General features: G+C 40.6%; 1 protein-coding gene across 7 annotated transcripts; it reads right to left on the bottom strand.

Moving 5' to 3' along the window:
- Positions 1-32771: 32771 nt before the first annotated feature.
- pfkpa (phosphofructokinase, platelet a) lies at positions 32772-69463 on the bottom strand. 7 transcript variants are annotated; one of them, XM_014157460.2, is made up of 23 exons: positions 69186-69463; positions 60801-60874; positions 59287-59367; positions 58910-59099; positions 58058-58223; positions 57910-57954; positions 57646-57754; positions 57252-57347; positions 54978-55070; positions 54138-54263; positions 53671-53735; positions 52983-53052; positions 52414-52560; positions 47859-47929; positions 45390-45477; positions 39940-40092; positions 37450-37614; positions 37024-37085; positions 36727-36838; positions 36510-36609; positions 36039-36044; positions 35478-35583; positions 32772-33706 (listed from the first exon to the last, which is right to left on the bottom strand). In XM_014157460.2, exons 1-23 carry the CDS (start codon positions 69280-69282, stop codon positions 33547-33549), a joined length of 2382 nt encoding a protein of 793 aa, XP_014012935.1. In that variant the 5' UTR covers positions 69283-69463; the 3' UTR covers positions 32772-33546. The 7 variants fall into 7 exon arrangements, with proteins under 7 accessions (XP_014012935.1, XP_014012934.1, XP_045558092.1 ...); XM_014157459.2 differs by lacking the exon at positions 39940-40092 and adding an exon at positions 38226-38378; XM_045702136.1 differs by lacking the exon at positions 57252-57347 and adding an exon at positions 56851-56946.
- Between the last annotated feature and the right edge of the window lie 2626 nt (positions 69464-72089).

The raw sequence follows: 72089 nt of genomic DNA, 5'->3' as shown, positions 1-72089 counted from the left end.
AAATACTTATTGAGTGTATGTAAACTTCCAACTTCAACTTTAGGTGTTCCTCTTGTCCAGGTGCGAAAAAGCAGTGTGGAGTGCAATAGAGATTGCATCAGCTTAGGATCTGTATGTGAATTGGAGTCCAGGGTGTCTGTTTTGATGGTGTTGATGTCCCGTGTGGCTCAGTTGGTAGAGCATGGTGTTTGCAATGCCAGGGTTGTGGGTTTGATTCCCACGGGGGACCAATACAGAAGGATTTTTGGGGGGATTGAAATGTATGCATTCACTACTGTAAGTTGCTCTGGATAAGAGCACCTGCTAAATTACTAAAATGTAAATGTAAGCCATGACCAGCCTTTCAAAGCATTTCATGGCTACAGATGAGTGCTACGGGGCGATAGTCACTTAGATATGTTACCTTGGTGTTCTTGGGAACAGGGACTATAGTGGTCTGCTTGAAAGAAGTAGGTATTACAGACTGGGTCAGGGAGAGGTTGAAAATATCAGTGAAGACACTTGCCAGGTGGTAAGCACATGCTCTGAGTACGTGTCCTACTTATCTGTCCTACGGCCTTGTTAATGTTTAAAGCTCTTACTTTAGTGGCCTTGTTAACCTCTTTAAAGGTCTTACATAGAGCGGGATCACAGAGTCTTCCAGAACAGCTGGTGCTCTCATGCATGGTTCAGTGTTGCTTGCCTCAAAGGGAGCATAGAAGGCATTTAGCTCATCTGGTAGGCTTGCATCAGTGGCAGCTTCAGAGCCTGTGTAGTAGTATTTGTCCTGTTTTGACGCTTTGCCTGTTTGATGGTTCGCCGAAGGGCATAATGAGATTTTTTATCAGTGTCCGGATTAGTGTTTCGCTCCTTGAAAGTGGCAGCTCTAGGCTTTAGCTCAGTGCGGATGTTGCCTGTAATCCATGGCTTCTGGTTGGGGTATGTACGTAAGGTCAATGTGGGGACAACGTCGTTGATGCACTTATTAATGAAGCCGGTGAATGATGTGGTAAACTCTTCAATGCCATCGGATGAATCTCGGAACATATTCCGGTCTGTGCTAGTGAAACAGTCCTCTAGCTTCAACAACTATAGATGTTTTGAGTGCACCGACACAACAAATACTCAATTCTACGTGATCCTTATAGCTGCTTACTTTCCCAGTCATGATCTGTCACCCATTACAGTTGGAATAGAGTAGACGAGAGGAGGAGGTCTTTGGTTTGTTTCAGACTCTCACTACTTTATTTCGGAGCAGCCACCTGATTTTTAACTCCCTTCCAATACTGGGAGAGGGGCTGTTGCCAAAATGGGTTTCCAAATGAAACTATTCTTTGCTTATCTCCTTTTCAGCCCTGAGTAAATGAAGAGTTATATTCCAAAATGCTATATTGTGTATATCCATTTTTAGAAATGTTTGTCAATAACTTTTGAAAGAGATAGTTGTATTTTTCCCCATCTAATAAAGGATGGGGTTGTTAAATGACAAACATGTACACTACCGGTCAAAAGTTTTAGAACACCTACTCATTCAAGGGTTTTTCTTTATTTTTACTATTTTCTACATTGGAGAATAATAGTGAAGACATCAAAACTATGAAATAACACATATGGAATCATGTAGTAAACAGAAAAGTGTTAAACAAATCAAAATATATTTTATCTTTGAGATTCTTAAAATAGCCACCTTTTGCCTTGATGACAGCTTTGCCCACTCTTGGCATTCTCTCAACCAGCTTTATGAGGTAGTCACCTGGAATGCGTTTCAATTAACAGGTGTGCCTTGTTAAAAGTTAATTTGTGGAATTTCTTTCCTTCTTAATGCATTTGAGCCAGTTGTGTTGTGTTGTGTTGTGACAAGGTAGGGGAGATATACAGAAGATAGCGCTATTTGGTAAAAGACCAAGTCCATATTATGGCAAGAACAGCTCAAATAAGCAAAGAGAAACGACAGTCCATCATTACCTTAAGACATCAAGGTCAGTCAATATGGAACATTTCAAGAACTTTGAAAGTATTTTCAAGTGCAGTCGCAAAAACCATCAAGCGCTATGATGAAACTGGCTCTCATTAGGACCGTCACAAGAATGGAAGACCCAGAGTTACCTCTGCTACAGAGGATAAGTTCATTAGTGTTACCAGCCTCAGAAATTGCCACCCAAATAAATGCTTCACGGAGTTCAAGTAACAGACCCATCTCAACATCAACTGTTCAGAGGAGACTGTGTGAATCAGGCCTTTATGATCGAATTACTGCAAAGAAACCACTACTAAAGGACACCAATAAGAAAACGAGACTTGCTTGGGCCAAGAATCATGAGCAATGGACATTAGACTGGTGGAAATGTGTCCTTTGGTCTGGAGTCCAAATTGAAGATTTTTGGTTCCAACCGCCGTGTCTTTGTGAGACGCGGTGTGAGTGAACGGATGATCTCCGCATGTGTATTTCCCACCGTAAAGCATGGAGGGTAGAGGTGTTATGGTGTGGGGGAGCTTTGCTGGTGACACTGAAGAATCTCAAATACAAAAAATATTTTGATTTGTTTAACACTTTTTTGGTTACTACACGATTCCATGTGTTATTTCACAGTTTTATGTATTCACTATTAGTCTACAATGTAGAAAACAGTAAAAAATAAAGAAAAACCCTTGAATGAGTAGGGGTTCTAAACTTTTGACCGGGAGTGTATCTGTTTAAAATCTATCACTTTGATGGTTTCATTTCAGTGAGACAAGAAATCATATATATCCGCCTCACTCTCAGAGAAAAAAGTTGGCACTACAAGGTTTTACACAGTCAAATGTGACAAATAATTACATTTTTAACTGTACATATGATACATTATGGAAATCAATATTTACAAATGTATATATATACGGTATATAAAATATATATATATATACAGTAATATGAGATCTGGGCTCTGGTCAAAAGTAGTGCACTATATATATGGAATAGGGTGCCATTTGGGACAAGGGCTAATTCTAACCAAACCCTATAACCCTATGTTATATAAAGGATACGAACATTCCATTCCAGCTAAAAAATGTATATGTAGCTAAAATCTATTAATAAATAATCTGAGGACAGTAATATGTTACATATACATGAAGGTGCCCAAACACATATGTAAAACATGTGTAGATATAGCATCTTATAAATAAACACAAGTGGATCCACACACCGCACCTGCATGGCTTGTGCCTGTAGAAATACTTCAAATAGCAAGACTCGGCTATGGCTCCTCTGTAGCGTTTCTTGTTAAAACCAATCAATGTTTTACTATTATTGATGAGGGAAAAAAACTATTTAATCCATTTTAGAGTAAGGCTGTAACGTAACAAAATGTGGAAAAAGTCAAGGGGTTTGAATACTTTCCGAATGCACTGTATATAAAAGCAGCTAAAGCGAGACAACTGCCTGCTAGGTCTCCTGGTGCAATGCACTGAACACTTTCACAGCTGGAAAACAATAACATAACAAATAATGCATGAGGGGCTATAGAGAAGGGAAGGGGGGAGTGCTGTGCATGCAACACAAATATAAATAATTCCTCATACACAGCCATTCAATGAGTGAGACATCCAGCAGCATCCAGTGAATATGCAGTGATGTGCCCAACAAGTCAGATTCTGTAGAATACCAACCAAACCGTTTCCCTCTCTGTGATATGGTACATCCCCCACTCCCCACTCTCCATACACACAAAACAGATGGGGAACCAAAACTTCGTTCAGTGAGAGCCAGACTAAAGCCCATTTTCTTTACAACTGAGAAATTATTCAGCCGGACAGACGTTTTTATGCGCAAAAAAACTGACTTGCTTTGCTTTTTCTCCTTCCAACGTAACTTTCTTGATAGGCATTATGCGTATGACAAGACTCAATTCTGAGAGCACATCAATCATGCTGTGCCATTAGCCGTTCAAAAGGCCAATTATGAAATCTCCAAAGCACTCAGAGTTACAAACGCAGGGCTTCGATTGGAGCTTGACCTCGCAGCAATTTAGCCTGCACAGCTAAGCATCAAATAATACAAGATTTTTTAACATAATTACGTCTTAATGGATATCAAAGCCAGCCTGTCTAAAGTTGATCTGCGGACTTCAGGAGCATTTAAGGACAATTTGACAGAATGCATTTATCAACACTATGCTAGAGGAAGGGGGGGGGCACCAGTCTCAACTGTGAGGTCTGTGTTTCCTATCAAGCAATTGTGTCCAGTGAAAACATATAGTACTCAGAGAGGATTCATACTTAATCATGTTTTTTCTACTCTATTGACAATGCTAGATTGAGAAATGTCCAATATTTCATGTTGTTGGCCTCTAGTTAAGTAGGTAAACTCAATGCCATCCTCTCAAGGTGGCCTAAAGTGTGTGTGTGTGTGTGTGTGCGTGTGTGCGTGTGTGTGCGTGTGTGTGCGTGTGTGTACGCATGCACACGCGTGTGCTCCATTTAATGCTTCTAGAAATAGTTTTCCTGAGTAAACTTCATTAAGTCTGAAATAATTGTGTGTGTGTTCTCCATGGTGAATATTTGATATTCTGTTTGCCCTTTGCCAGCGTACAGACCAGAATAATCATTCAGGCCGTCTGAATGAAAGTAGTGGGCAGACAAAGCTGTCGGCCTTGTGCTTTATGGCCCAGTCACCCGCCAGACCAATTACTTTATTAATTATTAATTTATCATAAAGGTCGCCCTCCCCTCTATTATCCTCTTGAATCTGAGCACTGTAATGTCACAAGTGTTACAGGTCAATAACCAGGCGTCAGAGAGCTAGACGCAAGCAGCACACAGCATAGAAAGGCTGTCTGGAAAAAAAGGTCACAAAGGTGCAATTACCTAAATGCATAAATACAGAAGACATTGAGGAAGTGTGTCCATCAATCTACAAGACTTTGGTTACTATGATATGCATGGAACTGTCCCTGAACCTCAATGCAGAAATACAGACATTGATGGAGTTTACATTTCAGAAGAAGAAGTGCCCACCAACCTCTCAATGTTATTTGATAGCAGACAGCCCATGTATAGTTTACCATACAGCCCTGTACAAAGCTTGAACACAGTGTAGTAATGTAATCCTGCTACATGGTTGTGTCATTGACAGTGGGGCAGTTTGTAATGTCTAATGTGTCTTTTGGGTTGACCTTTAGCTAATGGTGTTGCCACTCTTTAGGAAAGGTCACACATGGTTTCTGTAGACCAGGGCTGCATTTGAAATGGCACCCTATTTCTTATTTCATAAATATTGCCGCCAAAGTAGTCGGACACAGGCGATTCATTGAGATGCATGGTAACCCACAACAACCATCTTCATTTTAGCCCCCTAACAGCTAGATATGACATGAATTTTAGCCAATATAGAAAATGACCATTGATTTCTTTACTGTATATGTACAATACAGAAGGTCACCTGTCTGTATAGAACAACCCTAACAATTGCTACTTTCTTGTTGCCATATATATTTTTCTTTTTAAAAAGAACACATACACATTTATTGAGTATTGTGTAGTGGGGGTTTGGGGGGGGTGCTAAGCTGATACGCTTTGATGAATGTAAATGTAAATGCATTTTTGCGATTCTTATGCAATGCATGTTAATCTGGTCCTGGTAAATTATGATTGTCAAGGCTGTCTTCATTTAAATCATATTAATAGTCGTATTAGCATTAAGTGCATAATTAAATATGATTATGGATAATTATTCACATAAATTAGATTTAAGCCAAATGATTAGTCAAAAAGCACAGTGAAAGGCTATTTAAGGAATAACAAAATGACATTTTAGGTGCATTTTTCTTTCATCTACATTTGCTGTTTAAATCACAAACAATGTTGGTGACAATCATTAATATTCTTTTCCCATAATCCCCTCTGCTCAACAGTTTAGAAAGTCCTTAGCTAACTTTCTTGTGTCATAGTATCATCTTTTAACATTACAGTGTTATTTGAAGGAAAAGTATTGGAGCTCATTTGATATCACTATCTATTCTTTAATAACCAGAATTCATTTCTCAAAAAAGACAAATCAAAGATAAAGCATAGCCTTGATCAAGGAGAATTGCATTTTTGTCAAAACAATATTGACATAGATGATTCAATTTTTTCAATCCAAGGAAAGCGACAAATAATCACACTTTTCTTTCAAGTGCAACATCATTTGTTTCATTGTAAAACCAGGAGGAAAAATCATCTATGAAGAAAATATTTGTGGTGTGTCAGGTTGTCATGGCGATGCTAAAAATACATTTAAAAAAGACAACAAAGTGTGTCTCCTCTATTTGAAAAGTGTTTCATAGTGCTTTTCTTGACTGGGTGGGTGAGGAGGTGGATAAGCTTTAACGAACAAGGGGTAAGAGAGGAGAGGCAACGGTTGGCTTTTAAAACAAAGCTTTTCCCCCTGCATCTGTGTGAAACTGCTGACTGATGAAATGTGTGGTTTCTTCAAGGGACTCACGAAACCATGAAAGCATTTGATGACAGAGTCTGATGCATGCACTGAATCACTCAAGAACACACAGTCTCTAGCTAGTCTCCCTCCCTACTGCCTTGCAAAAGCGACTGTCGCAGATGGAGACAGTTTGGCTACAAATTGCCTTGGTGGAGTGGAAGCTCCTGAAATGGTGAGATGCAGTTTAGAGATAGAAACTGTGAACTACTGTGGTTTTAAGCGTTAGCTTTAATAGTTTTATCTCACTGGAGTACAGCAGATACTGTCTGTTTCTCTCAGAGAATTGGGTTCTGCTGATCTGGGTGGTTTACAGTAATGGCCCCATGGATACAGGCTGAACATTAGTACCAAACCACCAGTTTCGAAGAAAAAAACCCACCACAAAATAAAAAATGAAATTAAGCTTCATACGACATGTTTCTGTACGCGGACGCATACAATTTTTGCTTATCTTGATTCACTGTTTTTCACGCAAAAAACTAACTTTTTGGGGAGAGCACAATTAGCTTATTTTGATTAAGAACACCGACTGCTAATGAAATCAATGTGGCTCTAAAAGATTCAGACTTCTTTTTCGGGGTTTGGACAGAGCTGTTTTTTCTCATCTAGATCCGCGGGACTTGGGTTCGATGTTGTTTCTTATAGCCCATTACAGCTACCCACCCTGGGAGTTGAGAGTTGAAGCCCGACACAAACACTGGGCCCTGGCTGTAACATGCAGTCAGGAGATTACCCCCCCGGAGGAAATGGGAGTGTGTAACAGGGGTGAACCTGAGGTTGAGTCAACTTGAGGCCACAGTGAATGGCTAGTTGAGGAAAGACAATTTCCAGACCGGTTTTGTGTTACCTGGGATTGGTGTCGGTATGGATAGTACAAGCAATCATGTCTCCTAACCCTTGTGAAGAATAAAAACACTTTGGTCCTTGTTTTTGTTACCTGGCTGGCATTAATCTTACATTAAGTAAACTCATGAGCTTTGTGAAATAAAAACATAATACTAACACTTTGGTTTGGTTACTATGAAAGGAGTATCTGTGATTGTTGTTGTCATGGTGTTAGCTAGGCTAGAGCCTGGCTTTAAGCAATGGAACCAGGTGCTACTTTGGGCTGCACATGCTGATAGTGCCAGTCAGCCACCACATTTCCAATTACCCTGAATGTAGCTAACGTCTGTACAGAGACATGATTGCTTGATTGGCAGTTGTTATTTCCGTAGCAATTATTTAGATTTTGATTATGTCAATCATTTCACTCTACCAGCACCATGTGGCATCGCCATAAACTAGACCTGTTCACCTGATGATGTGTCTGGGTGGCTGTTTAGAGGTGGATTCTGTTTTTTACAGCAGTGAAAACTTAAAAAATTCATGGTCTGTTCACTGCCTATTACCTGGGAGCTCTGTAGCTCTCTGGTTCATTCTTACTTACTAATGGGTCTGTATATTGTTCCTATAATGGTCATTTCATCTCCATGTCACTAATACAGTGCACTGTGATTGCTAGATGACTGCAATTTCAGGCAATTCTCTATTCTTATTTTATGTCTCACGTTCTTACATTATTAATTGCGAAAAGCTTTGACTGCTACCACAACCACCATTTAAACTACCTTTACAGCTATTAGATGTTATCTCCATACTGCTACCACAGCCAATAATAGTCATCATTTCCAACATAATCATCATCAGCGCCACCGTCATTATCATCTATTTACTACATGATACGATTAGTGTGTCATCAGATAAAGGTCATGTGAGAGTTGGGTAATCACTCCTTTCAATATATTTCTTTTCAACAGGGATTTTTTTTCCCCCCTTCTCTTTGCATCTCAGAAGAGGGGAAATGACCTTGTTTTCCATTTTATACCAAGGACAACTGTTTCATACCAAGGACAACTGTGCGTGAGCACTTTTAAACGAATCTAGTATCCATGGCAACTGATATGTTTTGCCCATTGGAAGGGAGATCGTGACTGTAACGTTTATAGAGTTCAGTGATATTCAATTTGCAAACATCTATGAAAATAATATTACGAATGGCAGGCTAAACTATAACACCTTATGTTTCTGTAACAGGGAGCAATACTTTTGAACAAACTATTAGCTTATCTGAGCAAAGCAATCTCATAATTGAATTAAATCATAGTTTACTTGGTTCCCTGCTTCTGCAAATGTTGAATTAAGTCAGGTCCAGCATTTTCTAGCTAAAATAGGTGTAGCATGTTATTTACCTGAGCAGCAAGATCAAGCTAAATGACTTAAGATTCTTTATAGTGTATGAAGTGTTTTAATACTGATCTGCCATTCAAGTACTGTATATACTGTATGGGATCATCCAACACATGCTATCACCAGAAGTGGAGCTAACGTCTAGCGAGAGTTAACATTTTCTGATAGTCTGAGCTGATATTGTGAGCCCTCCTGTGATGTGTTGAAGTGTGTTTGCTATCAACTCGTTTACCAACGCTGACCTGTATCTGGACAGATGAAAGAGAGCAGATCCTACCACCACCCTTACCACACCACAGCTGTTTTGTCTGGACGTTGGAAGTGAAGTAGGGAAAAAACCCTACTCCAGCTGCACGACACACACTGACAGACTCAGTGTGTGTGTGTGTGTTAACGTACTGTACACTCCGGTACAGGGGGTCCGCATGCACTGAAGTGGGCCGGAGAATATAATCATCAACACCCCCCCACACGCCCCCACAGTGGTGCACACACACCCCCACAGTGGTGCATGCAGTAGAGTATGACCCCCTTGAGATATGGGCTGTCAGCATAAACATTTTTTTAAAACACCCCTTTAATTATGGACTTCAGAAAGGAGCTCTGGAATTAATGTAATCACTGTCAAGTCTATATACTCTACTGTATATCTCTAAATATAATCATAACCCATATACTAAAAGATTTGGGAAGTGTCTTGGAGTAAAACAGTTTAAGCTTGTTGTGAGACTAAAATTTGATTTGATATGAATGCTAAATACATAGCAGCAAAAGCTCTTGGGGGTATTTATCCCAATGTTGTAATGAGATGTGTGTGTGTGTGAGAGAAAGTTATGTGGATTAAGGGTCTTTCTCTAAGTTACATACTTATTTGATTGTGTGTGGCTGGAGGGAGGCATACGTTTGGTCTAATTCACTCACACTGGTGCACTGGGGCTAATTTCATCCAAACAAGCGAGAGATGCCACTTCCATGTCAGTACAGCAGTAGTCCACCCGGCCGCTCTTAAAGCCAACCAATTAGTAAAGGCTTCTGTGTCTGTCAGGCCCCTGAAAAGTGATCCTAAGGTTTCTGAAGCCCTTGGAGGATGAAGGAGGTCTTGGTTGCATGAAGTGTGGAGGGGGCATACTGTAGCAGTAATAAGCTGTATCTCTCTCTCCTAACATGAAAGACGTCACACGCAACATCAAATATATAATGCTTAAGCTGGCCTTGCCAATTAAAAAAATATATATTTAGTGACATTCCCCCCCCCAAATTAGCTCCGAATTTTACAAACGAACCATTCAATATGGTCCAGTTTTAATTACCCTAGAGTTACATTACATTACTAAGCAGACTAAAGCTTTGTTGAAAAAAAAGAGAAAAAACCTTTCCCCTTCTCCCTTCTTTTTGGTCTAAGCCGAAACACATTTAGGTGTCAGGCTGCCTGCTGGGTTGGCTGAAAGGGAACTCGACACTGTGCAGAATTACAATGGTTCCACAAAGGGAATAGTTAATTGGATGGTAATTAATGGCCAATGATAAATACCTTCGTTGTGAGGGAGGCAGGCTTTTCAAGGACGAGGAAGTTTGGATAGGAGAGAGAGCTAGAGAGACACAGAGAGAGAGAGAGAGAGAGAGACACACCTTTTCTTCGTTCTGTCAGTTGATCATACTATACTACCCCCCCACCAGCCCTTCCCAAATACAACCCCCGCCCATCCCCCCCCCCCCCCCACCCACCCCCGCCCACCCCATCATCTCCCGTGCCCCATCTTGACTAGTTTCCATGGAAACCTGAGAATAAAAAGAGTTACTGCTAGATTAAATGAATGATTTGAAGTACCCCAAACATTTTACGAGCCCTTTGAATTGTGTTCCACAAATTCCTGTTATTACCCTTTATTCTCCTAGACATGACAGGATGAGTTTCACAACCTGGGATGAATTTAATACAACCACAATATTTTGTCTTATTGTGCTCACTGCTCTATTATAGCACCTATTCACTTGTTAACAGCATTTGGGCAGAGAATTGCAAAGATTAGTCTTTTTTTGTGTCTTGTTGTTCCTGTGTGTGTGTGTGTGTGTGTGTGCGTGTGTGTGTGTTCGTATGTGTGTGTGTGTGTGTGAGAAACATCTCTCTAGTTGGTTTAATTTAACAGGCTTATTGCAGATGAGTAAACAAACGACAAACAGCCAGGATGACATCAATAGCAGGTGAGGCTTTTAACCAGCCACTGAGTGCAGTGTAGTCCTTTACACATGACCAAGCCCTGAAGGAGATGGACTGGTAATGTTACCTGGCTGGCTGCAAGGACACACACACACACACACACACTGCTTATTACAGGCAGACAGACACACAGAGCGGATTTTAATCATTTTCATATGTGAAATCATCTGAAACCTTGTTTCTTTGGAAGACTTCACATGATCACATAACTTTTCACAGGTGATGCCCTGCAAACAAAAATGTGTCTCTATGATAGATACAGTGTTTTTAACTTACATATTTGGTACACAATGACTAGATTGTGTATGTTTATTTATACAGTAAATATTACTCAACGTGTCCTTTCTTGGGATTTGAACTCTCAACCTCTTGGGTCACGACATTCTGATCTGCCAGCTACGCCACCATGTCTATCAGCAACTGATTTCACCTGCATTTTTACACTTTGGACATCAAAGTAAATCTCTGTTAAAATACATTCAAGAAAACCATTATATTTATTATAGTGATTCAGGAGTAACATTAAAACAGAATAATATGCCTCACCAACAGACTATACAGAAAACCTTCAAATTGCTGAAATAAGTCAATTAAATCAATAATGAGAGAATAGTCAGAACAACTGATAACTAAAATAGCAGTGCAGATGGCACTGCACTGTGATGACCGAAACCAGCATAGCTGATGTTTTGGCATTGTCGGAGCTGTAACTGCGTTAGAGCTGTCAAATCGACGTCACGAAGCCACACCCGTCCTACTAGCATTCGTATATCAGAACGGGAAAGTGTAGGCTATACAGAAATAATGACACTTAAATTGAAAATCATTAAAGAAAATCTTGAGGATTTCTATCAGTCTTATCGAGGTGTAGATTACATATCATATTCCACTATCTCAGAAACATTGTCCAGGGTTTACTGAGAATGGTGCGACAAACAAAAAACATCCAGTCGGCGTCAGTCCTGTGGGCGAAAACAGCTTGTTGGTGAGAGAGGTCGCAGGAGATGTCAAGAATCTCAAGAATCATGCATGCTAACAGGCGTGCCACAAACAGACAAATAACGGCTTAGTAAAGCAGTGGTGTGCAGAACGACATCTCAGAACTCACAACTCGTTGATCCTTGTCACGGATGGGCTATTGCAGCACACCAGGTTCCACTCCTATCAGATAGAAACAAGAAGAAGCAGCTCCAGTAGGCACACGATCACCAACCCTGGACAATTGAGGAATGGAAAAACAAAGCCTGGAACATGACAGCGAGTTCATTTTACTTGGGCGGCCTGCACAGTCCCCAGACCTCAACCCAATAGAATAGAGCATCTGCGGTATGAGATGGAACGGGCTGTTTGCAGCATGAATGTACCGCCGTCCAATCTGTATCAATTGCGTGATGCCATCACGTCAGCATGGACCAACATCCCTTTGGAAAAATGTTGACACCTTGTAGAATGTCCCAAAGAATTCAGGCTGTTCTGGAGGCAAAGGGGGGTCCAACCCAATATTAGATGTACCTAATAAGCTGGCCAAGTGAGTGTATATCCACACACTCAAAAATAATGGCTGCACCAACAAGCTGCATCAACCATAAACTGAAAGTACAGCGTTCCTACTGTAGGTGACCTCAAAGGTCAGCATGTGGGAGTAATGTCAGCAGAAGTCAGCATGTTTTCCCAGTCGTATGTGGTAAATTCCCACTTCCCACTTGGTAACGAATGCAGCATTAGGTAGGCTCATTAGCATATTTAGGGCACGTCTAAAATATGTTGTATTTGTGCCAACTGTCGTTGAAATGTTGTACCAGTTTAAGGGGTGTTATTGTTATGTTGATGAAGGTTGCCGTTGTCAGTTCTGCAATCTTTGTAATAATTTGTGACATTCAAGAACTGCACTGTAAAGAGCAGAGGTGTGGACTCGAGTCACATGACTTGGACTCAAGTCAGACTCGAGTCACAAATATGATGACTTGCTACTCGACTTTGACTTCAACACCAATTACTCGTGACTTAACTTGGACTTGAGCCTTTTGACTCGAACTGACTTGATACCCTCCCCAAGCCCAAATATTAAAATGATGCTATTTAAAAAAGTGTGCAGCGCTTCAACTCTTCATTTAACGAATTACAGTTTGAATCGGACAGCAGCCAATCAAATTGTGCTAGCTGAGAAAAAGTTCCGCGTGGCAGTGCAGAGGAACGTCGGTGGGTGAATTCAGATGGAGCCCTTGGAAAGATGATACCCCAAATTATTATTTTCGGATATAAAGACTACGTTGTATCAACAAAAAAATGGATTGCAACTTGCAAAACATGCGGGAAGAAAATGACAGACGGAGGCGCAACAACTTTCAACTTTGTTCGACATTTGAAGCTGCACCAAGAACGGTAAGTCGTGGCTAATATAGCTGACAGCTATATCATTCATAACTTTGCTAGCTTCTTGGGGCTATGTGGGACGCTAGCGTGCCACCCGTGGTGCACCCTATCAACAGCAGGTGCATTTCAAGAGCGGCAAATTTGAAACCAAATAAATGTCAAAATTCAAATTTTTCAAACATACAACTATCTTACACCCTTTGAAAGATAAACATCTCCTTAATCTAACCACGTTGTCCGATTTCAAAAAGGTTTTACGGCGAAAGCATAAAGTTAGATTATGCTAGGAGAGTACATTGACAATAGCTGTGTGTAATGTTTTGTCAATTCAAAGACAGGGTCACCAAAACCATAAACCAGCTAAAATGATGCACTAACCTTTTACAATCTCCATCAGATGACACTCCTAGGACATTATGTTAGACAATGCATGCATTTTTAGTTCTATCAAGTTCATATTTATATCCAAAAACAACGTTTTACTATGGCATTGATGTTGAGGAAATCGTTTCCCTCCAATAACCGGCAGTCAAGTCAGCACCACAAATTAAATAATTAAAATGAGAAAACATTGGTAAAATATTATATTGTCATTTAAAGAATTATAGATTTACATCTCTTGAACGCAATCAACTTGCCAGATTTAAAAATAACCTTACTGGGAAAATCACACTTTGCAATAATCTGAGCACTGCGCCCAGAAAAATATGCTTTGCTATACAGACAAACGGCCATGTTGGAGAGATCTAAAATCGAAAATACTATGTAAATAATCCATTACCTTTGATTCTCTTCATCAGATGTCACTTCCCAGAATACCAGGTCCATAACGAATGTAGTTTTGTTCAAAAAAGCTCATCATTTATATCCAAAAAGATCCGTGTTGTTAGCACATGATCTAAGCCAGCCGGACTTCTCGTCATGAACGAGGGGAAAAAATATATTTACGTTCGTTCAAACATGTCAAACGTTGTATAGCATAAATCATTAGGGCCTTTTTTAACCAGAACATGAATAATATTCAAGGTGGACGAATGCATTCTCTTTTAAAACGTTTTGGAACGAGGGTACCCAACATGACCTCGCGCGCCAGAGTCTAATCGGCCATCACCGTTCCAAGGCTCTTGTTCGGTCAGATCTCATAGTAGAAGATTCAAAACACTTTGTAAAGGCTGGTGACATCTAGTGGAAGCAATAGGAAGTGCCAAAACATTAATCAGCCCCTGTGTGTTTCAATGGCATAGGCTTAAAGGTAATTCAACACATCAGGTATCCACTTCCTGTCAGAAAATGTCTCAGGGTTTTGTCTGCCAAATGAGTTCTGTTATACTCACAGACACCATTCAAACAGTTTTAGAAACTTTAGGGTGTTTTCTATCCATATATAATAAGTATATGCATATTCTAATTACTGGGTAGGATTAGTAACCAGATTAAATCGGGTACGTTTTTTTATCCAGCCGTGAAAATACTGCCCCCTAGCCCCAACAGGCTAGTGTAGCATGTTGGCTCCACACAGTCAGTCAGTGAGGGAACGTGATCATTGCACTCAAGATTGAGCTACAACTGGTTAGGCAGTTGGTAGCCTGAATCCTGCCTGATGTTGCTGCTGTTCCAAAAGCCTTTGACATATGTTAGCCTACTGTAACCACACACACAGTGTGTGTGTGTGTGTGTTAAGGTTGGGCGATTGTGTACAAGCCTACATCGCCCCGATTGTGCCCCATAGCGATCCTCGATAGTTAATCGCTATTGAGTGGGGTCTTTCTTATGGCTACCCATGTATTTCCATGGAAATATAACGTTTATTTGGAAAGTAATAAATATATTTTTTAAATCATTCATGATTTGCGTAAATGTAATATACTAACTATTACTAAAATATGGTTTAGTCAAAGTTTAGGACTTGAGACTTGACTTGAGACTTGTTGGTCTTGACTTGAGACTTGATTCGGACTTGCCTGTCTTGACTTTGGACTTGACTTGGGACTTGAGTGCTAAGAATTGAGACTTACTTGTGACTTGTAAAACAATGACTTGGTCCCACCTCTGGTAAAGAGGTTACTTTGCATTTTCCAGTAGCTTAATAGCAGCAGGTTCACAGGAAGTTGGTGTTTACCTTTCAATAACTTACTGTCAACTAGTTACAAGTGTGTTATTGTAAAATTCACAGTAATTTGCTGTAGCTAATTCCTCACACTCACTGACCTAATGGTCTGGTACTAAAGTGATTATTACAATTACATGGTGACTAGCTATAAATGAAGGCTGCATAACTGACAGTGTACAAGCTTAATGTTAATGAACAGAGGGATGACATTCCCTCTTATATGAGCCCCACCAGTACTTTGCCCCCACCTATCAAAGCTCAGTGACGATCATAACTTACATTCAAAATATTGGGTAGAAAAATGCCCCATTGAGTTCACGTGTACCTTTGACCATGTTGTATCCCAGGTAATCATACCCTTATTTTTCTAAGTGTGTTAATATATGTTCCAACCAATTAGTATGAACCTGGTGGCGCTGCCAATCAGAATACAGCAGCATAATGCTATTTTATAGAAATAACACCTTCAAGTTGTTGTATATATTTACTTTATTTTACTGCAACTTTAGGCAAAGTGCAGAAATGTATTCTTGCCAATCTCCATTACGTTCCCAGACCTGGTGGAGCAGCATCAACTTAAGGGAACTATCAGGGAAGAGGTTGTGAGTTCAAATCCCAAGGGAGGTTGAGTACCAAGTAAACTGCATACTGTCCATTAACACCTGAATTTTGCTGTAAAAATACAGTAACTAGATGTACTGTATTTTCATCGCAACTAGATAAAACCCTCCAGGGGACCATGACATAATATTCTAAAATCCTACTTGGGGACATCCCTGAAAAAAAACAGGAGCTAGACAAAACCTGCAGGGGACCATGACTGTTTAAATTGAATTCATTTCAATTATGCCTTTCAAAGTAAAATATTCTAAATTACATTTGACACTTGTGTTTTCACTTGCTCAAACGTTGTCACGTGTAGTGTTATGGTATCACATTTTGAAATGTTGCATCCCTGTTGTCACATTTATTTAACATGACATCATGTTTTCACATGTGCTCACATGCTGTCAAGTGTACTTTAATGAAATCGCATGTGAAATGTTGCACCCCCGTGTTGTCACATTTATTTCACATACATTTCACGAGATCATGTTCTCACATATGCTCACATCTCCCATGTGTAGTTTTATGTTATCACATGTTGCTTCACATGTTGTCATACGCTATCACATTAACTCACGAGAGATCACACGACATCACGTGTTCACGTGAAATTCATGTGGTTTTTCCATAAGGGTAGAGATAGCTGGCAGGAACTCACCAGAGAGTCATGTTATACAGATCAGACTGTACTGTAGTGTTCATCTTTATAACCACAGTCTGTAAGACGTCCAGTCTTTTCAACCACTCAAATATACCCCTTCATTTTAACTCTCTAGCCAGATTCATGCTACCAGACCATTTCACCATCTTAAATACCACAGTCTGTCATGATTCAAGTACATTTAACTATTGACATTTACCCAGTGATTTTAAAGAATATGACTTATAAATACCTTAATGAGATTAGTACAACTGTTTAATATCTAATCTAACACTACAATACCATAGCGTAGCACCCCGTATTATCGGCATATTCAACAGCGTTTAACAATATTACCTTCAACAGTGTTATCTTGTGATCAAGCTATCAATGTTTTGTGATCATTATTGTTGTAAAAATGTTAGCAATTAGCATGTTAGACATATCAGTGGAAATACTACTCCGATCAGCTTTTTGATAAGCGGTTTTGCAAAAAGAATATGTCCCGAATTATCAGCATACGGTCCCCAGTTATTGGCCATCTTACTATTTTGTCCAATTACAAGATATATCTGTTTAATTTTGTTCAAAAAAGAGACACCACCCTCATATCCGAAGTGTTTACTAGATAGTTGACTTGTTGGCTAGCCTTCCAGTAAAAAAAAACCCGACTTGCCTGTCAATTTTTCATTGCGTAGCCCAGTGCTTCCTCCTTGGTTCTTCACCAGCATCTTCTTCAGTGTTGTAACCAAATGATGTCTCATTATTTGTTTTACAGATTAATCTTATTTTTTTAGAAAGTAGATAACAGTTTAATACTAACATATAAATGAGTATGAATAATTTAGGTAGAAGTTGGATATTAAATGATTAAATAAAGGGAACACTTAAACAACACATCCAAATCTGAATTAAAGAAATAATCTTATTAAATACTTTTTTCTTTACATAGTTGAATGTGCTGACAACAAAATCACACAAAAATAATCAATGGAAATCCAATTTATCAACCCATGGAGGTGTGGATTTGGAGTCACACTCAAAATTAAAGTGGAAAACCACACTGCAGGCTGATCCAACTTTGATGTAATGTCCTTAAAACAAGTCAAAATGAGGCTCAGTAGTGTGTGGCCTCCACGTGCCTGTATGACCTCCCTACAACGCCTGCGCATGCTCCTGATGAGGTGGTGGATGGTCTCCTGAGGGATCTCCTCCCAGACCTGGACTAAAGCATCCGCCAACTCCTGGACAGTCTGTGGTGCAACGTGGCATTGGTGGATGGAGCGAGACATGATGTCCCAGATGTGCTCAATTGGATTCAGGTCTGGGGAACGGGCGGGCCAGTCCATAGCATCAATGCCTTCCTCTTGCAGGAACTGCTGACACACTCCAGCCACATGAGGTCTAGCATTGTCTTGCATTAGGAGGAACCCAGGGCCAACCGCACCAGCATATGGTCTCACAAGGGGTCTGAGGATCTCATCTCGGTACCTAATGGCAGTCAGGCTACCTCTGGCGAGCACATGGAGGGCTGTGCGGCCCCCCAAAGAAATGCCACCCCACACCATGACTGACCCACCGCCAAACCGGTCATGCTGGAGGATGTTGCAGACAGCAGAACGTTCTCCACGGCGTCTCCAGACTCTGTCACGTCTGTCACGTGCTCAGTGTGAACCTGCTTTCATCTGTGAAGAGCACAGGGTGCCAGTGGTGAATTTGCCAATCTTGGTGTTCTCTGGCAAATGCCAAACGTCCTGCACGGTGTTGGGCTGTAAGCACAACCCCCACCTGTGGACGTCGGGCCCTCATACCACCCTCATGGAGTCTGTTTCTGACCATTTGAGCAGACACATGCACATTTGTGGCCTGCTGGAGGTCATTTTGCAGGGCTCTGGCAGTGCTTCTCCTGCTCCCCCTTGTACAAAGGCAGAGGTAGCGGTCCTGCTGCTGGGTTGTTGCCCTCCTACGGCCTCCTCCACGTCTCCTGATGTACTGGCCTGTCTCCTGGTAGCGCCTCCATGCTCTGGACACTACGCTGACAGACACAGCAAACCTTCTTGTCACAGCTTGCATTGATGTGCCATCCTGGATGAGCTGCACTACCTGAGCCACTTGTGTGGGTTGTAGACTCCGTCTCATGCTACCACTAGAGTGAAAGCACCGCCAGCATTCAAAAGTGACCAAAACATCAGCCAGGAAGCATAGGAACTGAGAAGTGGTCTGTGGTCCCCACCTGCAGAACCACTCCTTTATTGGGTGTGTCTTGCTAAGTGCCTATAATTTCCACCTGTTGTCTATTCCATTTGCACAACAGCATGTGAAATGTATTGTCAATCAGTGTTGCTTCCTAAGTGGACAGTTTGATTTCACAGAAGTGTGATTGACTTGGAGTTACATTGTGTTGTTTAAGTGTTCCCTTTATTTTTTTGAGCAGTGTATATATCACTTTTTTGAAAACTCTCCAAACCTAACTTTACTTACCTAAACTGCAATGAAAATTGGTGGTCAGCTAGCTAGAAGGGTGTCTTTAGTCGCAAAATGTTTTCCAGGCCATTTAAATGTTGAGCTCCAGGTGATTTAATCCTCCAACCGCTAGAGAGTGTCCGAAGTTAGGGGGTGTCTGATGTTGGGGGGAAATTAGCTACAGTAATGCTAGCACCGCTACCACCCAATGTGATGTGATTTATGAGGTACACCTCATTAATCAATGAATAGGGGTGACGATTCGTTACAGTGTGTTACAGCACTCCCCTTTAGTGCTTTGTTAAATACGCTTTAACTGCTTTTCTGCCCAATCAATGGTGCTGATACTGGGGGTTCCAGAGTCTGTATTCCAAATGGCACCCTATCCCCTATATGGTGCACTACTTTTAAACAGTAGTGCACTCACTATATAGGGTATAGGGTGCCTTTTGGGATTTAGACAGAGAGTTAACGAGTAACCCTATGAGAGAATACGAAAGGAATGATTTACTTTGTCATATCTAAATCAATTACCTCGTAACCCTGCACATGGACTCGGTACTGGTACCCAGTGTATATAGCCAAGTTATAGTTACTCATTGTATATTTACTCCTCTTGTAATTGTTTCTGTATTTTATTTTTCTCTCTGCATTGCTGGTGTAAGTAAGCATTTCATTGGTAGTCTACACCTGTTGTTTATGAATGTGACAAATAAAATTATATTTTATTTGGGATTTATTGTCTGTTTTACATTTACATTTACATTTAAGTCATTTAGCAGACGCTCTTATCCAGAGCGACTTACAAAATGGTGCATTCACCTTATGATATCCAGTGGAACAACCACTTTACAATAGTGCATCTAAATCTTTTAAGGGGGGGGTTAGAAGGATTACTTTATCCTATCCTAGGTATTCCTTAAAGAGGTGGGGTTTCAGGTGTCTCCGGAAGGTGGTGATTGACTCCGCTGTCCTGGCGTCGTGAGGGAGCTTGTTCCACCATTGGGGTGCCAGAGCAGCGAACAGTTTTGACTGGGCTGAGCGGGAACTGTGCTTCCTCAGAGGTAGGGGGGCCAGCAGGCCAGTGGTGGATGAACGCAGTGCCCTTGTTTGGGTGTAGGGCCTGATCAGAGCCTGAAGGTATGGAGGTGCCGTTCCCTTCACAGCTCCGTAGGCAATCAGTTTTCACACAGGGACCTAACCCGAGCAGCCATTGAAGAGGAGTCAGTTCATATTGGCATTCCTTACAGTCCGTCTCCCTAGAGGAATATCCACCCTGGGTAAACAGAGCCCACACATCAGATGGTGTGGATGATACATGGAAATAGAATTACTAGAATGGTAAATGGTATAAAAAAAACAGAAATTGGTCCACCTATCACAGCACATTGACTTGAATAGGAATTCACGTTCTAGTGATTTTATTTCTATGGTCCAGCATACCTCTGGATTATGGACAGGTCACTGTGAATGATTGGGGAATAATTACATTTTAGCACTCTTTGACACCACCACCACCGACTGAACTACAAAACCAGCCAGCTAGGGTCGAGGTCAGCCTCCCGTAAATATCTCCACACTTGTTAACGTGTCAGGGCCTTAATGCGCCAGCTAACAGCCCACGGGGGACCTATGGGAAAATAAAAATGGGTGGCTTGAACTGTCGAACAGGACTCTGGACCATCGTTATTTTTACAAGTCTTTACGACTCAATTTAGCTGTCAGGATATAAAACAAGCAGGTATCAAGCGTCAAAATAAAAGCGGCCCAGGTCCAAATGAGTTATTGTTAGTGGAGGTCTCCTGTCAATGATCTCTGCATGGGGGTGGAAGGGTGGAGGAGAGGAAGCGGGAGGAGGATGGGCGGGTTGGCTAATCAACGGGTTTATTTAGATCAGCCTATTTTGCCTTGGCTTCAAATCCTGCAGAAAATCCAAGTCCACTGGGTTATGTGGATGGGAGATATGGGACTCATCTCTGTTTGGCAAACAGAGAGAGAGAGGCCCCTTCACTCATTTGCTGGGTCGACATGTTCTAAGGGCTCCAACCAAACACCATCTCCTCCTCCTCCTCAATCTACACCCTAATTATCCAACCGATTTCAATTAAAAACCCACATTTTAAATGCAAATGAACGGACGCTTTTAAAAAATATGTTTTCCTTTTTCATTTCCCTCCCTGTCTTAATATTCCAAACTGGATATTCCCCTGCTAGGAATTGATTAGGTTTTTGCTTTTCTTTTTTTAAGCAGGCTTAAATGGTAGCTTTGCTGCCTGTGTTAATTATTCTCTGATATAGCTTTTATATCACTCCTGATAGCTAATGTTAATGGCACTGTCTCTCCCTTCAGAAAGGCTTTTTCTGCTGTTATTTCAGACCAATTGGAGCGTACTCTAAAGGAAGGGAGGAGACGATCTGTAATTAAAATTCTGTTCAGCATGACAACGCTGTTTCATGGCTCATTTTACACACGTGTGATGAATGCCTAATAAGCATGGTAACTACAATGGGTAAATAGATACCGGTAGTTCTAGGATACAGATTTACTATTATATAGCCACACCTACATTACAGCTCATGCTTATCTATAGTGGATACAGAACTTATTAGGTTGTGTTTACACATGCATCCCAATTCTGACCTTTTCCCACTAATTGTTCATTTGACCAATCAGATCAGCTCATTTGCCTATAATTGGGCAAAATATCAGAATTGGGATTCTTGTGTAAACGCATTGAAATAATGAATGTGTTTGTTGTTTTGAAAGCTGGACATCTTTAAGGGGACAGTGGTGTGTGAGAGACCTGAGGTGTGTGCGTGTGTGTGTGTGTTTGTGTGTGCATACTGATTCTGTGATGTGTTTACACGGTTAGGGGCAGCAGGGAGAGAGGTAAACTCCTAGGACGGTGTCCACTGGGCTTGTCAACTAGTGTCACTCACTAATCAATGTATGCCCCTCTGCCTCTGAGCTGGACTCAAATGAACAAAGACAGCATCCAAGGGACCAGTCCTCTTCAGTATTTAACCTCCACTGTATCCTACCACTCTCTTTTTTCCTCATCAAAGCATTCTGGCTATTTTGTTTCCCAGCTCTGCAGAGAATTATTGCTCATGACAACGATCGCAGAAGTTTTTTTTCCATCTCCCTCTCGACTCAATGCATGCTGGGATTGTATTACCCTGTGATATTCTACCGCTACCTATTAAATATGCATGAACCCTGGAGATGAAAAATAATTTTGGGAATGCTGCTAGTAGACTGTCTCCCTCTCTTTGAATGTTCAAATATGCCTTCATCTTCTTTTGTATCAAATCTTGAATTCATTCTTTAATTTAGGATGACGGGGTATAACAGAAAGCTGGGTAGCATTTTGCTATTGATCTCATTAAAAAGGAAGAATGGAAAAAAAGAAAGAGGTCCGGACTAAACAGATGCAAGAAAACGAGGGGTTTGATCCACCAAATACGAACAACTTTGCCCCAAGCTCCTACCCATGAATATTTAGGAAATGAAATTGGAAACAATGAATGAAATTATGTACTGTATGACGGGTGTAAATGTGGACCACCATAATGTGGTTAGTGTTTTGCAACATGATCCTCTCCTTTTCTAGCATTGAATTAGATTCATCATACAGAACAGAACTACATGCAATCATCATGCAGTCTGATGTTGACCTCTGGTCCAAAATGTAAACTATTGATGTGGTTGTTTTGTATGCTCATCTGGATAGAGTTAAACAATTTTCCGGACACAGTTTGAGCCTAGTTATGCACCAAAAAGTACTTTCAATCGGGGGTTGGAACAGGATCAGGGAACAGAACTGAAAACTGGAAAATAACAAACATTTTCAAGGAATAGAATCATAAGAGGGTACGACAGTGATCTATACTGTTCCGGAACAGAACTGTTGTTTTAAAAGCATGGGAACCAGTTAATAACTTTCAGGGCATTCATTTTCAGCCCTACACTTGTCTTTCCGTAACGCAAACAACTATAGCTTGCCCACTCCATAGCAAGCTGATCTATCTGCTCTGATTGGAGAAGTAATTTAAGTATTGTTCCAACCCCTGCTTTTAATGGTGATGTCCCACTGAGCAGGTACAGGCTGTTGCAATCTGGGTCCGGGAAACTGTCCCTAAGTTTAATAAAGGCACATTTGGTTCCTTGGAAGTTGTGGGAACTTAAATTCTTGGTTTCCCATTGGTTCTGGGATCGAAGTTGTGGGAATGTACATTTTTGGTTTCCCATTGGTTCTGAGAACAAAGCCCTACGCTTCCTGGCCGGTAAAACATAATTTTTTTTAAACGTTCTGAGAACGGAAGTGAACATTTCTGAGAACTTTTTTAAATGGTTCACTGAAAGTTTTCCTGGGAGGTTTTATTAACTTTGTGAGAAGGGAAATTATATGTTATTTGAAGGTATTTAAATAACGTTTTGGAGAATATTTTCAATAACACTGCTAGCTTACAGTAGGCTAACTGTTTGACTTCTAAGCACAGACAGGACACATTAATATTCATTTGCTTAGGCATTACTCATGCAAACACATACATTTTTTTTTATTGTGGCATGGCGTCAGTGAGATTCAAACCTATGACCTTCTGTTCTCTATCCATGGAATTAGTCCACTGCGCCACCAGGATGGAGCTACTGTAGCATGCCATGTTTTTTTTTTATTCATACAAATCTGTTAATTTTAGTCTATTCAAACATTCCCCATTTCAAAGTAAACAAGTGCTAATTATGATCAGGTGTGGCCAACACACTTAAACACACTTAACAAGTTAGAGGATAGAGAGAGTTTTGTTGATGCTGTGTTAAATGTTAAATAACATTCTTAGAACGTTCTCTGAACGTTACTAAAGTTTGCTTTTGATTTTTATTTTAAAAAATCTTAACGTTCTCCGAAAAATGTGAGAACATTACTTTAAATAGAACCACGAGGAAACCTGTTGGAAACACTATGCTGAAGTACTGAAATTCCCACAGTAGAACAACTATTTGTGAACATTCCCAATGTCAAACCAGTTGAAGAACATTCCTAGAACATTACCAAAATTGAAATGAAATGTAACCATGTTTGAAGATTTAGGAAACATTCTGTTAAAGTAATGAAATAGAAAGAAAATAATGTTTTTTTGTCAAGTTCTTTAAATGTGCTGAGAATGTTCTGAAGCCAAGCAACTATCTTGCACCATTCCCAGAAAGTTGTGGGAAGGTTGTATGCAAAATAACCATAGGACAACCACGCTCTCACCAAGCTCTAAGAAACACAGGGTTCTCAGAATGTTATGTGCTAGCTGGGCAGTTTCCTCTGTCTCTGTCTCATTGAGTTATTGGGCACTCTGTGTTCCCTGTCTCTGTCTTTCTCTGAAATGTTGGGCATATATACACATTGTTTGTTATGTCATTGCTGCTGCTGGCTCTTCCCAGCTAGCATATACATTTCTGAGAACCATATGTTTCTTAGAGCTTGGTGAGAGCCTGGCTGTCCCATGGTTATGTAGCATACAACTTTCCCACAAAATTCTGAGAATGGCGAAGGATAGCTGCTTGGCGTTGGAACATTCTCAGCACATTTATAGAACTTGACAAAAAAGCAAAAATGTTTCTTAGTATTTCATTACTTTAACCTGTTTAGGATAGGGGGCAGTATTTTCACGGCCGGATAAAAAACGTACCCGATTTAATCTGGTTATTACTCCTGCCCAGAAACTAGAATATGCATAATTATTTGATTTGGATAGAAAACACCCTAAAGTTTCTAAAACTGTTTGAATTGTGTCTGTGAGTATAACAGAACTCATGGCAGGCCAAAACCTGAGAAGATTCCATACAGGAAGTGCCCTCTCTGACCATTTCTTGTCGTTCTATAGCCTCTTTATCGAAAATAGAGAATCTCTGCTGTAACGTGACATTTTCTAAGGCTCCCATAGGCTCTCAGAAGGCGCCAGAACGGGGAATGATGACTCTGCAGTCCCTGGGCGAAAAACAGTAGGGGTTTTGGAAAGTGGTGGTTCTGAGAACAATGACACGGGCGCGCGCGTGCACGTGAAGACTCGATTTTCTATTTTCAGTGTTTGAACAAAAACAAGGTCTCCCTGTCGGAATATTATCGCTATTTTACGAAAAAAAACCCGCATAAAAATGTATTTTAAACAGCGTTTGACATGCTTCGAAGTATGGTAATGGCATATTTTGAATTTTTTTGTCACGATACACGCTGGCGCGTCACCCTTCGGATAGTGTCTTGAACGCAAGAACAAAACGCAGCTATTTGGATATAACTATGGATTATTTGGAACCAAAACAACATTGGGTGTTGAAGTAGAAGTCCTGGGAGTGCATTCTGACGAAGAACAGCAAACGTAATCCAATTTTTCTTATAGTAAATCTGAGTTTGGTGTGTGCCAAACTTGGTGGGTGTCAAAATAGCTAGCCATGATGGCCGGGCTATCTACTCAGAATATTGCAAAATGTGCTTTTGCCGAAAATCTATTTTAAAATCGGACACCGCGATGGCATAAAGGAGTTCTGTATCTATAATTCCTAAAATAATTGTTATGTTTTTTATGAACGTTTAACATGAGTAATTTAGTAAATTCACCGGAAGTTTTTGGTGGGTATGCTAGTTCTGAACGTCACATGCTAATGTAAAAAGCTGGTTTTTGATATAAATATGAACATGATTGAACAAAACATGCATGTATTGTATAACATAATGTCCTAGGAGTGTCATCTGATGAAGATCATCAAAGGTTAGTGCTGCATTTAGCTGTGGTTTTGGTTTTTGTGACATTATATGCTAGCTTGAAAAATGGGTGTGTGATTATTTCTGGCTGGGTACTCTCCTGACATAATCTAATGTTTTGCTTTTGTTGTAAAGCCTTTTTGAAATTGGACAATGTGGTTAGATAAAGGAGAGTCTTGTCTTTAAAATGGTGTAAAATAGTCATATGTTTGAAAAATTGAAGTTTTGGGATTTTTGAGGCGTTTGTAATTCGCGCCACGCTCTATCATTGGATATTGGCGAGGCGTTCCGCTAGCGGAACATCTAGATGTAAGATTAACAGAACATTTCCTAAATGTTCAAACATGGTTACATTTCATTTACATTTTGATTGTTCTAGGAATGTTCTCCAACTTGTTTTACATTGGGAATGTTCTCAAATAGTTCAGAGAACGTTAAGAAACAACATTCTTCAGTGGGAATTTCAGTACTTCAGCATAATATTTCCTACAGGTTTCCTCGTGGTTCTATTTCAAGTCATGTTCTCACATTTTTCTGAGAATGTTAACAAAACTTTCCAGAAAAACAGCAAGAAAACTTTAGTAACGTTCAGAGAACGCTCTACAAATGTTACTTAAAAACATATACATTCCATTCTCACCATCAACAAAACTCTCTCCATCTTCTAACTTGTTACTTTAGTGTGTTCAGGTGTCCACTAATTGGCCGTACCTGATCTTAATGAATGCTTGTTTCCTTTGAAATGGTGTCTGTTTGAATAGACTAAAATGAACAGCTTTGGCGCAGTGGACTCATTTCATGAATAGAGAACAGAAGATTATAGGTTTGAATATCACTGATGTCGTGTCACAATAAAAAATAAATGTGTTTGCATGATTAATGCTTATGGAAATTCATTTCCATGTGTCCTATCAGTGCTTGGAATTGAATTGTTTATACCCAAAACAGGCTAGCAATGTTATTAAAAGTCTTATTGAAACATTCAGTGAAGGTTTTAAGGAAGTTATTTAAAAACCTTCAAATAACCTATCATTTCTGTTCTCAGTGTTAATAAAACCTCCCAGGAAAACTTTAAGGAACCAGAGTGAAGTGTTCTCAAAACCTCGCTGCAACCTAAAAATAAACATATCCAGAACAGGTGAAATTTTCACTTCTGTTTTCAGAATGTTTAAAAAACTTTTACCGGTCAGGAAATGTATGGCTTCATTCCCACCAACAATGTGAAACCAAAAACATACGTTCCCACAACTTCCAAGGAATCAAATGTGCTAGCTGGGTTCTGTAGGTCACACACAATGGTACAGTACAGTAGGACCAGCCTCCCTCCCTCCCGCGTCGACCCACCAGCCCCCTATGGATGGCATTCATTCACTCCAAACCACATCTGCACAACTGCATCTTTCATGAGCAGCTCAGCCATGCCAAATCCATATTGTATGGAGAGAGAGCCCAGCAGCCCCAATGAGTCCCCTTTCTACCAGAGAGACAAATCACCATGATCCACACCATCCAAAGACCTGCAGTGGAGAGGAACTGCCTTTTCATGGACAATTAGAAGCCCTTCCATCTCTTTATCACCCTGGTGCTGGTTAGTACTGGCAGCTTGTTTGTGGCTGGTCAATATTAGCTGAAGAGGGATGTGGCCACTAGGTAGTGGGCCACCTCAGGGTTCTTATCAACTAAAGTGGTTTTTGATTAGTGTTAATGGGGGAGGCCTTTAATGGCATTTGGCTGTAACAGCCAACGATCATGATTCAAGTCTGCTTTCAACATTGTCATTGTGTGTGTGTGTACTTTTTGTGTGTGTGTGACTTGAAGCCTTTTGCAAGTCAAGGGAATTTGTACAGCTGCACCATTGAGAGCATCTTGACTAGCTGCATCACTGCTTGGTATGGCCACAGCACCACCCTCAATCGCATGGTGCTACAGAGGGTGGTGTGGACTGCTTCCACACGGCATGTGGTTCCGGTGCATAAATTCTGACACCAACAAGCTCCTGAACAGTTTCTATCCCCAAGCCATAAGCCTGCTAAATAGCTAACAAAATGGCTACACGGATTATTTGAGTTAACCCTTGTATTTTATTTGTATTTTTGCACAGTCTTTACGTACACTCACAGGACTCTACACACTCACACGTACTGACATTCCAACACAAACATTTCATTTGCTCACACACAAATAAAACGCACACACATTTATACTGACTCTAAACACACCCACACACACTCACATACAATCATCATATACGCTGCTGCTACTGTGTTTATCCTATATCCTGATGCCTACTGTAGTCACCTTACCCCTATACATATCTACCTCCATCACTCCAGTATCCCTGCACATTATAAATATGGTACTGGAACTGACCCTGTATATAGTTCTTATTATTTCTTATTTTTATTTCTCATGTTTTTGTCCTTCTACCTTACACTCTTAGAAACAAAAGGTGCTAAGTAGAACCATATATGATTCCTCGGTTTGTCCCCATAGAGAAACCCTTTTTGGTGCTGGGTAGAACCCTTTGCAGAGGGTTCTGTCTAGAACCCTCTAGGAACGGTTCCACCAGACTTATTTGCTTTTAAAATGGTATAATCTATGAGAATACATTATATATATATCATAAGGAATTTCTTTGAGGGCCTAGTTACAGTATACCCTAACAGAGTGGTGTTAGGAATCTCCTGGTCTACAGGCCACATCAGGCCTGCAAGTCACATTATGCTGGCTTGCAAAGTGATGTGTAATTCCTATTACAATTCCAACAAGGGGAATTGTAAATTACCCGCAACCTGCATTCAGTATGACTGCCAGGGTAGGGAAGATAGAACATTGAGACTGCCTCAATTATCTAAACTGGAACAACCATCTCTGTAATGGGTGCAATATATCCAACAGATTGGATTAGTTCAGAAAACTGTAGGTTATTTATCTTTGTGTAGCATAAAATTCTGAAAATCTAGAGCATGCTGGGAAATATTATATGGTTCTTTGTAGAACCCTTTTCCTTCCAAATAATCATTCTTGCCTTCCAAAGAATCATCAAATAACCCGTTCTTCCAAAAACGGTTCTTAGGATGTTAAAGGTTCTAGGTAGAACCCTTTGCCATACAAGAACCCTTGTCTTCCAAAAAGGATTCTTCTTGTCAAAACGGTTCTTGGTATAACCCTATCCCAATGCAAAAAAAAACTTTTGGAACCCTTTTTCTAAGAGTGTATATTATTTTTAGTACTATACTGAACAAAAATATAAATGGAACATGCAACAATTTCAAAGATTTTACTGAGTTACAGTTCATATAACGAAATCAGTCAATTGAAATAAATAAATGAGGCCCACTCTATGGATTTCACGGCTGGGCAGGGGTGCAGTCATGGGTGGGCCTGGGAGAGTAGAGGCCCACCCACTGGGGAGCCAGGCCCAGCCAATCAGAATACATTTTTCCACACAAAAGGGCTTTATTACATACAGAAATACTCCCCAGCTCTGTTGGACGTTCCTGCAGTCAGCATGCCAATTGCCCGCTCCCTCAAAACTTGTGGCATTGTGTTGTGTGATGAAACTGCACAATTTAAAGTAGCCTTTTATTGTCCCCAGCACAAGGTGCACCTCTGTAATGATCATGCTGTTTAATCAGCTTCTTGATATGCCACACCTGTCAGGTGGATGGATTATCTTGGCAAAGGAGAAATACTCACAAACAGTGATATAAACAAATTTGTGCACAAAATGTGAGTGAAATACACATTTCGTGAGTATGGAACATTTCAGGGATTTTATTCCAGGTCATGAAACATGTGACCAACACTTTACATGTTGCGTTTATATTTTTGTTCAGTGTACACTGATATTGATTACTGCATTGTCACTTACTTGTGCACGTGACATTAAAACTTGATTCCGCCCTAGTTTTGGTCTTAAACCTGTTGCCTAATCAATTCCCTTTCACTAACGCTTTTAGCTATTCAGAGAATGCTGTTGGTCAGAGGGTATCAGTGTTGCAATACAGCCATTGGTTACAATACCAGAGCAGGATCTTTGTCATCTTTTCACAATGTGGGCTATTTACGTCTGGGACTGTGAGTGGAATGAGGGTTTTCTTGTTGTGCATAGCTTTAGGATGCACTCATAACCCCAGAATGAAACAGGGCCATGGCTCTGACTTCCCAAAATGCCTGGCGTCTGGTAAGCTTGACAGCCGCTTGGCATACTAATGGCAAGTTAATATTATTCTTATGAACTGCGAGTGACTTCACATGTTAGCGAGCACTCTGTCAAATTAATGTCAATTCCATTAATGCTGCCTTCTATTCCTCATCGCATGCCGCGCCGGGTCTCGCTCTCTCTCTCTCACAGACCCACACACAGACATGCGGACGTACACGTGCCCACGCACACACTCACACTGGCCCACACACTCGCCCCCACACACACACACACACACACACACAGTTTTGATTCTTCACACAGAGGAGAGGAGAGATGAGACAGAGAGGAAAATGAATGTCCTGAATCATTTATCATACAGGTCCAAAAGTATAGATGATCCTGCGATGAAAATCTGTCCTGAGAAATGTCAGGATGATATTAACTCCAATACATCAAAGGACAGCTGCAGTCTCTGAGCTGACTGCCAACTAAAGCTCCTCTCCTTTCATTAAATACAGCAATACACCGCCACCGTCAATATCATCTACTCTGTTCTCTCTATCTGTCACATACAGACGAGTAAATAAAGACATAAACTGCAAGTCGCTTTCTTCAAAAGATTAACATTTTAAATGATGCCGAGTGAACATCATTAGCGGCTCCAATACAATCCCTTATATCTGTCCGATGCCACTGAAGTGTGTGTGAGAGAAATGAAAGAAAATTGCTTTTCCATGTAGATTTCTCATATCACTTCTGAGGCAAATGCCACAGAATGGAGTAATGACTTTGTTAAGGATGAGTGGACAGATAGCAAGTTAAACAACATAGAGACAAATGTAATATTACAGCTTTTCATGCCCTCATGGAAGCCCTAATAGCCAAGTGTGATGACCAGTGACCAGTCTCCAGTATCCGCTCATTCAGTAAATTGTAAAAATACTAAAATGAGGTTCAACTCACTGCACCTGCCTAAGCCAACACTACACTTCTCTGTGCTTTGCAACATGTTCAATATATCTTTCAACTGGGTCTGAGAACGAGAGCTGTGTAGTTCTAAATCAACCTGCATCACAGTAGTATCCCTATTCCAATCCTGCAAGGATCCAGAGAACGGAGGAATTGTACTCGTATTTACAATCCATTTCCACAGCTACAGCTATAGGCAATATGCATTTTCCTTCATGGGGCAGATATTTGTGCTGCAATGTCTTAGCTATGCTAGTATTTTTAAATATTAATCTTTCCCATGTTACGTATACATGATTTACCTGAAAGGAAAATATAGTTTTTTTAATAACAAGCAAAGATTTATTGGCTGTCGTTACTCTTGTAATCACAATACCTCTCAAAGTAATCTATTTTAGCCCCATGGTGGGTAGACTTTATTCACCATTTACAGCTAGAAGAATTTTCTGCCAATATTCTTCATTATCCCTTAAATTCAAGTGTATGAACTTAAAGAGGAGAACATGCTTTAATCTAGTAAAGGTCAACATAGCAGTCCATTTCAGTGATTCAGTGTCTCATCTTGTAATTGGGCCCTTGGTTAAAGAGAATGCAACATTAAATGAAGACAAAGTTGCGGCTTTGATACATAACAAGAGAGAGGACCCTTCATTTGCAACCTTTAATCAGCCCGATGAGATCAGGTGTGTGTGTGTGTGTGTGTGTGTGTGTGTGTGTGTGTGTGTGTGTGTGTGATTTTACAACAGAAAAAGGGGAGAAATGAAAGGTAATGACTATTGATTACCTATGTGCATATGACCCCACAGGCTCTCCCTCTGCATTCTTAAATCAACTCAAATTATTGGAGTTGCTAATTTCGTGCTGTGGGAGGGTCAGAGAAGCAATGGGAGAATAATACCTCCCTCCACCCCGAGCCCTGCTCACTGAAGGTGAGGAAAACAATACGATGATGAAAAAGAGAACGCTTTTCTAAGAAAGCATGAGTGACTTATACTGTAGTTTAATGCATCATATTAGTTTGAGTTAAAGCTGATTCCCAAGGGAATAAAGATGGTGGTTATGGGTAACTTTTATGAGTAGAATTCATATTTCGTGTTGCTGACTGTCACTTTGCAGTGGTCTTAGCCCTTTGCATACACGCTCACATAACTGCTTATGATTAGCAAAGCAAATCCATTTAGGTGTGAAAAAAAGAACCCTATTACATGTATTCACATTTAATACACCTCAGGGAAATTGAAATTCCCTTTAAATTAAAAGATAAATTCATTATTATGGTGGCTATGCGGGCACACAAATTCAGGCACACGCTTTCATATGTCTTTTTTTTATGATTTATTTTTTACAAGAGCCCATGCTCTGAAATGGTTCTGAATGGAATAGGTAGAAATTGTAGGGAGCTTGTTGGAAAACGCCTAGTTGGAAAATGTAGCCTCGGCTACACTGCAGGTAATATTATAGTGAACAGAGACAGTACTTTGCTGCCATCAGGTGGCAAAGAAAATAAAACCAATGTACCCAATGACACATGTAATGCATATGGGATCTTACCGATTCATCACCAGGGCCTTATTCATAAAGAGTCTCAGAGTAGGAGTTCTAATCTAGGATCAGTTTTGTCTTTTAGATAATAATGAATAGATTACATGAACAAGGAGAACCTGATCCTAGATCAGCACTCCTACTTTGAGATACTATATGAATACAGGCCCAGGAAGGTATAATGAAAACCATTGCATAAGGCTTTTAAAATTACTTTTTAGTATGTTTGAGTAAATACACAAGTATGTGACCATTAATACAACAAATGCAACAACTTCAGTTCCTTTGTATTTTCATGTTTAATAATGTTTATTGTGTGGGGAATATTGGCCTTACACATTTAAATGAACAGTGCATTACATTTGACTCCTACTTTAAGTAGTGTCTAAATAGTAGTTGTATAATATATCCATGTTTCAAGCAAATTAACGTGAAGTAAAAACAAAAAACATTTGTGATGTGAAACCCACAGCCAATATCAGCATTGTATTTCATTCAGTCTTACAGGTACGTAAATATGGCCAGTAACTTAACACTGGCAGAACTACCGTATGGTGTTACCTATTCTCAGACTGGTTAGTCTTGGGGACAGACATCAGGGTGTCAGAGGAGGAAGGAGAAAGTACAGTTCAACACAAAGGGTCACTGATTGACAACACAGCCTCAGTGACTGACAGGGCAGGGGACAGACACGACGACTGAGTTGTCGCACAGAAATAGAAATTGCCAGTGGTCTGAGGGGGTATGGGTTGTTGGAGCAGGCGGGTCAGTGTGAGAACAGACAGAAGCACTGGAGTTAGGCTGGAGAGCTCTCAATGGTGACAGACAGACATTCCTAGTCCTACTGTATACGCAGGTTTGTAAATAAAACAAAAAAGGAGGGACTTTTACAATGGGGACGAATGAAAGACAGACAGAAAAATAAACAAAGTGACTGATGACTGACCAACAGAGGACTCTTACGCTGCTATTGGTTGTTGCTAGTTGGTACTCTTTTACGCAGACAGCCCCCTGTTCTAAAGGAGACAATCAGACAGACCTATGACAACAGATGCTCACATGGCACCGGAGGTGTCCGACTCCTTGGGCCTGATGTTGCGGACCACGTGCTCCAGCTGGCCAGAGTCAGACACGTCATAGCTGGTCTTGTACTTGGCCAGGATCTTCATCAGGGGGCGGAGCTTCAGCCACCACTGTTCCTTAGGGATCCTGTGGCTGCAGGGGGACAGACAGAGAGGGAGAGATTGTACAGTTGAAGTCAAAAGTTTACATACACCTTAGCCAAATACATTTAAACTCGGTTTTTCACAATTCCTGACATTTAATCCTAGTAAAAATTCCCTGTCTTAGGTCAGCTAGGATCACCACTTTATTTGAAGAATGTGAAATGTCACAATAATAGTAGAGAGAATGATTTATTTCAGCTTTTATTTCTTTCATCACATTCCCAGTGGGTCAGAAGTTCACATACACTCAATTAGTACTTGGTAGCACTGCCTTTAAATTGTTTAACTTGGGTCAAACGTTTCAGGTAGCCTTCTACAAGCTTCAATCTCTCCTGACAGAGCTGGTGTAACTGAGTCAGGTTTGTAGGCCTCCTTGCTCGCACATGCTTTTTCAGTTCTGCCCACACATTTTCTATAGGATTGAGGTCAGGGCTTTGTGATGGCTACTCCAATACCTTGACTTTGTTGTCCTTTGTTGGAAGTATGCTTGGGGTCATTGTACATTTGGAAGACCCATTTGTGACCAAGCTTTAACTTCCTGACTGATGTCTTGAGATGTTGCTTAAATATATCCACATCATTTTCCTTCCTCGTGATGCCATCTATTTTGTGAAGTGCACCAGTCCCTCCTGCAGCAAAGCACTCCCACCACATGATGCTGCCACCCCCGTGCTTCACGGTTGGGATGATGTTCTTCGGCTTGCAAGCCTCCCCCTTTTTCCTCCAAACATAACAATTGTAATTATGGCCAAACAGTTCTATTTTTGTTTCATCCGCCCAGAGGACATTTCTTCAAAAGGTAAGATCTTTGTCCCCATGTGCAGTTGCAAACAGTAGTCTAGCTTTTTTATGGCGGTTTTGGAGCAGTGGCTTCCTCCTTGCTGAGCGGCCTTTCAGGTGATGTCGATATAGGACTCGTTTTACTGTGGATATAGATACTTTTGTACCTGTTTCCTCCAGCATCTTCACAAGGTCCTTTGCTGTTGTTCTGAGATTGATTTGCACTTTTCGCACCAAAGAACGTTCATCTCTAGGAGACAGAAAATGTCTCCTTCCTGAGCGGTATGACGGCTGCGTGGTCCCATGGTGTTTACACTTGCGTACTATTGTTTGTACAGATGAACGTGGTACCTTCAGGCTTTTGGAAATTACTCCCAAGGATTAACCAGACTTGTGGAGGTCTACAATTATTTTTCTGAGGTCTTGGCTGATTTCTTTAGATTTTCCCATGATGTCAAGCAAAGAGGCACTGAGTTTGAAGGTAGGCTTTGAAATACATCCACGGGTACACCTCCAATTGACTCAAATGATGTCAATTAGCCTATCAGAAGCTTCTAAAGCCATGACATCATTTTCTGGAATTTTCCAAGCTGTTCAAATGCATAGTCAACTTAGTGTATGTAAACTTCTGACCCACTGGAATTGTGATACAGTGAATTATAAGTGAAATAATCTGTCTGTAAACAATTGTTGGAAAAACTACTTGTGTCATGCACAAAGTAGATGTCCTAACCGACTTGCCAAAACTATAGTTTGTTAACAAGACATTTGTGGAGTGGTTCGAAAACGAGTTTCAATGACTACAACTTAAGTGTATGTAAACTTTCGACTTCAACTGTAACTACAGAACTACACTGGGATTATTTTAGATGTTCATGTAAAAACGCATAAGGGGCATTTCAAGTGGGACTTCAGGTGTAGGTGTTACTGTCAGGGGGTGCTGTAGAGTGACAAAAGCTGTCAGAGGTAAAGTAACCTACACAAAGTCAGTTTCATCCTTCAGCTGTACGACGGGCTGGAAGACCAGGGCCCTGCGACGCATCCCCAACAGACAGCACGTGTCTTCTGTGTTGGCAAACACTCTCCCTACAAAACAACAACAGTCAGCAGTCACACACTCATCCATGGTTTATATGCCACTTCACGGTTATGGTCTAAGTTTCCAGTAAATGATTATGGTAATAGTTGGTGAGTCAACTTCCTACAATCGGAATGTCACTATACTGTCTACATGGATCTAGGATAATGTTTGAATGGGAAAGGGGAATACTGTTCTAATTTCAGTTTGACAGACTGAAACATCTAGGAGTCTTGCAACAGTGTGCTGAATAAGAGCAAACCGTGAACAAAGAAAAATACACAGAACCAGATATTATATCAAAATATAATATCTGACACTCCAACTGCAACTGCTACAAACACCAACTAAACTCTATTTGAGACATGTAACACTACAAGGGCATGATGGGTAAAGGGGCATGGAACTAGATCTAATGAAATAGATGGTCATGGAGCCGGAGTCAATTAATAAAGTAATTTACCTTCATCTTATGTCATCCATGTGCACAACAAATAGACAAAAAACAAAGAAGAATGTAATGTTTTAACGTTAGCCTTAATCAAGAAACTAGTACAGTACTTATTTTACTATTTATTTACTTAGTAAATAAGTAATATTAAAACATTTACATGATGTGGTATGCACTTATAGTGCAGTATAAGCGCAATTGTCACTTTCATATATTATGGAATAGTTACTTGCAATTTCATCATGCAAAGTGTTCAACATAGCCCTTACACATTATATTAAATAACAAATACGCAAATGAAACCGGAGGGAATTTGAAATCTGCTGTGTGATGGATGCATTGTGAACAAAACTACCTAAAACACCCCAAAAAGTTATTGAAGGACTCCATGACAGATCCAGGTAAAGGTGCTGCATCACAATCACAATCTTCTCTGAGGACACTAGGAGTCTACTGGCATGACTACAGTCTTTACTACTGTACCTTGTCTGAAGGTCTCGTTCATTTTCTTGGTGAGCCATAGCATGGCTTTGGCCGAGATCTTTGTCCCAAAGTTGCGGTCGAAAGGAGATGGTGCCCCTCCCTTTCAAAACAATCACAACAGCTGTCACTATATTCTCCTTTTCTCAAAAGTAGTGCACTATATAGGAAATAGGGATCCGTTTTGGACGCAACCACAGAGTATTCTACGGTTACCTACCTGCTGCATGTGTCCTAGTACATTCTTCCTGCAGTCGAACACTCCCCTCCCTTCCTCAGAGTACAGCTGGTAGATGAAGTCTGTCGTGTAGTTCTCGTTGCTGTTTTCATTTCTGCCACACCAAAATGAGAATGAGGGAGTGAGTGAGGGAGTGAGAGAGAGAGGGATTGAATGAGATGGTGAGTGAGTGGATACGTCCCAATTATCTCTCCTTTCTCCCAAAGTGTACACTTTTCTCTTGCCTTCACCGAAAAGGAGATATTGGGACACATCCAGTGAGTTAGTGCACTGCGTTACCTGAGGACCAATCCTCTTTGAATGGCTCCCTTCATCTTCTCTGTCAGATGCTCAACGTTGGACTGAAAGAAAACATGCTACGAGTCAGTGTTCCTTCTCTTGACCAGCAAAAAGCATAACTGCACCTTAAACACATTGATCTATATTGGGCACAAATCCATTCTGTTCCACTTACACATGGTCTACTATAATACTGTACTGCTAGCCAAATAGAGCAGCTTAAGTATCTCACCTAAACAACAGTCTCTGCAAAGGCAGATGGTCATAACCTGACGTTAGCTGTTATAACTGCTTAGGACATATTCCATTTACAGTATGTCATGGTTATGAGACCGCTATGAGGGTTCAAGTTGAAGGTTTGGGAGAGGTTGTTCTGAACTAACTTGCACATATATTTCTGTTTGTTTAAGTGTGCGTTTGTCTCACCTGAAGGTCCCTGATGTCAAAGGGTTCTTCGTAGATGTAGGCAGCGTCCGCTCCAGCAGCCAACCCCCCGACACTGGCTAGGTAACCACAGTACCCTCCCATGGTCTCAATGATGAACACACGCCGCTTGGTCCCGCTGGCAGACTGCTTGATGCGGTCGCATGTCTGACACACACAAACACACTCACAGAGTTAGACAGACGCCTACAGCATTAGTCGGGAGATCAAATGAACAAACACACCATTCCAGGCAGACTACTGCCACAACAGAGGGTGTTCAAAACATGCGAACTAACTTTCTTTCTCATTCTGTTCATACATAATAAGTTGAGAATTCCTGGATTGTTCACGACCACGCTATATTTACACATCTGAAGTGAATAAGTCAACCCAGGCTTCGTGATAGTACATCCCTCATCGTAGCGTTACTCCGCCCTACTCATAGAAGACAACCATAAAGTATTCTGGTACTGCCACAGGTCTTTGAGTGGTTATGATACCACGACACGGCTTGCTTGCTATACTAAGCACACATAGGCCCATTCATTCTAAAATGTTCTATTCACCAAAAGACTGGAGACCTGTAGAAGGCTAAAAAATGATATACTGTTTAGTGGTAAACATGTTACATTACATGCAGTATGTGTGATACTGTCTAAACATTGCACATCTAAATGTTGTGATAGTTTATAACAGAGGTAAAACATCTGGAAGAGAGATTTCAATCGATAAATCATCATAGTAGTGTGATCTTAGTGGGGGGGGTTGTTCCTTACCTCCACGATGGAATTGAGGGCTGTGTCTGCCCCAATACTAAGGTCAGTGCCAGGCACATTGTTACTAATGGTGGCAGGCAGCATACACATGGGGATGCAAAACTCCTCATAGTTGGACCGAGCCTCATACAGCTGCAGAAGACACTCAAGCGCCTGAAGCAGTAGGCAGTAGTACAACACGCATTAGACAACCAGGAGGGAGACTTCTGACTGAGAGACGATCGAACACACCTCTCGGAGACACTGATCGAGTGTACCCTGCTATTCCGGGCTCTTTCCGTGTGATAGCAGCTATGGCTTCCCATTGGCAGAGGGGGGAGGGGCGGAGAACGGAGGGAGGAAAGAGAGAGGGAAGGATGGAGGAAAAGGATAAGGTACAGAGCTGGGAGAGGAGGTAGGGAGGACAGAGGAGGGGGTGGAGAGGTTGGAGGGTTGAAAGAAGAAGGGATTCCTCTGATGGAGAGGCAGAGAGAGGTCTGTTTGGGTTTCGCAGCTCAATGCAGCTGGTGACACTGCCTACTGTACCTCAGCCAATCGGAAGGGTGGCTGGAGGCGGGGCACACAGGTGGCAGGACAAGCACTGGTCAAGTCCGCAAACAGAGGATGAGGATGATGACAGAGGGGGGGGGGGGGGACGGAGATGAAGGAGGAAGAGATGTCGGTCAACTTCTAGCCCAGACTGGACCACTGCCTTGTTGTTTCACAACATGCTGTTTGGACTGCATGCAACAACTTTGTGATGTTGTGCATAACTGCTGTATACAATCCTTTAAAGAGGACTCTTGTACAGTAACTCTTTTACAAGGACCTTTGTAAAAAATGAACTGGACTAGATTCTGGTGCATGAACACTCACTAAAGTATTTAACCGTGTGCTAAAAAAAAAAAGAACTGTTCACCATTTTGCTGTAATCTTTACACAAAACACTTACTAAGGGATCGTTCTAAAAAAAAATGTATGCAAATTTAGCAATAGCACACACGTAGTATCAATGTGATGTTAGCAGTTAGCAGTCAGCTAGAGCTTCAACAGCTAACTAACTACTTAGCTACCACAACTTAACAACTACAGCATGTTAGTTTGTGCACTTTAGAGGGTAAAAGAGCATTCTATTAAACACTAAGCAGTGTAAAGCCTGAACGTTGTTGACCGTTGGTCTTTGTTAATGAGGTAGGTACACACACAGTCAAGGGGCAGGCTGGAGCAAACATGGTGGCCACCACGACACATAGGTACGGTCAAAGCATGCCTCCATGTCATTACGCACTTACCTGGGAGTGCTAGGGACAACTCGGCTTTGGTTTACCAGCCATCCAATTTCCCCTCTGGGGATCAATAAAGTTTATTCAAATTCAAACTATGTGTTATGAATGTTTATCTGTTAGTTATAAACTGAGGGAAATATTTTGCCAACATTCACTGCATGGTTGTTAATTGCAGTAACGGTGTTATTGAATCAATTGTTACATTCAGTCAAATTTAGTACAGTAAATAAAATAAAACATTTTCCTATTCAGGTCCAAAACCTTTTGCCCTGTCAACTGTATCAATGCAAATGTTGGCCAGGATAGCTGATCGTGATAGCTGATTGGCTGATGCTGGTAAATGGAAGGCCGAGCGGGTTGGTCCAGGTCAGCGTTGCCCCTTTATGTGATTGGCTGAGCCTACCAGGAAGTAGGTATGGCTATCTCTTTTTTTCCCCAGCCTCGCTTACATCAGTGATGGCGTTCAGAGCTGTGTCAGCGCCAATGCTGAGGTCTGAACCCGGCACATTGTTGGAGACAGTGGCTGGCACCATGACCATGGGCACACAGAACTCGTCATATTTCCCACGGGCTTCTAACAATTCCATGAGTCCCAGGTAGGCCTGCAGGGCAGAGCCAGAGCCAGGGGTTTTAGTTACGAGATGGTGCTGATAAAGCAGACTGACAGTCAGGGAGGAGGAGACATGAAAGGATGCCAAGGGGAGAGCCAAGTCTATCACAACGGACAGCAGCGTGAAACAGACAGGTACCACTCCAGACATACACACACAGTGTTCCTACACACGTGTGCATACACGCGTACAAGCACACACACACACAAACTCAATTGAACACACTCTTACATACACATATATAGAAAGCTGGTGAGCCTAGTGCACAGGTGTGCGTGAAATGACGTGTGACTTAATGTGCATTCTGTGTTTTCCAGTGGGACCAAATTATCACTTATCTTTTAAGTTTCAGAACGTTGGTTCACTATTCATTTTAATGTTTTGAATGCCTCAACTAAAGGATCTATTCTAGGTTTTGAACTGAAATCAAAAACTGAACAATGAACCAACTGTTTTTTTCGAATTCTTAAATTGAATTGATTATTCATTTACTTATGCACTTGATGCAACAACAAGTACCAAATAATGTGCATGGCTATGCATTAAAGCAGGTGGGTACGAGCCAACGCTACAAAGAAGCAGATTGATGGAAAGGGTTGGCAAAATCAACATAACAATATTCTCTATGATAAACTCACACAATAAGCATTACAAAGTTATATATTAGTTAAATATACATATTAATACTTTACATCTACAGTATAATACATGTGAATGATTCATTTGAATCATGAATTTAATTACAAATATACAGTACCAGTCAAACGTTTGGACACACCTACTCATTCAAGGGTTTTTCTTTATCTTTATTATTTTCTACATTGTTGTAGAATAATAGTGAAGACATCAAAACTATGAAATAACACATATGGAATCATGTAGTAACCAAAAAAATCTAAATATGTTTCATATTTTTCAAAGTAGTCACCCTTTGCATTGATGACAGCTTTGCACACTCTTGGCATTCTCTCAACCAGCTTCATGAGGAAGCTTTTCCAGCAGTCTTGAAGGAGTTCCCACATATGCTGAGCACTTGTTGGCTGCTTTTTCTTCACTCTATGGTCCAATTTATCCCAAACCATCTCAATTGGGTTTAGGTCGGGTGATTGTGGAAGCCAAGTAATCTGATGCAGCACTCCATATCTCTCCTTCTCAAATAGCCCTTACACAGCCTGGAGGTGTGTTGGGTCATTGTCCTGTTGAAAAACAAATGATAGCGCAAACCAGATGGGATAACCAGATGGGATGGCGTATCGCTGCAGAATGCTGTGGTAGCAATGCTGATTAAGTCTGCCTTGAATTGTAAATAAATCACTGACAGTGTCACCAGCAAAGCACCCCCACACCATCACACCTCCTCCTCCATGCTTCACGGTGGGAACCACACATGCGGAGATCATCCGTTCACCTACTCTGCGTCTCACAAAGACACCGCGGCTGGAACCAAAAATCTCCAATTTGGACTCATCAGACCAAAGGACAGATTTCCACCAGTCTAATGTCCATTGCTTGTGTTTCTTGGCCCAAGCAAGTCTCTTCTTCTTATTGGTGTCCTTTAGTAGTGGTTTCTTTGCAGCAATTCGACCATGAAGGCCTGATTCACGCAGTCTCCTCTAAACAGTTGATGCTGAGATGTGTCTGTTACTTAAACTCTGTGAAGCATTTATTTGGGCTGCAATCTGAGGTGCATGTCTAGTAACTCTAATAAACTTGTCCTCTGCAGCAGAGGTAACTCTGGGTCTTTCTTTCCTGTGGCGGTCCTCATGAGAGCCAGTTTCCTCATAGCGCTTGATGGTTTTTGCAACTGCACTTGAAGAAACTTTAACCTGTTAGGGCTAGGGGGCAGTATTGACACGGCCGGATAAAAAATTTACCCGATTTAATCTGGTTACTACTCCTGCCCAGTAACTAGAATATGCATATAATTATTGGCTTTGGGTAGAAAACATCCTAAAGTTTCTAAAACTGTTTGAATGGTGTCTGTGAGTATAACAGAACTCATATGGCAGGCCAAAACCTGAGAAGATTCCATGCAGGAAGTGGCCTGTCTGACAAGTTGTGTTTCATCTTGGCTCTTTTTATTGAAGACTGAGGATCTTTGCTATAACGTGACACTTCCTACGGCTCCCATAGGCTCTCAGAGCCCAGGAAAAAGCTGAACGATATCGAGGCAGCCTCTGGCTGAAACACATTATCGCGTTTGGCAAGTGGCCGATCAGAGTACTATGGGCTTAGGCGCGTGCCCGAGTCGACCCCATGCTTTATTTTCTTTCGTCTGTTTACCTAAACGCAGATTCCCGGTCGGAATATTATCGCTTTTTTATGAGAAAAATTGCATAAAAATTGATTTTAAACAGCGGTTGACATGCTTCGAAGTACGGTAATGGAATATTTAGAATTTATTTGTCACGAATTGCGTCATGCTCGTCACCCTTATTTACCCTTTCGGATAGTGTCTTGAACGCACGAACAAAACGCCGCTATTTGGATATAACAATGGATTATTTGGGACCAAACCAACATTTGTTATTGAAGAAGAAGTCCTGGGAGTGCAGTCTGACGAAGACAGCAAAGGTAATAACATTTTTCTTATAGTAAATCTGACTTTGGTGAGTTCTAAACTTGCTGGGTGTCTAAATAGCTAGCCCTGTGATGCCGGGCAATCTACTGAGAATATTGCAAAATGTGCTTTCACCGAAAAGCTATTTTAAAATCGGACATATCGAGTGCATAGAGGAGTTCTGTATCTATTATTCTTTAAAAAATTGTTATGCTTTTTGTGAACGTTTATCGTGAGTAATTTAGTAAATTCACCGGCAGTGTTCGGTGGGAATGCTAGTCACATGCTAGTCACATGCTAATGTAAAAATCTGGTTTTTGATATAAATATGAACTTGATTGAACAAAACATGCATGTATTGTATAACATAATGTCCTAGGGTTGTCATCTGATGAAGATCATCAAAGGTTAGTGCTACATTTAGCTGTGGTTTGGGTTTATGTGACATTATATGCTAGCTTGAAAAAAGGGTGTCTGATTATTTCTGGCTGGGTACTCTGCTGACATAATCTAATGTTTTGCTTTCGTTGTAAAGCCTTTTTGAAATCGGACAGTGTGGTTAGATTAACGAGAGCCTTGTCTTTAAAATGGTGTAAAATAGTCATATGTTTGAAAAATTTAAGTTTTTGTATTTTTGAGGTATTTGAATAACGCGCCACGGCAAGCGTCCCACCTAGCCCATAGAGGTTAAAATTACTTGAAATTTTCCGGATTGACTGACCTTGATGTCTTAAAGTAATGATGGACTGTCGTTTCTCTTTGCTTATTTGAGCAGTTCTTGACATAATATGGACTCGGTCTTTAACCAAATAGGGCTATCTTCTGTATACCACCCCTACCTTGTCACAACACAACAGATTGGCTCAAACGGATTAAGGAAAGAAATTCCACAAATTCATTTTTAACAAGGCACATCTGTTAACCTCTTGGGGCTAGGTGGGACGCTAGCGTGCCACCCGTGGTGCACTCCATCAACAGCAGGTGCATTTCAAGAGCGGCAAATTTGAATCCAAATAAATGTCAAAATTCAAATTTTTCAAAAATACAACTATTTTACACCATTTGAAAGATAAACATCTCCTTAATCTAACCACGTTTTACGATTTCAAAAAGGTTTTACGGCGAAAGCATAAATTTAGAGTATGTTAGGACAGTACATTTACAAGAGTTGTGTGTAATGTTTTGTCAAGTCAAAGACAGGGTCACCAAAACCATAAAACCAGCTAAAATGATGCACTAACCTTTTACAATCTCCATCAGATGACACTCCTAGGAAATGCATGCATTTTTAGTTCTATCAAGTTCATATTTATATCCAAAAACAGCGTTTTACTATGGCATTGATGTTGAGGAAATCGTTTCCCTCCAATAACCGGCAGTCAAGTCAACACCACAAATTAAATAATTAAAATTAGAAAACATTGGTAAAATATTATATTGTCATTTAAAGAATTATAGATTTACATCTCTTGAACGCAATCAACTTGCCAGATTTAAAAATAACCTTACTGGGAAATCACACTTTGCAATAATCTGAGCACTGCGCCCAGAAAAATACGCGTTGCGATACAGACTAGACGTCATGTTGGGGAGATCTAAAATCGAAAATACTATGTAAATAATCCATTACCTTTGATTCTCTTCATCAGATGTCACTTCCAGGTATCACAGGTCCATAACGAATGTAGTTTTGTTCAAAAAAGCTCATCATTTATGTCCAAAAATCTCCGTCTCGTTAGCACATGATGTAAGCCAGCCGGACTTCTCGTCATGAACGAGGGGAAAAAATATATTTCCGTTCATTCAAACATGTCAAACGTTGTATACCATAAATCATTAGGGCCTTTTTTAACCAGAACATGAATAATATTCAAGGTGGACGAATGCATACTCTTTTATAACGTATTGGAACGAGGGTACCCAACATGAACTCCGCGCCAGGTGTCTAATGGGACATCATCGTTCCATGGCTCTTGTTCGGTCAGATCTCCCTCCAGAAGACTCAAAACACTTTGTAAAGGCTGGTGACATCTAGTGGAAGCAATAGGAAGTGCCAAAATATTCCTAAGCCCCTGTGTTTTTCAATGGGATAGGTTTAAAGTCAATACAACACATCAGGTATCCACTTCCTGTCAGAAAATGTCTCAGGGTTTTGCCTGCCAAATGAGTTCTGTTATACTCACAGACACCATTCAAACAGTTTTAGAAACTTTAGAGTGTTTTCTATCCATATATAATAAGTATATGCATATTCTAGTTACTGGGTAGGATTAGTAACCAGATTAAATCGGGTACATTTTTTTTATCCAGACGTGCAAATGCTGCCCCCTAGACCCAACAGGTTAATTGAAACGCATTCCAGGTGACTACCTCATGAAGCTGGTTGAGAGAATGCCAAGAGTGTGCAAAGCTGTTATCAAGGCAAAGGGTAGCTACTTTGAAGAATCTCAAATTTAAAATATATTTTGATTTGTTTAACACTTTTTTGGTTACTACATGATTCCACATGTGTTATTTCATAGTTTTGATGTCTTCACTATTATTCTACAACGTAGAAAATAATACAAATAAAGAAACTCTTGAATGAGTAGGTGTCCAAACTTTTGACTGGTACTGTATATATTGTAAAATACATGAAAAATGTGTAAAAATAAAATCTAACACAAAGCTCGAAATTCATGAAATAATAATATCTACTATATAGCAAAAACAACAGGCGTCAACATACCTCGAATCCTCCGATAACTAACAATGCATTTATGTTATGTGCTCGCATCTGCTCAGCAATTTTTTCAACATACTTTGCAGGGAGAGTTCTGAAAAAAGAAAATAGGATAAAGCAACAAAAAAGTTAGAGACAGTTTAACATTTAGTGTGTGAGGTGGGGGGGGAGACCCTACCTGTGTACTGCAAAAAATATTTGCACTTCAGCATGGTTTTGGGGCACAGTCGATGCCACCCTGGGCTACGGGCCAGAAGGTCGATGGTTCACTGACCACCACAGTCAAGTTCACTTTCCCTGCCCGTCTCATTACACTACGATCAGAGCCGGCTGCAGACAATAATCAGCTAGGGGGAAATCAGTTTTTCTACATTTTGATGCTATATTTATAATTATATAAAATAAATCCAATGATTTTCCACCAACAGGTTTCTGTGCCAATGCACCACACACAACCAATAAGCAACACATAACTCCATACCGATTACCGACCCCGAGCGCTTCATCATGGTTTGCATTTTCAACACCACAATCAAATACAGTATGACAATCTCGACTAACAGAAAATACATCCCTCTCTACTCAGTATCAAAGGCTTGGCAATCTCTGAATGTTATTAAACTTTCTGGTGTTTTGTATCAGATGTTTCTTTCCATTCATCGAATGGCCGGTGTGCAGTTTGGATGCTGAAATGATATTTGAGTGGAGTAGATGAATGTGCGCGGGTAGTCTACAGGAGACTTTTGAAGTAGCCTAATCAGCTTGAAACATTTTGACTGGTTGCGTTTATGCAACACAAAAAAAGGTAATACATTTTAAAAGTTAAAGATGCACTATGCAGAAATCACTAATAGAATCACTAAATTCTAATAGTTTCCCTAATTTCAGTTTGTGACAAAACAAGCAAGTACAGTGTAGAGAATCATTGTACCATCTAAACTGCTGTGAAATATATTTCCCATAACCCAGAAATATTGTATTTTTTGCTGTTTGAAGCTGGTGTACAAAACCGAAAGTAAAAGACGCACAAACTAAACTTAAACACGGGAGGCATAGAAATAGCGCACATAGAACTTATCTAGCGCTTCTTAGAATTGCTTTCAATGCAAATGACATATATAACTCATATTTCTATGTGAATTTGGTCGGTTAGCCCAAAAAGTTACTTATTGCAGCTTTAAATTACAAATATTTAGGCTATATTGAAACATTAGGTTCTAGGTCAAGGAACAGCCGCTCGGATCGGAAAGGAAGCAGAACGCTTGTTAAGCTTTCCTGAATAACTGGGCCTGCTGTGCGCATAGGCCTATGTGGCCCCAGGACAACTTGGAAGACAGCGCATCCATATCAGAAGTAAAAATACAGCCAGATTGTCCTGTACTGTGCCTTTCTAGACTGTATAATCTGTTCAGAGTAGACCCACAACTGTTCCAAATGGAATTAATGGAAGTAAACATTCAAATAACAGGGCTTTTGTGCCATTATTCAAATTACATTTTCACTGCAGTTTACAGCCTAGAGTAGAATTGTACTCAAAACAATAATTGTACAAATATTAATTGCATTGTAGTGTTGTAGGCTAGTCTAGGTAGGATAATTATTTTTAATTCGCTGTATAACAGATTTTTATATTTTAAGTGAGGCAAGTCAGCGAAAAAAAAATACAATACGGGCTGACTACTAGCATCTATTGATTTGCAATGTCCGATAAACAGAATGTCTAAATCAACTTAAAGTATATACAAAATGAGTTTTACAGCAACAATTCGAAAGGAAGGCTACAGCCCCAAACATTTTATTTACTGTTTGCGATTCACTAATTATTATTTTGATTCCCATCATTCGATTCACGGGATATAACCAAACCCCAACTGCACATCATTCAATTCATAACAAAGAATTGTTAAAAAAAATTATTTCATAGGAATTAAATGAATCCCTTTTCTTTCTTTTTTTTACTATTTTGAGAAATGTGAAGAGGGGCATCCGTTATATATCAAATGAAATGTGTATGGCCTAAACAAGATCAATACGGGAGCTTTAAGAGCTGTGTGTCTCATGTGTTTACTGTTCTTTCATGCGCAATGACGCACGTGCCTCTCTGCTGCCTATCAGCTACTCTTCTATGTTTTTCTTGTGGATTCATATTGAACATTTGTGCAGATTTCAATGACTTTCTATGTGATATGATTGCTAGTTAGCCTATTGCAGATCTGGACAAACGATCCACCTACCGCTATTGTCACTAAGCATTGAGGGCAGGATAGAGTTGACTGTATAGTAAGCGTACAGAAAAGCGTAGCGCATAAGGGAAGTACCAAAACACCTTGATTGGGGATACGCGTGCACGCAGATGAGGAAATTTGGCTATATGGAAGAAATGATATAGTTTCACTAAATGCTGTATTATAAACTATTATAGTCAAGTTCGTGATATTATATCAAATAAATGTGCATTTGGGATGGAGACTTTACCGTTTTGTTCCCAACAGAGATCCACCTTGCCCTGTCCATCCTCCGACATCTGCCCATTTGATCTCTTTTATCTGAAGGAACAAAAACACACCAAAACAAATCAAATCACATTTTATTGGTCACATCCACGTTTAGCAGATGGTATTGCAAATGTAGCGAAATGCTTGAGAAAATATTGTAGCCTACTGTAACTTGTATTGCCCTTACAGTGGCTTGCGAAAGTATTCACCCCCTTGGCATTTTTCCAAGTTTTGTTGCCTTACAACCTGGAATTAACATGGATTTTTGGGGGGTTTGTATCATTTGATTTACACAACATGCCTACCACTTGGAAGATGCAAAATATTTTTTATTGTGAAACAAACAAGAAAAAAACAGAAAACTTGGGCGTGCATAACTATTCACCCCCCCAAAGTCAATACTTTGTAGAGCTACCTTTTGCAGCAATTCTACCTGCAAGTCTCTTGGGGTATGTCTCTATAAGCTTTGCACATCTAGCCACTGGGATTTATGCCCATTCTTCAAGGCAAAACTGCTCCAGCTCTTTCAAGTTGGATGGGTTCTGCTAGTGTACAGCAATCTGTAAGTCATCCCACAGATTCTCAAATTGTATTGAGGTCTGGGCTTTGACTAGGCCATTCCAAGACATTTAAATGTTTCCCCTTAAACCACTCGAGTGTTGCTTTATCAGTATGCTTAGGGTCATTGTCCTGAAGGAAGGTGAACCTCCATCCCAGTCTCAAATCTCTTGAAGACTGAAACAGTTTTCCCTCAAGAATTTCCCTATATTTAGCGCCACCCATCATTCCTTCAATTCTGACCAGTTTCCCAGTCCCTGCAGATGAAAAACGTCCCCACAGCATGATGCTGCCACCACCATGCTTCACTGTTGGTGTTCTCGGGGTGATGAGAGGTGTTGGGTTTGCGCCAGACATAGCATTTTCCTTGATGTCCAAAAAGCTACATTTTAGTCACATCTGACCAAAGTACCTTCTTCCATATGTTTGGGGAGTCTCCCACATGCCTTTTGGCAAACACCAAACGTGTTTGCTTATTTTCTTCTTTAAGTAATGGCTTTTTTTCTGGCAACTCTCCCGTAAAGCCCAACTCTGTGGAGTATAAGGCTTAAAGTGGTCCTATGGACAGATACTCCAATCTCCGATGTGGAGCCTTGCAGCTCCTTCAGGGTTATCTTTGGTCTCTTTGTTGCCTCTCTGATTAATGCCCTCCTTGCCTGGTCTGTGAGTTTTGGTGGGCGGCCCTCTCTTGGTGGGTTTGTTGTTTGTGCCATATTCTTTCAATTTTTTATAAAGGATTTAATGGAGCTCTGTGGGATGTTCAAAGTTTCTGATATTTTTTTATAACCCAACCCAGATCTGTACTTCTCCGCAACTTGTTTGGAGAGCTCATTGGTCTTCATGGTGCAGCTTGCTTGGTGGTGCCCCTTGCTTAGTGGTGTTGCAGACTCTGGGGCCTTTCAGAACAGGTGTGTATATATATACTGAGATCATGTGACAGATCATGTGACATTTAGATTGCACACAGGTGGACTTTATTTAACTAATTATGTGACTTCTGAAGCTAATTGTTTGCACCAAATCTAATTTAGGGGCTTCACAGCAAAGGGGGTGAATACATATGAACGCACCACTTTTACATTTTTAGAATTTTTGAAACATGTTATTTTTTTGCTTCACCAATTTTGACTATTTTGTGTATAAAAATCAATTTAAATTACAGGTTGTAATGCAACAAAATAGGAAAAACGGCAAGAGGGATGAATACTTTTGCAAGGCACTGTACCAGTCTACCTATACACATGATGCCCAAATAAGTATTTTGTCAAAAACATTCAGTAGCCTACATCTTCAAATACATGTTATCTAAACTGTTATATGATCGATGTACCAATTGATTTTTGGTTGTGTTTTACAGGCACTGTTTGTATTGTGTTTTATTGGAACTCCTCCATCAATCAACAGACAGTCAACCATAAAAGACCATAGGAAAGAGGTACAGACAGTTAGAATTACAATTTGACCAGAGGAAGTGAGAAAGAGAATTCTGTAATGTGCAGACAGCCACTTCGGAAGCAGTGGAGCGCAGCAGTCAATTTCATCCCCCTGGTAATCTCTTTACAGTCGTATGGTGTTGTTACCTGCACTGAGTGTAGTGACTACATACAGTTGAAGTCGGAAGTTTACATACACCTTAGCTAAATACATTTAAACTCAGTTTTTCACAATTTCGGACATTTATTCCTAGTAAAACTTCCCTGTCTTAGGTCAGTTAGGATCACCACTTTATTTGAAGAATGTGAAATGTCAGAATAATAGTAGAGAATGATTTATTTCAGCTTTATTTCTTTCATCACATTCCCAGTTGGTCAGAAGTTTACATGCACTCAATTAGTATTTGGTAGCACTGCATTTAAAATGTTTAACTTGGGTCAAATGTTTTGGGTAGCCTTCCACAAGCTTCCCACAATAAGTTGGGTGAATTTTGGCCCATTCCTCCTGACAGAGCTGGTGTAACTGAGTCAGGTTTGTAGGCCTCCCTGCTCGCACACACTTTTTCAGTTCTGCCAACACATTTTCTATAGGATTGAGGTCAGGGCTTTGTGATGGCCACTCCAATACCTTGACTTTATTGTTCTTAAGTGATTTTGCCACAACTTTGGAAGTATGCTTGGGGTCATTGTCCATTTGGAAGACCCATTTGCAACCAAGCTTTAACTTCCTGACTGATGTTTTGAGATATTGCTTCAATATATCCACATAATTTTTCTGCATCACGATGCCATCTATTTTGTGAAGTGCACCAGTCCCTCCTGCAGCAAAGCACCCCCACAACATGATGCTGCCACCCCCATGCTTCACGGTTGGGATGGTGTTCTTCGGCTTGCAAGCCTCCACACCTTTTCCTCCAAACAGAATGACGGTCATTATGGTCAAATTTTTGTTTCATCAGACCAGAGGACATTTCTCCAAAAAGTACGATCTTTTCCCCATGTGCAGTTGCAAACCGTAGTCTGTTTTTTTTATGGCGGTTTTGGAGCAGGGGCTTCTTCCTTGCTGAGCGGCGTTCAGGTTATGTCGATACTGGACTCGTTATACTATGGATATTGTACCTGTTTCCTCCAGCATCTTCACAAGGTCCTTTGCTGTTGTTCTGGGATTGATTTGCACTTTTCGCACAAAAGTACATTAACCTCTAGGAGACAGAACGCGTCTCCTTCCTGCGCGATATGATGGCTGTGTGGTTCAATGGTGTTTATACTTGCATACTATTGTTTGTACAGATGAACGTGGTACCTTCAGGTGTTTGGAAATTGCTCCCAAGGATGAACTAGACTTGTGGAGATCTCAAAAAAAAAATTCTGAGGTCTTGGCTGATTTTCTCATGATGTCAAGCAAAGAAGCACTGAGTTTGAAGGAAGGCCTTGAAATACATCCACAGCCTATCAGAAGCTTCTAAAGCTATGACATAATTTTCTGGAATTTTCCAAACTGTTTAAAGGCACAGTCAACTTAGTGTATGTAAACTTCTGACCCACTGGAATTGTGATACAGTGAAATAATCTGTCTGTAAACAATTGTTGGGAAAATGACTTGTGTCATGCACAAAGTAGATGTCCTAACCGACTTGCCAAAACTAGTTTGTTAACAAGAAATTTGTGGAGTGGTTGAAAAACAGGTTTTAATGACTCCAACCTAAGTGTATGTAAACTTCCGACTTCAACTGTAGCTGCACATAACCCTATCTAAGAAACCTGTGCATAGCTGTCTAAGAGACCTAGGAGGGGATACTAAACTCACCAGTGATTATTGTCAAATACAGCTATCTAGGGACTACTGGGCAGGTGCTTCAAATCCATGTACTGAACTGTTCGTGTTACTGCTGTGAGTTGAGATGCAACTAAAGCTGAGACTGAGAATTTCTAGTTCAGTACCAGTAGGGAAAGACCAGTAGAACTAGATTACCAAGATACATCATGTTCTTTCATTGGAATGAATCCTCTTTTATAAACGAATGGCACAGGGGGACAATAACAAAACAAGCCTACTCCAGTGAAGTATTTGTATTACGTGTCAGACATGTAATGTGGTCCCCTGTTGGTGCAGAGTGGTACTGCTCTTACCTGGGACGGGAAGTGACGTCATTAACCCAATAATTGATTTACAGTAATCTGGTCAGATTATCCTACTGCTTGTACTCTCTATCAGTCTCCTCCACATTAACAGCCATGGAGTCAGTGGATGGCTAAAGGTGACATGGCTGTTCAACTGTCAGCTAGACAGCCATCTATTCTCTTATAGTTTTTTCTTCATTCATGTCCATATTTTATCTGCCCATTTTATATCATAACGGTACATAACAGAGATATGAGCGATCCTCTGCCAGCAAACCTTATTTGTTTGCAGTCAATCTAATCTTGTGTACATTATTGTAAGTGAATCTCTGAGTCTGTGTGGCATCTTCTAATCCAACTTATATTTGTTAGAAATTGTTAGAAGAACATAAGAATACAACTTTATTTGTCTGTTTATGATACCTGTCCCTTGTAGAATCCCTCAAAGCCATCGTTGACAGCGAACATCTTGTGTCCCTCCGAGATGCCCACCCTGACGGCAGAGCGGACAGCAGCGTTCATGCCCGCTGCGGGGGCTCCCACATTCAGCACAGCAATGTTGAAGTTACTCTGCAGGGAAAAGGGGAACAGGATACACCATTACCAAAACTGTCAACTGAAAATAATTAAAAAAAACTTTTAAGCAGGGGGTAACAGAGCTTGGTTGGGAAGGGGGAAAGGGTCAACAGAGCTGGGCAGGGAGAGAATTGTTTTCTGGCCCTATGCCCACATGTTAAGGCCATAGGCATACCTCCTGCTAGCTTAGTCAGAGGTAGACCACGCTGATCCATTAGAAACATTTTAGAACAGGCAACACTGATGAAAAATATTCTCAACACTGGAAAACGGACTTGGTGTGTAAGTCGCGTGCAAAATAAATATCCTTCCTGTTATAGATTTTACAGGAATATGGGGAGGGGAAACTTGAGCAAACATAAAATAATGTTGACTTTCTGTCACCATGCAGGACTCATGACCTGTGATTGACTTACATGTGGGAGTTCTGATTCTAGTTTACGGTGAGCCAGGAGCTTGTATGTCTTCAGATTGTTTTCAAAACTCCTGCAATCGGACAGAAAAGGGAAAGATGTCTTACAATATAGATACAATACAAATCCACTTAGGCACATGAGCACAAAGTGAGACCAAAATGAATGCTAGAATAGGGCCCAACAGCCCAGTTCAATTGATCCTAGCATCTTAATAAGTGGAGCCAGGAGTGATTGTTGACCACATGACCAGGAACACCTCTAGGTCCGGCAGTAGTTTTAGCTTATAACTAGGGTCCAGAGTGTTTCCTAGCCAGATCAGGTGGTCAGAAAAATCTCCTGTCCCTAACAATAACAAGTTCCTCAACATTAACCCACTACTTTTATACTGTAAATGGGGAAGCAATGTCCTAACTGGTGAAGAGGATGTCCCTCAGTGAACTCCAATCATTCCAAACTGGGTGACCCTGACGTAATATAGTGATCTAATTTACTGCCTGACCAGGTCCTTTCATGCTGGCTGCTGCTCTCTCTGTGTGTGTGTGTGTCAGTGGCCCAGTAGGTCACGTGTCAAGAGGCCTACTAGCATCAGCATGAGAAACGGGTCACTGTCCCTAATATTTCATACTGGGCTGGTGGTTGTGGCTGTAGCTGTACAAAGCCACTACAGTGGTTGGTGATGTGGCTGTACCTGCCGCGCAGCTTCACTGCCTCTTCAAACTTCTTCTCATCCATGGCTTTCTGCACCTCCTGAGTCTGGTGAACCAAAGCAGATTCATATTTGCATGCTAATTAGCAGACGCTTTTATTCCGAGTGACTTATACATGTTTCTAATGTGTATATGATTCCTGCCTTAGTAGGACGTCAAGTCGATGCAGCTAATGGTAAGAGGTATCTAGGTAAGATCAGAAGGGTTTGCAGTGCAGTCATTGAGAGCTGCTCTGTGTAGCAACCGGCAGCCACATGCCTAGGATAACGATTAACCACAAAACAACATTCATCCCAGATCCCACTTTATGCACTTATATTTCCCATCAGGCAATTCTCTCATTCCTCCATGTGTGTTTGTGAGTATGAGGGTGCGTGTGCACGCGAGTGTGCGTGTGTGCCTAATAGTAAGCTGCCTTGTCCTGGCTACAGTACTCTTGTCTACCTACCATCTGTACACACTCCATGAGAGGCAGTCTCACCGCCTGGTTTCCACACAGAGAAACCACACAGGCCGGTGTATTAGCTGTAGTCTCCAACAGGGCAATGACAGCCTCCACACCCATACGACTGGCCTGGAGAGAACACACAGCCACACATAATAAAGACAGGAAAGATACCACAGCCAGAAACTTTTCTCCAGAGCAATGTACAATACAGTGAGCGCATGTTAGTACATGTACCGAATGTGATCCCTGTTGGAATTCAACCCAAGACATTGGCATTGCTAGGGTAATGCTCTTAGCAACTGAGCCAAACGGGACCACATTAAACATATACTGCCATCTCTTCCTCTTTGCCTGAGCTCACACAGGGATTATCTCTTTCCCTCGCTCCGTTTCCCTCTCTCTCCCTCCGATTCTCCATCTTCCTCTGGATGTTTTCACGCTTCCCCTTTTCATTTGTTGTATTTCAGAGGATGTAGGCAAAATGGAAGAGCTTGTCAGCCCTGGATTTCTCCAACTCTCTATGATAGACCAGTAGGCCTACATCAACACGTGTCATGTCATCAAATCTGTTAATGTGCTTAGCCTAAAAGCAGCAGTTGTTTCCTCCCCAGGCCTAGTGAGTGCATGTCTTCCACACGATTAATCTAGTGGGACTGCTGTACACTACTAGCTTGGTCCCAGATCTGTTTGTACTGTCCTGTCAGCTTTTATGGTCATTTTGCCACGCCAAGCATGGGAGTTGGCAAAACAGCACAAACATATCTGGGACCGAGCTAGTACACTATTGTAGACGTGGGGAAACTGTCAAGAATGTGGTCAGAATACGGTCAGAATACCTACCAGGATACGGTCGAAGGCAGAGGGTGTGCCTCCTCTCTGGACGTGGCCCAGGATTGTCACACGGGTGTCAAACCCCAGGCATCTGACAACAAGCTGGGACAACAGGAACCATGTTTTAGCTAGATGGAGGTGGTTTTAGCGATACTCTTTTAAAGTCTGTCTTATAGTAATGGTATAGGAGTAATGATCATGCGAAACACTCATGCAAATGTTAGCTCTAATACTTGGCTAAATACTGAAGCAAGTATTGTTTTATCTTTACGTACTGCAAGTAAACTATCAGATATTATTTGACCTAATATATTCTAGACATACACATTTGTACTAAACAACGAGGACAAAATACTCTCACAAGCTGAAGAGTTGAGCAAAGGGAAAACACAATGCACATGCAACCCATCCTCCTTATTTCAGTCATGTTTGTGGGGTCTTTACAAGATGCACAGATCCCAAGCTTTAAAAAGGTTGACTTTCAAAATGTGACACAAATACATAAATAAGACATTCAAGCACAAGCTGGATTAAATGCTTTGCCTCAATTCCTGAGGGCCTAGAATTAAATGGTACCGTAATTTCCGGACTATTAAGCGCACCTGAATATAAGCCGCACCCACTGAATTAAAAAATATATATTATTTTGAACATAAATAAGCCGCACATGTCTATAAGCCGCAGGTGCCTACCGGTACATTGAAACAAATGAACTTTACACAGGCTTTAACGAAACACGGCTTGTAACAAAAATAAATAGGCTTTAACGAAATACGGCTTGTAACAAAAATAAATAGGCTTTAACGAAACACGGCTTGTAACAAAAATAAATAGGCTTTAACGAAACACGGCTTGTAACAAAAATAAATAGGCTTTAACGAAACACTGCTTGTAACAAAAATAAATAGGCTTTAACGAAACACGGCTTGTAACAAAAATAAATAGGCTTTAACGAAATACGGCTTGTAACAAAAAAAATATTTTGCAGTAAGCTTTAGTTGTCTTTTTGCACTGAGTCAATTCCTCACGCTGCTGTTTCCAACGTCTTATCATTGACTCATTAAGACCAAGCTCCCGTGCAGCAGCTCTATTTCCTTTTCCAACAGCCAGATCAATCGCCTTCAACTTGAAAGCTGCATCATATGCATTTCTCCGTGTCTTTGCCATGATGAGGGTGACAAAATGACTACCGTAATCAGAATGATGGGAAGTTTGAGAGCGCTCGATTTAATCTAAACAGTAAACAAAAAAGTAGTTTGACCTTAACCCGTTCGGCAATTTCATTGGTCTAATGAAAGCTTCATGCCGCCAAAAAACTGAGCACGTCACAGAATGTGTTTTTTTTTTAGAAAGAAAAATTGAAAGCGGGAAAAATCCATATATTAGCCGCGTCATTGTTTAAGCCGCGAGGTTCAAAACTGGGAAAAAAGTTGCGGCTTATAGTCCGGAATTTACGGTAATATGCTGTGTCATATTGTGCTAGATTATAAAGGACTTCCTTTTCGAAATGATTAACTATGCAACTCAATTATTTTCCATTTATAGTGTATTTGACAGCGGAAGTACTGATGCGTTTTGTACAAAATGTACCTCTTTACAATGGGTTCCATAGGCCTGACTAGACATGTACAGTAGGTTAATAAAACGTATCTGATAAGCTGTCACACAGCAAATCAAAATGGTAGAGGGAAAAGCAGGTTATCAGCTGTAAAGTCAGTTTGAGGCCACTCAGGAAGCAGTCTTACCACAGAGTGTGTGTGTGCGCGCCAGAGCATTCATACCAGAGTGCACAGTCAGCGAGTGAAGCCACACCAAGGGCAGCACGGTAGCGATAGAGGCCTAGCAGGAGCTGTCTGCTATAGGTCTGAGTTGCTGTACTTACATCCTTGACATGGTCTGTCGTTATGGGCTTGTTGTTACAATCAATTGCCCCCTCGGCTACTATTATGATATTCAGCCTTTTCATTCCTGCCCGGTTCTATATGAGGGAGGGGTGGAAGACACATGACAGAAACTAAAACAGAGGCTTGGCATGGGCTCGCAAAAGACGGAGGGCCAGACAGTGAAAAAATTGTCCATGGTCCAGAGAGCATGTGTTGATTCTTGGCGGCATATTAACCAAAAATGCTCATAATCTCTTTGTTTGAACATATCCTTAATATCATATCATTTACTAACTTGGTGTTGACACATAATACTCTGTTCGTTTGCCAGTGGACTGTTTTGACACTGTTGGGCCTCCGTACTTTTGGTTTTGGCCCTGTAACACGCTAAGGTACTCACGTCCTTGACAACACTACCGGTTATTGCTTTCCCATGTCTGTCAATGGCTCCCTCAGCCACTATGATTATGTTCAACCTTGAACCCCTGGAGCGAGTCTGGACCATAACATTTTATTTCCAAACAGAAAACAGCACAATAACACACAAGTAAATGACTGTAACATTACCAAATAACTGCAGATCAGATCGTATCGCAATGTTAGCTTCATGTGACATTGAACTGAACTTGTTGCCATTCTTGGTTAAGCTAACTTCATTTTATTCTAAAATTAATAATTTATTGTAAACTGTTCAATATAAACAACGAAACAGAGTGAACTGGATAGTGAACGAGCATTAATTATTACAGTGAGAAGTGTTGTGAGGTTAAAGGATTGCTAAGTTAATATGTTACCGCAGATAGCTTCTGACACATCTTCTCCTCCCAGCCGTCCTCAGGGGGCATCTCAGGAATCAACACCCAGTCAGCACCACACGCCAGGGCACTCACTAAAGCCAGGTATCTGGAGACGCACACACAGACACACAAAGACGCACACACAAGTCAGACAACAGCACCCATCGGCCCCACAGGGCAGATCTGAACTCACACACAAGGTCACACATAAGGTGTGTTAGCATATCATTAAATAAGTTTAAAAGTCTGTGTCTGTCTTACCCACAATGCCTGCCCATGACCTCTAGTACAAATGTCCTCTGGTGGCTGAAAGAGAGATAGCGAGTGAGAAGATGACATTTGAGAGAATCATATGTTCACAGACAAAGTAAAAACCCAAACAACATTTGTTAAAGCTACTATTGCTAACCTCTGTGCGGTGGTCATGATTGCATCCACCACCTCTATGATCCTATGCAGGGCAGAGTCCGTCCCGATTGTCATGTCGGTGCCACAGAAGTCGTTGTCGATAGACCCCACCATCCCGACGATGTGCAGGGCTGAATACTTCTGGACAGCATCTTCATCAATCAACCCTTTGACAAAGTTGAAGAACAATGCAATTATATACTTTTGTGACTAAGATGAAATAAAAGAAAACAATTTATTCCAAGATCCCTGTCTCTTCAATGTGAGGTGGGATTAGCCATAACTTCTAAGCAGAAAGACTAACTTGACATTGGAGCACCATTCTGAGTTAGGATATGAAACATCCAACACAGGTACACAATGAGAAACTACGACCAAATCATTCTCAAATAAAAACCATGTCAGAGGACAGAGTTTTTGTCTTCCTGGACAAATCCTTTCGGATTAAAAGCATTTGGGGATTTATTATCCTGTTCTAGCAGCAAGCTCACAATGGATTACCTCATCTGCAAATACACGTTTAAGACTACTCAGCTACCACAATACCAATCTTGACATTTCCACTTCTTTTCAGTGTCAATATGTCACCCTGTCAGTATGACCTCTCTCTTTTACAGCCCCTACCTTTCTCTAAGCTCTCTTTCAATGACCCCTACATCATGCTGCTGTCTGTCCCCACAGCAAACAAACCCGTCTGCAGTACACTTTTCTCTCTGCAATCCCTTTCTCTCGTACTTCTCTCCTGTCCCCGCTAGAAACAAAGTGCCAGTCCCCACCTTGCAATCTTTCCAAATCTTCTATCCCTAACCCCTCTCCTGTCCCCGGTAGAAACAAAACCAGCCCCATTCCCCACCTTGCTGGACCAGTTCCTCCAGCAGTCCGCTCCACTCCTCTCTGAAGAGGTTGGCCCCAGTGAGGCTGCCGTCCCCTCCGATCACACACAGGTTGGTGATGCCACGCTGCACCAGGTTGTGGGCTGCCTTCAGACGCCCCTCGTGGGACCGGAACTCCTTGCACCGGGCACTGCCAATGACAGTGCCACCCTGGCATGGGGGCATTACACAAACATTGAACATGGATGTAAAATACAGCCCAGATCACCTACTCACATCTGCCTACTCACACCAATCAATTATAGCTCTGCCTACATCTACTGGTTTTGTAAATAGGCTACTGTGATTCAGTGTGTGGTCATCTATTTCTGTCCTACATGGATGGTACAGTACTCACCATTTGTAACATGCTGGAGACACTTTCCCATGATGCCTCCTTTATGTTGTCTTCTCCACCATCTACCATACCCTGATATCCCTGTAGATACAACACAGATGTCACAAAGTACACACGCACATGCACGCAGGCACGCACACATGCACACACACACACTTCTTAGGCTTAACAACCCCCCACTATCTGTAATATCTGGACTGGCATGCAGCTTGTATATCAATCATTATCGGCATGTGTTACCCCTGCATAGAATCAAATTAGAAATGTCCTAGTCCAAGAATAAGCAGGGCTCTAAAACAAAATGTATTGGTAGCACTGGGTAGGACCACCAAACAATACATTTTGTGATTTCAAATTCAGTCCGATTTTTTTGGAACTAATTTAGCAATCACATCATGTTTCTCTTGTGTTCTCTTCTCTTTTTAATTGGTCCCTGAACCCATAGGATGACATTTGCAAATATATAAAAGCCTGTAAAACTTCCACTGTCAAGTTGTCAACTTGACTTTGAATTTATACTGTCCTACAAGAGTTGCTGAATTTCCTATTCACCCTCACAGGTGAGTTGAAATGATACAATGCACCAACTTTGTACCGCTCAAATAATTATACAAATGTAACAGCAACCAGAGCGTAGGCCTACTGACAAGAAACGATACAAATGTAATAACTTTGCTTAGGCTACTCCAAATGGCACAAACATCATTTTGCCATTCAATGTTTATCTGGGTGAATATACTTCGAGGCAGACCGGTGCTACCAAATCAAAACTCCAGGCAGCACAGACTACCAATGCTTATAGGAGCATAGCCTACGCAACCAGAATGTTCGCAATTTAAACCAAAGAGTTATAAAACAAATATCTCCTACTGTGTATCAGGTCCAAACAGATTACCTGAGCAGAGCGAGAGGGAAATACGTGTGATCTGTCGACTAATGTCTTTAGTCGTTGACATAAAAGTGTCTGAGCAGGCATTTTAGGCCCTAGCCTGCTCAGGAAATGAGCTGCATAGAGGCTTAACATATCATAATGATATTCAACATATGCATCATCATTAGACCTAGGTGGAAGCAGAACCCAGCCCATTTGTTAGTGTGTAGGCTATATGTGAAATAGATGGTCTGGTTCCATGCAGAGATTAGAATATACAACACAAACATTGCCTACTGTAGGCATGGATCCTTGTGTTTGTAATTCAGCTTCCACATTATGGATGCAAGAGCAGGTCAAATGTTGGGCGGTAGCCTCTAATCAGCTAATTTTGAGAAGATTCCAAATGTTGATCAGTCATCCTATATTTGTCTACATACAAAACCACCCTGCATGGTAGGAACATATTCAGCTCAGTAAGGTGTTTATAAAGTATTTTGTCCAGTGAATAAAACTCAGATCAATACGGAGTGCTCCTTTTCTTTCTTTGCCTGGATAGTCACACCTGTTGGCGTATCCTTGGGTAAGGAATGATTTTATTGTTTGTAAAGTAGTGCTGTGTGTACAGAGTGTCTAGACTCACCTCGCGAATGAAGTAAACTTTGGCTCCCACATAGATTCCCATTCGAACGACTGCCCGGACAGCAGCATTCATTCCTGGCCAATAGAAAAAAACTCACTTGAATAATGCATTTTTAAATAACAACATTTGAATACTGCTTAAGACTTCTGTAGCGACGTGTCCTACATAGCCTAATTAAATCAACAAGAGAACATATGGCCACAACACGAGTCCTGTGCATACACTTATGAGCGTAAGTGGTGAATAGCTCAACATGTAACGCCATGCCCCCTTTCAGGCCGAGTCTGAATCTTTTATCACCATAAGAAAGAGCCTCGCTTCCAAAAAATACCAACACTGTGCAGTCCGCTTCCACTGCAGGACTGCCAGTCTCCCACTGCCACGTTTGGTAAAAAGTCCTCTCGAAATATTCAGTTGCCTTGGAGAGAATTGTAAAGATGGTGTTCTGTGCCTACAATTCTAATGTCAGGTTAACCTACTGTAACTTCTTAGACTGTAGGAATAATGATTCATGTGATTTAGACCAGGCAGATCCTTGGAACTTGGCTGACTAGGCCCGGAGGAGGTAGTTTATAAACAATCTGATAAACGTTTGGTTTCACAGTGTAATAGTTGCTAAGCTGTTACTAAGCAACACACTTCTGAGGTTGACCATCAGGAGGATATGAAAGAAAGCAAGAAAGCAGGGGAGAAAAAATAATAAGAACTGGTACAGACTTCTCTAAATGAACCTCATAGGGCCTAGCCAATATTGAGTGTATTATAAAAGCTATTACATAATGACAAATCCATAGTTCTTCATCCATAATCATCATAAAGGGATCATCAGTTGGACTCATCCCACTGGGCACAAACAGGTTGAATCAACGTTGTTTCCATGTCATTTCAACAACAAAAAATGTCATGTGATGCCGTTGAATCAATGTCCAAAACGGATTTGCAAAAAGTCATCAACGTACGGTACGGGACTGTTCTCTTTTTTCTGCCAACATGTAATCTAACTCCAATGATATTTTGAAATGTTTGTTGATTTCACATTAGTTGACAACTCAACCCAATTTAAATCAAAACTTGACGTTGAACTGGCATCTGTGCCCAGTGGGACTTCTTTCTGAAGCTGACATTCTTGTTGTGGTTTTCAGTAGGCCAGAATGCTCTCTGATCCTCCAGATGAGTACTACAGTAGTTGTACTTTCTGAGGCCCAAGACTTATGTTTGGGGCATAACAGAGGCTGTGCAGTAAGGCCTGCAGCTACAGTGAACCCGGCAGCGCAGTGAGGCAGACAACATTGCTTTGGCATTATAAAGCCTCCCACCCACAGGGGATCGATCAGTGTACTCCTGGCCATTCCTGGCTGAGTCAAAGGCATCTTGACTGCACTGTAAGACTTTTCTTTAATTTCAATATTAAAACACTGTAGAATGCACAGTAAAATTCATTATGGGTAAAATGCTCAAAATTCTGATATTAATTGGAATTAATAACAGAAATTCTGTATTTCTTTACAGTATGCCTAATGTAGATGAAAATGTTATGTTTCAGCCACAAATCTAATGCTGCCGGGTGAGACGCATAAAGCTCAGATTATTAGCAAAAAATATAAAATGAAGAAAAAAACAAATCACCCAGATAATAATTGTAATGATTAGGCTTCGCTGTACCGTAGCCTCTGGGTACAGTAGCCACTGTGAATAAAGAGCAGATTCGTGACTGTTAGGTTTGCACCATTAATACAGAGCAAATGGCTTGTTTCTTGCCCAAACAGTTAACTTCATCGGGGTAGGGGTCGGTATTTTGACGTCCGAATGAAAAGCGTGCCCGTAGTAAACTGCCTGCTACTCAGGCCCAGAAGGTAGGATATGCATATTATTAGTAGATTCTGATGGAAGACACTGAAGTTTCTAAAACTGGTTGAATGATGTCTGTGAGTATAACAGAACTCATATGGCAGGCAAAACCCTGTGAAAATATCCAACCAGGAAGTGTGGAAATCTGAGGTTTGTAGTTTTTCAAGTGATTGTCTATGTAATACACAGTGTCAATGGGGTCATTTTGCATTTCCTAAGGCTTCCACTAGATGTCAACAGTCTTTAGAATGTTGTTTCATGCTTCTACTGTGAATGGGGAGAGAATAAGAGCATATGGAGTCAGATGACTGAGAAAATGACATGAGCTCAATCTCGCACGCTCCCGTGAGAGTTAGGTGTGTTCCATTTCATTTCTGAAGACAAAGGAATCGTCTGGTTGGAATATTATGGAAGATTTATGATAAAAACATCCTAAAGATTGATTCTATACATCGTTTGACATGTTTCTACGAACTGTAATATAACTTTTTTGACTTTTCGTCTGAACTAACTGCGCGAGCACAGTGCATTTCAATTACTCCACTGAACGCGCAAACAAAATGGAGGTATTTGGACATAAAGATGAACTTTATCGAACAAAACAAACATTTATTCTGGAACTGGGATTCCTGGGACTGTGTTCCGATGAAGATCATCAAAGGTAAGTCAATATTTATAATGTTATTTGTGACTTCTGTTGACACCAAAATGGCGGGTATCTGTATGGCTTCTTTTGGTGTCTGAGCGCTGTACTCAGATTATTGCAAAGTTTGCTTTCGCCGTAAAGCTTTTTTGAAATCTGACACAGCGGTTGCATTAAGGAGAAGTGTATCTATAATTCTTTGAATAACAGTTGTATATTTTATCAACGTTTATGATGAGTATTTCTGTAAATTGATGTGCTCATTCACCGGAAGTTTTGGGAGGCAAAACATTTATGAACATTACACGCCAATGTAAAATGGGGTTTTTGGATATAAATATGAACTTTATCGAGCAAAACATACATGTATTGTGTAACATGAAGTCCTATGAGTGCCATCTGATGAAGATCATCAAAGGTTAGTGATTCATTTTAGCTGTATTTCTGGTTTTTGTGACGCCTCTCCTTGCTTGGAAAATGGCTGTGTGGTTTTTCTTGTCTAGGCGCTGTCCTAACATAATCTAATGTTACGCTTTCGCCGTAAAGCCTTTTTGAAATCAGACAGTGTGGTTGGATTAACGAGAAGTGTATCTTTAAAATGAGATATAATAGTTGTATGTTTGAGAAATTTGAATTATGAGATTTTTGTTGTTTTGAATTTGGCGCCCTGCTATTTCACTGGCTGTTGGCGAGTGTGTCCCGCAGGTGGGACGCTAGCATCCCACATACCCCAGAGTGGTTAAAAATATATATTTTTTTTATTCAATTTTTTTATTTATTGAATATTCGAAACATACGATATACTTGCAGTGAAGCCGCTCAACGACTACATCATACCAGTCATCCAACAGATTCCCATTCAGAGCGACACACAGAAGCATCCAAAGTCAATGCCCTGCTCAAGGGCACGTTGACCAATCTACCACCAGGCCAAAAAACGTGAACCCGAACCCTCCAAGATCCCCCCCACAGTTCCCCAATAGCTGTCCCTCAACCATTCGAGACCCCTCCCACAGTCCCCCAAGAAGAAAAATAAAAAATAAAAATACAATTAATTCCATTCCCCACCCCCAAGAACCCCCCAATGCACCAACAACCAAGAGAATGAACTAAAGAGAAAAGAGGAAAAGACAGAAGAAAACCGCAAACAACAATGCAAAAAAATAATAAAAATAAATAAATTTCAAACAAAGGACATCAATTGACAACTAAAATCATAACAGCAAAGCCAACTGTATATGTTTGTGTGCATGTCTGGCACTATTACATGTATGTGTGTGTGTTCTTGTATGTGTTTATTTGAATGAGAGTTAATTAGGGCCGATTTCAAGTTTTCATAACAATCGGAAATCGGTATTTTTGGACACCGATATGGCCGTGTTGTTTTTTTTTTACACCTTTATTTAACACGGCAAGTCAGTTAAGAACACATTCTTATTTTCAATGACGGCCTAGGAACGGTGGGTTAACTGCCTTGTTCAGGGGCAGAACGACAGATTTTTACCTTGTCAGTTCGGGGATTCGTTTTTGCCTCCTTCCGGTTACTAGTCCAACGCTCTAACCACCTGCCTTACTTTGCACTCCACGAGGAGCCTGCATGGCAGGCTGACTACCTGTTACGCGAGGGCAGCAAGAAGCCAAGGTAAGTTGCTAGCTAGCATTAAACTTATAAAAATAAATCAAGCTTCACATATTCACTAGTTAACTACACATGGTTGATGATATTACTAGTTTATCTAGCGTGTCCTGCGTTGCATATAATCAATGTGGTGTCTGTTAATTTCTCATCGAATCACAGCCTACTTCTCCAAACGGGTGATGATTTAGCACTGTCGTTGCACCAATGTGTACCTAACCATAAACATCAATGCCTTTCTTTAAAATCAATACAGAAGTATATATTTTTAAACCTGCATATTTAGTTAATATGGCCTGCTAACATGAATTTCTTATAACTAGGGAAATTGTGTCACTTCTCTTGCGTTCCGTGCAAGCAGTCAGGGTATTTGCAGCAGTTTGGGCCGCCTGGCTCGTTGCGAACTGTGTGAAGTCCATTTATTCCTAACAAAGACCGTAATTAATTTGACAGAATTGTACATAATTATGACATAACATTGAAGGTTGTACAATGTAACAGCAATATTTAAACTTAGGGATGCCACCCATTAGATAAAATACGGAACGGTTCCGTATTTCACTGAAAGAATAAACGTTTTGTTTTCGAAATGACAGTTTCCGGATTCAACCATATTAATGACCAAAGGCTCGTATTTCTGTGTGTTATTATGTTATAATTAAGTCTCTGATTTGATAGAGCAGTCTGACTGAGCGATGGTAGGCAGCAGCAGGCTCATAAGCATTCATTCAAACAGCACTTTCATGCGTTTGCCAGCAGCCCTTCGCAATGCTTCAAGCATTGCGCTGTTTATGACTTCAAGCCTATCAACTCCCGAGATTAACCGATGTGAAATGGCTAGCTAGTTAGCGGGGTGCGCGCTAATAGCGTTTCAAACGTCACTCGCTCTGAGACTTGGAGTAGTTGTTCCTCTTGCTCTGCAAGGGCCGCGGCTTTTGTGGAGCGATGGGTAACGATGCTTCGAGGGTGGCTGTTGTCGATGTGTTCCTGGTTCGAGCCCAGGTAGGGGCGAGGAGAGGGACGGAAGCTATACTGTTACACTGGCAATACTAAAATGCCTATAAGAACATCCAATAGTTGTTACCTATTTGACTATTGGATGTTCTAAGGTATATGAAATACAAATCGTATAGAGAGAAATAGTCCTATAATGACCTCAACCTAAAACTTCTTACCTGGAAATATTGAAGACTCACGTTAAAAGGAACCACCAGCTTTCATATGTTCTCATGTTCTGAGCAAGGAACTTAAACGTTAGCTTTTTTTACATGGCACATATTGCACTTTTGCTTTCTTCTCCAACACTTTGTTTTTGCCTTATGTTCAATTTGGTTTAAATTGAACATGTTTCATTATTTATTTGACACTAAATTGATTTGATTGATGTATTATATTAAGTTAAAATAAGTGTTCATTCAGTATTGTTGTAATTGTCATTATTACAAATAAATAAATACATGTAAAAAATTAAAATATATATATTTTTTAAATCGGCAGATTAATCCGTATCGGCTTTGTTGGGCCTCCAATAATCGGTATCGTATCGGCGTTGAAAAATCATAATCAGTCGACCTCTAGTACAAACACCTACACGGCATCAGCCTCAGGCAAACAGGCATTAGTTGCATCAGTGTCATTCAAATGTACTTTTTATTATGTTTTATTTTGACTTTTTTTTTTTACTTTCATCTTTGACCATCATTCTATCTCCCACACAGCAACTCCACTCCCACTTGTCTCCAATTCCACATCCCAACCCTCAGCTTCCCTCAGCCCATCCCATCTGTCTCTGTTGGCCACCCACTTCGGGTTTCTACGCAACTCATATCTTTCAACTATGCTGTGATGTTTAACGTACAATTTCAATGTATCTAATCGAATAGAATCCACAGATTGTGAGTTGAATATAAATACTTTTACTAAGAATATTAGTATATTAGTAATTGACTGACCCGGTCTCTCCAGATCTCCTAACAGTACTATTTCTAGGGTCAATTTTAGATCAATGTTAAGCATTTTCAGTCATTCCTGAACCTGAGACCAGAAACAGGCTACCTGAGGGCAATACCAAAATAAATGGTCTATTGATTCTGTATCATCACAACAAAATCTGCAGAGCTTCGATGATTTTATTCCCCAAATATTCAACATTTTGTTGGTGGCAAGAGTTCTATATAATAATTTTAGCTGAAAAGCACGAAGTCTTGAATCTTGCGTTGTTTTATATATCAACTCACACACCCTGTACCATGGAATCGGTACATCAAAAAACTCTTCCCAACTATTTTGCAATCTGTATGGCACAGTTGTCAACATCCTGGGCCTCAAATGAAACTGGTATACTTTCCTATTTATGCTATCTTTATTCCTCTGCCAGTTTTGATCCTTTATAGTGGGCAGACAGACCAGTTCCCTAAAAAGATATTACCCATATTACCGGCGCATCATTTTTTTCTTTCTACACTATTTGAACATATTATTGTTTTTACCTTATTATACAATAAAACTAACAGCAACGTACCATATTAATTATTTACAGTAAATTACCGTAAATCCCATGCAGTCTGGGTGATTTTAGGCATAAATTGTAAATCATACTGTAAATTCCAATGAAACATTGGTTTAACAGTAGGTTCCTTTAAAGAAGTACTGTATTTCAAATGGTACTGTAATTCCACCCCACAGAATACAGTACCTTACCATAGTTTTGGAGTGCCAAAAACCTTTTGACCAATAGTGAGTGCATGGTATTGTTGTTTCTGGCTCATTGACATATTTTGAGGCATGCCTTGTAAGAGGCTACCAATGTCACTGATATGTGGTAGTAGTGCCCCAACAATTAAATGTGTAAAGGTGGACAGATTGGAGTGGCAGCAAGTCTCAAACCTTGAATGGTTGAGTATTTGCCATGTCCTTGGTCTGTTTTGGAAGTCGTTGTTAAGGTTTCTAGATGTAGAAGTGGTTCATACATATTTGGTATATACTGTATAGATAGATAGATAGTGCTGTATTGTATAAAACATCATGTTTTTCTTATTGTAAAATATTTTACAGCAACCCTGCTGTAGAGCAAAACTACAGTATTTAACTGGCAACTCTGCCGCCAGTATAATGCTGTACATTTACAGGGACAATTTTTACAGTGATGACCATCATGTAGTATCCTGGAGTGGGTAAGAGCATTTGGTCATCATTGTAGGGGTGTGTGGGCAGGTGCATTTCAAATAGATACTGCAGTGCAATGTGATTGACCATGTGGAATATAGATATGAACCATGGTTGGAAACCTAAGTCAATATTGCTGCTTATTCTTTTTTTGAAAAGCATGTACACTTGCTGAAATAATTAAAGTACAGCTGGTATGGCCCTATTTTGACTAAGACACAAGTCACATTCATAAAGTGACAGTAGACAGAGCATATGACAATGGGTTTCCTCTGACGCAGCCTGCTATGATGCCTGCAGCTCCTCACGTAGGCAACACACAGGCTAGGGCATCCCTGAAGCTTATCGCAGTCCCATAACTTATTTCAATGACATTCTCGTTCATAAGAATCATAATAGTGAACGTCTGCTTTTCAGAGACAGACATGTATTACATTTCAAAATGATGAAAATAGCAGCATGAACACTATCGTTTTTAGTGACTTCCTGGTTGGGAGGAGTCGTCGTGAACATTCATCCTCACTAATTCCTTTATCAACCCGATGTTATAATGTAGCATATTACTATGAAACATACCAGTATTATTAAAGGACAAATGCTACAATACGTGATCACACGAACAGAACGAAACTCCGCAATGCAGTGGCAAGAATTCGAAAATGAAATCACCTCTCCTCTCTCCACACTTCGACCGGTGTCATCGGTTTTGTTAATGTTGTGTAAAATCAATACAAATCAGATGATTGGCCTAATAATCGAATAGACGTCGAGCTATTTGGCTATGTCGGCATTTGTGTTTCACCTTGACGGGAGCCTGCAGCTAGCCTAGTGGTGAGAAAATGCTCCATATGTGGGTAATCAGAGCTAGCTAACCACCAAAATGCTAAATGCGCCGGTGATATCTGCTACTGTAACATTACTTCAAAGAATTGCTATTTTTATTGAAACATTTTATCAAGGCTAGTTGATTCAATATACAATGTAACAATGTGTTTCTTTTCAGTTCAAATTGGTGCTTTTCGCCCTTTGCGGGCCTCTCCACTGATACAATGTCATAGGATACATTCTCTTGCGCTGTCATCTGTCACAGTACCTTGAGCATCCCCTCCGCTAGTCAGCACTGCGATGGATTTCCCTGCTCCCGACAGACTCTCAAAGAATCTCTTGCTTTGGTTGTCTGGCTGTGCCATTTTGGGGGCTTTCACTTCTTCTTATGAATAAATTGGTAGTTGTACAGTTATATTTAAAACAGTATAAATTGTGCCGTTGATGGAGGGCTAAAATTGCAGTCCGCCCCCTTTCCTTTCCTTTCTCCCTTCCCGTGCCCGCTATTCTCCCACAGTCTGTTCCGCATGTACGCTAGTAAGCGATTTGCATAGAGTACAAGTTGGCGATAAATTGACATAATCGTCAGCAAATGAACTTTCGCTTCACGTAGACTTTCCGTGTTTGGACCAATCGGAGACTTGTGGGTGGGCAGATTAGGTGATGAAATGGGAGGTACCTATGAGCAATACACGAGTAGGCCAACCTGACTGTAAACTACTGTTGGTGGCAGTACATTGAATAGGCCTAATCACATTTTAATGGCTGCTAACATTGAATGCATAAAGACTGACCAGGCCACTTCATGAGTTCGGTGCATTGTATAGGATCTATATTATTGAAAACTCTAAACTGTTGTGCAAAAAAATCTACCTACTCTGCAGATACCTGAGATGCTTTCATATTTAAAAGGTACCACTGGTATTTACATTCAGTTTGCCTGACTCTCTCTATCTCTCTCTGTCTCTCTCCCTCTGTATCGTGTGTGTGTGTCTGTGTGTGTGTGTGTGTGTGTGTGTGTGTGTGTGTGTGTGTGTGTGTGTGTGTGTTATTTATTTGCAGTGGTGCCCCCAAACCCGTCATAGAAAGGTAGATCTATGTGATGCAGTCCATCAGCGTGGCTTTGCAGTTTGGAATTAAGCCTCGTATTTCCACACTGACCAGTTTAAACTGCCATTCTGATGTTGAATATTATTCTTTATCAAGTAAGACAACATTCATGCCACTATAATAAAATATATGTGATAAATTTGGCAAAATATTTGCACCCTCTAGTGGGATGTTTGTTCAATATGCATTGTCGCCATCTGGTGGCCCAATGCACAAACTAACAACGATATCAAAGAACATAAAAGTTACAGTTTCTTAATTAACAAACTCCAATAAATGATTGCCTACCTCCAACATTTAAATCCATGAATTTTTATTTGATAAATAGGCCCTAACGCATGTATTTCCCCCCAATAAAACAATACAGATTCATTCAAATACAAGCAATCTTTTTTCAATGTAGCTGTAATGAACAAAATGATTCAATCATCTTCTTCGTCGTAGTCCTCTGACGGTGTGGTTCTCAAGTCTCTAACGGATTTCTCTGACTGTGATGTGTAAAAATTTCCCAAGCACACTGTAGATGAGCCTGAATAAGATATAACACTTTATAATCAGCTTAATTTGTCATTTACTGCACGTTGTCATCACATATTGCATTCAGTCTATAAACCATCGTATCACTTGTAATATTTTGACACTGACCTTTTTGTGATGGAGGAAATTCTCCAGTTTGTTAAAGCATGTAGTCACTGGCTCATGGTCAGCATTTGAATGGAGTTGTGCCACTGCCTATGGTCAGAATAAATATGAGTTATAAGTAAATAAAAAAACACGTGGAAAACTAAAATGTGAATATGATCTTAGCAATATGTTAGTTCTAGTATGTCTATTTCTATGTGGTGTTTATTGGGTTGACCTTCAATTGGAAGCAGCTGCTCCTCATTGCTTCTAATTGAAGGTCCTATTTAAGAGGGGTGTTTTTTTCTATGGTATTTGTGGGTAGTTGTTTCCTGTTTTGTGTTCGTCCACCTGACAGGACTGTTTAGTGGCGTTTGTTGTTTTTGCATACGTTTTCCTTCTTTAATAAAATAAGAAGATGAGTTTACACGTTCCCGCTGCGTTTTGGTCCGATCCCTACGACACCCGTGACAATTGCTCTGTCTGCATGCTACGTGTTTCTTGTCCTATGTTGCTCTGCATGTGCTCACTGCTCATTGTTTGTCTGTATTGTTGCTGTAATTGTTTTTAATAACCTGCACAAGGACTGCGTTTGAAAATTCGCCAGCTGGCTAAAATGGGCACTTTTACTAAAATGTTGATTAAAAAATAAACTCAAAGTCAAACTTAAGAGTGGGAGGACCAACTCCATATTAATGCCCATAATTTCGAATGAGATGTTCAACGAGCAGGCATACTTTTGGTTGTGTAGTGTATCGATCATCCAGAATGGTCAGATCCATTCAAGATTATAATATTTTTGTCCTTAAATGTTATGTTTTTCTATCAACAGAATGCACAAAAAAAATAAGTGAACTTTATCTCAGAGTAGATGTCCTTTCTCAACAGTAAGATGCAGCGTCTTGTTCTCGTACCCTGATTTAGATGAGGGTTTTGTGATGCCCTTCATTGCAAGTCCATGGTACTTTTATACCAAATAGATGTTTCTGGGATACCACACCTGTTGGGCTTACACAAATCAGTGTATTCTTCAAGGGACTTTGATACTGCTATACAATAATAAACAAAGTATTGATCTATCTAAACAAATTTTAAAAAATCCATAACCCCTGAGTTTATTAGCAATATATCTACTTTGATGGTGAAAGAAGTCAAATGTGACACAAAAATGCATACAGTACTAATATAGTGTGCAATTATCTCAGTAAGTTTCCTTTCTCCTAAAATGATGTGTGACTATTTTGTCAAACTGCAACTGGTACTACAAGCACTTGTGAGCTGTTTGTGTGGGTGTAGAGAGGAAACACTTCCTGGCTGCACCACTTGGGAGCCACTCTTTCTCTCTCTCTCTCTCCCTCTGTATCGTGTGTGTGTGTGGGTAAATTCACGTTTATAGGGAATATGGAGCAGTACATTGATCCTCATTTACTTTTTAAAGCGG

Source organism: Salmo salar, chromosome ssa19, assembly GCF_905237065.1.
Source record: "Salmo salar chromosome ssa19, Ssal_v3.1, whole genome shotgun sequence".
Lineage (NCBI taxonomy): Eukaryota > Metazoa > Chordata > Actinopteri > Salmoniformes > Salmonidae > Salmo > Salmo salar.
This window is presented reverse-complemented; position numbering and strand designations above follow the sequence as displayed.

Excerpts from the sequence above, each read along its gene's own strand:
- pfkpa (XM_014157460.2), bottom strand. The coding sequence starts at position 69,282 with ATGGCACAGCCAGACAACCAAAGCAAGAGATTCTTTGAGAGTCTGTCG. Across the intron at positions 53,053-53,670 it reads GCAGTGAAGCTGCGCGGCAG|GAGTTTTGAAAACAATCTGA; the intron begins GTACAGCCACAT and ends GTCCGATTGCAG. Across the intron at positions 47,930-52,413 it reads AGGGATTCTACAAGGGACAG|ATAAAAGAGATCAAATGGGC; the intron begins GTATCATAAACA and ends TTGTTCCTTCAG.